The following is a 72,089-nucleotide window of genomic DNA, read 5'->3' as shown; positions in this document are numbered from 1 at the left end:
CAATATGCGTGTTTACCTTACATGCGTGAAAGAGATCTGCGATGCGCTTGTTTCGTGTGGTTGTGTCATTTCTCACGTTGGTCATGTTGCCAGTATTCTGAAAGGCTTACCCTGGGAATACCAACCGTTTATGGCGGTTATCATAACCATGAAGGATACACTATCGTTGGACGATCTTTATACGATGTTCCTCGATGCTGAGGCGCAACTTGCTGCCTTTGATGATCAACTGGAATCTCTTTCTATGAGCGCACATCTTGCTCATCGTGAAGTGGTTCGTGAATCTTCTGATCGAGATCGGCATGAGTTAAGGTCGGTTTGATCATCATCTGCGTCCAGAGCTGGGGGTCGTGGTCGAGGCAGACCTCGGATTCAATGCCAGATGTGTGGAAAACTTGGCCACTTGGTCGATCACTGTTGGCATCTACATGATGAAGATTTCACATGTGTTACGTCTGATTCTTGATCCAACAAAGGTCAGTCTACTACCGTGCATTAAACTGTTGAATCCTCCTATTCGGGTTGTACGTTTTGTAAAGGGTGCTCTCAACCAACTGATCAACCACAAGCTAATGTGGTTTCTAACTCTGGCGAGCAACATTGGGTTGTAGACTCCGGTGCAACGCATCATCTTACGCCTGATGCTACCAAAGTCTCGAGCTGGACAGAGTTTAGAGGTCTAGGTAAACTCACTGTCGGTAATGGCATCTCACTTGATATTCATTCTATTAGTAGTTCGATTATGCCTTCTACTTCTTCTTGAGCCTTGTTATTGAATGATTTATTACATGTGCCTAGCATAACAAAGAATTTACTTTCAGTCTCTAAGCTTGCTAAGGACAATGTTGTTTACATTGAATTTCATGTTGCGACGTGTTATGTTCGAGATGAGTCAACTAAAGAGGTTCTTTTACGTGAAAGAATGGATGGTGGCTTATATATGTTCGTTCTTGATGACCAAAGTAAAGACGTTCCTAGTGCTTCAGCCAATTTGGTTGCGGCTGATTCGTCGTTGTCTGAGCTATGGCATCGTCGTTTAGGACATCCTACTAGTTTTGCTTTAAATAAAGTTGCTAAGGAACTTGGTGTAAAGCATGATTCAGAAATTAATAAAAATTGTGTGGCGTGCTTTATGGGCAAGAGCCATAAATTATCGTTTACTCAATCTAATACTCAGTATTATGCTCCCTTTGAACTCCCCACATATGGTGTCAAATGGCTTTCGTTATTATATATCTTTTGTTAATGTGTTTACTCGGCATACATGGCTCTATCTACTTAAAGATAATTCGCAAGCTCTGTTGGCTTTTCAATTGTTTCAACAGCTAGTAACAAATCAGTTTGGAGTCATGATTAAGGCTGTTCAGTCAGATTGGGGTGGTGAGTATCGTTCATTCTCATTCGTTCTTGCCAAGTCCAGAATAGTTCATCGAGTGACCTGTCCACACACATCGAAGCAGAATGGCGTTGCAGAACACAAGCATCGCCATATTGTTGAGCTTGGCCTTGTGTTACTAGCTCAAACATCATTGCCTATGAAATATTAGTCTTATGCTATGGTGACTGTAGCTCACCTAATTAATCGACTTCCTACAAAGGTCCTCGATGGGATAACTCCGTTTGAGAAACTCTACAAAAAAAGGTCTGATTACTCTTCTCTGAAGGATTTCGGGTGTCAATGTTTTCCGCATTTGAGATTATTTCATAATCGTAAGTTATCCTTTCGGTCTCAGTCATGTACAAATTTGGGTTTTAGCCCTCAGTAAAAGGGTTTTCAGTGCCTTGCAGATGATGTTCGTGTTTATATATCCCGTCATGTGGTGTTTAATGAGGAGGATTTTCCATTTGTAAGAAAAGATCCAGACATCTCAATCACCCTAAGCAATATGTTTCATTCGCAGGCAATTCCTATTATTGGTGATCCTTGGAAATGGAAACATGGGACTGTTTCAACTACTGGAGAGGGAATTGTGCATGAAGGAGTTATTGATGAGGTTACGTGTCAACCCCACTATACTGCTCCTTCTCTTGCTGAAACTGGTTTACCTGATGAGCCTCCAGACGCTGCTGAAGCTTCAGATGAACATGATATTGAATCAGTTTCCATGTCTGCTGACTTGCGTGTGAATACGAGGCAGCCTGATCATGTAAGTACATCATCGGTGCAGCCGACACAGAATCAACTTCTATGTTGACGTGCAACAAATGTGGAGTGTTTAATCCCAAGATATATTCAAGCTACTTTGAAGCTGAAATCCCTTCCACTGTGCAAGAAGCCATGCAATCGACTCATTGGAAAGAAACTGTGCAATCAGAGTTTGATGCTCTTCTTAAGAATAACACATGATCGATGGTTAAACTTCCTGCCAGTCGCAGTCCTGTCAGTTGTAAGTGGTTGTTCAAACTTAACGTAATCTAGATGGTTCTGTCAACCGGTACAAAGCATGCCTTGTCGTTAAAGGTTACTCACAGGTTCCATGTTATGATTTCACAGATACGTTCAACCCTGTTGTGAAGTTCTCAACTTTTGATGTTGTGTTAGCTTTAGCTATGTAAAATAGTTGGGAGTTAAGGCATGTAGATGTTAATAACGTGTTTCTTAACGGAGATTTGGATGAGGCTGTGTTCATGCAACAACCACCTGGCTTCGAGCAGGTTGCTGACGATAGAACGCATCTTGTGTGCAAACTTCGGTGGGCTCTTTACGGTCTTCGCCAGGCTCCACGTAACTGGCATGCAAAGCTTTGAGCTAACCTAGTTCTGATAGGTTTTACTTCTTCGCTAGCTGATCCATCGCTGTTTATTTCTAGACGGGATATGGTGATATTTATGTGCTCGTGTATGTTGACGACATAGTCATTACTGGACAATCATCTAGTTCCATTCAAGATGTAGTGCAACTCCTTAGTGACCGGTTCTTTCTTAAAAATCTTGGTTCCCTTAAGTTTTTCTTGGGAATTGAGGCACTTCGCTCTCGTGGTTCGATTGTGCTATGTCAGAAGAAGTTTATATTTGAGCTTCTTATAAAAATAGGAATGAAGGGCGCGACTGCTTGTTCCACGCCAATGATTCTAGCTTCCAAGCTCTCAGCATATGAGGGGAAGTTGCTAACCGATACTACTGAATACCGCAACATCGTTGGTTCTTTACTTTATGAGTGTCACACACGTCCTGACCTAATCTACAGTGTTGTGAGGGTTGAACAGTTTATGCATGCTCCACATGAAGCGCATATGGTTGCTGTTAAGCGAATACTTAGGTACTTGGCTGGTATTGTTGACTATGGTTTGATGTTTGCATTGGGTGATGTTGGGTTGACGATTTTTGCATTTGCTTATGCTAATTGTGGTGCTAATATAGACGATCGTCGATCAATTTCTGGATATGGTGTCTTCATTGGTTCTTGTCTTGTTGCATGGAGCTCCAAGAAGCAAAAAACTGTGTCGCGTTCAACGATGGAAGCATAATACAAATGTGTTGCTGACACTGCAGCAGAAGTTACCAGGGTAAGTGCCTTACTTGCTAATCTTGGAGTAACCCCACGACAGGAACCGGTTATATGGTGCGATAATACGGGCGCTGTGGCATTGAGTTCCAATCCGATTTATCATACTCAGTCGAAGCATATTGACTTGGACGTTCACTTTGTTCGGGAGAAGGTTGCGTCTGGACAGTTGCGGGTTAACTATGTTCCTGCACCGCATCAGCTTGCAGATGGTTTCACTAAGCCTCTGTCGAAGGCTGCATTTGAAGATTTTCAAAGTAAAGTTGGTGTGGTGTCTGGATCATTTGTTTGAAGAAGATGGAAAAGAAGAGTAAGAGGAATATTAGACTATTTTGTATTTTGGTATCCTATTCAGCATGTGCATGTGATACAGTTGAGTTAGTTGCCAGGTTGTTAGCTAGGTTGTTAAGCTAACAGACTACACAGTTGTATAAATAGTGTAGAGGTTCATGTGCAAAATAAGAACATTTCTGCAGTATTCTTTGCTGTTAATTGTTACTGTAATTTCTTAAGAAATATATTGTTTGCATAAATTATTTTAATTTATTCACATCTTTAATTTAATTCATATCATTATCAATTTTATTTATTTATCAAAATTAGAATGAATTTGAGTATAATTCCACGTGCTTTTCTTTAACTTGAAATGCTCCTGAAAAGTGGTGTCATTATCAAAGGGAAAAGTTGGTTAATTTTTTATTGTGTGAAACCAGGTTAACTATTTTTAATATTATAATTACTTCGGTGAAAAGTTTTGCCTTTCTTTTTTAGGGAAATATTCTTCCTAAAAGTTTTTTCCCCGATTGTTCGCTTTGTTTACATTAATATTTAATTATTTTTTATTAATACATTGTTCAAATATTTTTATAGTAAGATTCTTATTTTAATAGTTAATTAAAATTGTTAATTTTTAGTACAGAAACATAATTTTCTAAATACACTTACGTTACATTCAGAATACTCACACATCGCATTATTAATCTTGTGATTCGAAAAATCAAACTCATACTTGTCGTTAAGACAAATAACATATTTCAATACATTAAAATAGAGTTTTAGCGGCCTTTTTTTAGACCAATAGCGGCGTTTTTAAACGCCGCTAAAAGTACTTGCTTCAACAGAAAAACGCCGCAAGAAGCTCTGGCCATACCAACGCCGTTAACTTTAGTGGCGTTTGAGAACAAAAAATGTCGCAATATGTCAAGATATATAGCGGCGTTTTTGGAACAAACGCCGCAAAAGGTCAATATCTATAGCGGTATTTTTGAAACAAATGCCGTAAAAGGTCTATATCTATAGCTGTGTTTTTGGAACAAACGCCGCAAAAGATTGTGATCTATAGCAATGTTTTTGAATGAAACGCCACAAAAGATCAGATCTATAGCGACGTTTTTGGAATAAATGTCGCAAAAGGTCGAGATTTATAGCAGCGATTTCAAAATAAACGTCGCAAAAGGTCAAATCTATAACGACATTTTTAGAACAAACTCTACAAAAGATCATCTATATCGTGGTTTGTGGATACAACTGCTAATTACCTTTCTTTAGCTAAGATTAATTGATTTTGTATATTTCATTTATGCTCTACATCACCTAAATTTAATATCATGTAGTTTTATCCAATTAACAACCATACATTTTAATTAAGACACCAGATATGCATAAAATACTTAACAAAATAAATTAAAATTTATAAACATTAAAATTAAATGTAATGTAGTTTGACATTGTTCTCTACAATTTAGTCTAGGTTCTTTCACTTTCAATTAAAAACGCTATTGTTCACTAGAATTTAGTCTTCATTGCTCCTTCGTGGGAAAGGAAGTAAAAAAAATAGCTTTCCGTGTTTGATGAAACATCGTTAAGTTTTTCCTCCGTCTAAACTGTATATGGAGAAGCTCTTCATCCGTTTCACCAAATAAATCCCCTACCTCCGGTTCACCAAGAAGACTCCTTGCGCGCTTCAATGCTTCACTTGAAACAGATAACAACCTTCCACCTACAATATAAAACTTGATTGGAGGTGGCTTGGGAACTAAATCAAACATTAAAAAAAATTAAAATAAAAGAGAGGAGCGTTTACTTGGAGTAAACACAGATGGCATTTGACAACTGCTGGTCCACAAATGGCTGCATTATAACAACTGGGAATTCAAACAGAAAACAAACATGTTAGAAACAGACAAACTAGGATCACTAGAACAAAGAAATCTAATGCTGATATGGATCGGTTATGGAAGTTCAAGCAACAAATTAAGGAGCTTTATATTCACTATAGATTATTTCAATCTAAGGAATGATCAACTTACAGACTGCTTTTGAGCAAACCCTTTAGCATCACTGCTTCCTCCATGCTCACCAAGCAAATTGTCTTGGATCCTATATTACAAGTGTTAAATCAGGAGAAAAAACAAAGAGTTAACCCCAATATCATGTCCAGAGAACTGATCCTTAGTAGAATATCTAATATTGCCTTAAACTTGACAGAAAGGAGGAATCACAAATTTAATCAGCAAAATATAAATCATAGGCATGTCTAAAATACCTGCTTTCACTGCCAGATACAGAGAAACTTTCAGAATGAATTTCAGATGCCAGCTGTTTGGATTGACCATTAAAGCCAGTATGGTACAAATCTGCGCCAATGGCGGCTTGGGAAGAGGGTGCCTCGTCCTACAAAACAAAGATAAAATAGAAGTCTATTATAAAAGGTTAAGGATCACAAAGAGGAGTAAACACATGCAAAAAACACATCGGATGATACAACTATCTTTCATAGCACTTTCTACCTGGCATGTAACTAACTTTTAGCATTATATCAAGTAAAATCCTTTACTAGATTCCAAAATTGAAATTGAAATAACCATCAGTGCGCAGTAGGAGAAAATTATGTTCAGGACAGGCAATGATAAAACACAAGATGCGAAAAGAAAAAATTTAGAATAATGGCATTGTTGAAGCAAGTAAACCAAAGTACTAAAACAACTTTAATTAGAAATTCAGTTAGCACGAAAAATTGTAACAGATCCCCACCACCCAACTAATCTACCTCCCAAGTCATTTCATCAATCATGATAAAATGAGAAACCATCTAGATCAACATTGGAGTAAAGAACCATAAAAGATGTATCAACTAATAATGACCAACACCAATTTTTTTCACCATGGTTCTAATCTTGCTATTTTTTATTTTTTATTTTTTTTATAGAAGTTGAAGGTCTCATTAAAAACTCCCTTCGTATTCTTCCACATACTTAGAAGTATGTAGAAGAACATAGGAAGGAAGAAAAGAGTGCCTCATATTTTATTAAATAGTAGACCAAGTACATGTAGTAACACCGATCCCTCATACGGGAAATATACACCAATACAAACCATATCACCTAGAAATCTTGCATCTTCAAACAAAAAGCCCCTAAGACAATAACCCTATTTCTAAAATTCACCTCAAGATGTAAGATAACATAGCAAAATAAAAACCAACAATTACCACCCCAAACTAGAAAACACCTTTTAATACAACCGCCTAACAATCACGATCCAGAAGGAGGAACAAGTTTCCACTTTGGAAAACCATTATGCAAGTGTCTCTAACTTATCATCCTTCATGCTTCTCAACGAATCAAAGTCTTCAAAAACCATGAGAACTACATTACCAGCAACTCTCATTAGCGTGAAACCAGCTAATTCTTTGGCTTGTATTTGGTTAGCAAGATTTTCAAGTTTTATAAAGTTCTTGCACCACCCCACAAGACAGATGCTCAACACTTGTAGTTTATCTTCGTCGACTATGCCCTCAACTTCAAAGAGTTTATTCCTCGAAATATCTTCCCTCGCAGACTTACTATGAACAATTGTCGAGGACTTCCTCCAGAAAGATTGTTGGGGTTTATATTTAGCCAAAGAGACTCTAACTTTGCTACCGTATACATAAATACCATTCATCTTTGATATCGCTATCCTGGCTTCTTCAATTGTTGCATAGCGAATAAACCCAAAACGGACTCCTTTCGAGTTTCTTTTTTTAGGAATGAAGGCATCAATAACTTGGCCATGAGAGCCAAAAATAGAACCAAGTCTCTTCCAATGGATCGTCTCTGGAAGGTTATCGATAAAAATCGTGTAACAACCATTTCTGATCCCATTTCCGATTCTTGGATGATCATCCTTCGACAAATTTTAAAACCCATTTCTTCTCTTTTTCGTTACTTCAGAAAACAAAGTACCCTTTCGTGGTGCTCTCCTTAGTTCTATCATGATCAAAATCAACGATAGGAAAAACTGATGATGCCTGTACTATAGAATTCTTTCTGACCTTTTGTTTCCCTCCTTGAGAAGAAGACATTCCATTGTCCTCAGTCCTAACAACAGGTGGTTGACAATCTGAAGTATAACGTCCGGTTGATAAAGGACTTTCACCCGACCTCCCTAAAAATACCCTTAAATTTTGCTGATTATGGGACGAAGGCGAGTGCTTGTAGGTAGTGCCATCAGCCTCAACAGTTCAACCTACCTCACGGGCCAAGGCGGCTAGTACAACGTTCATATTAGAACGCTCGGAGTGATGGAAATTACCGAACTTCCTCAATCCGGCCAGCATACGTCTGGTGTAGGCTCGCCTGTTCCTTTTCCGGAACTTTGTTCTCTCCTTTTCGTTCTCCCTCTCATGTTTTTCCTTCCCGAAATAGGAAAGAGATATTGCGTCGACGGGTTCAGAAGGGGTACTAGTGGGTTTCATAGCGTCTGCACCTCCTTTGGCTGTTGCAGCGACCCCACGAGTTCGCCTGGACTGAGGCGGGCGATGGGATTCCATGGAGAGAATTGGGTGGCTGGAAAGGGATGCATTGGAAAAACTGAAAGTTTGAAGAATAGGTATTTACCGAACCAGTACACTGGAAATTACAGATGAGAAGAACCGAAACTCAACGTTAGGATATGGGGTTTAGACGCGAGAAGAAACAGAGTCCAGTGGTGAGGCTGAGACAACCACGGTCGACGGGAAGCAGCGAAAATCGGCGGAGGATCACGTGAAGATCTGCGTCGATTGAAAGTCCCAATCGCAAATCTAAGGGTAGATTTGGAATCACCGTGTGTCAGCGCTCTTTCCAGGGAGAAACGGCTTCAAACGGTGGTCGGAATATAGCGGAGGACGGCGGACGGCAGACCACAGGTGGAATGTTGGAGGAGAGAGAAAAATTATCAAAAGACGCCTAGGCTACTGGAATTTGAAATTTGAAAACACCTCATAATCTTGTTATTTTATTACCCTCTTTTGGTTTACGGACATACTGACAGTACATAATCCCAAGAAAGAACACCACCTTAAAATGGTTTAGATGTAGAATGGCAATATATATATGTACATGCATTCAAAAAAAGAAAGAACAACATTTCTAATTCCAGAGGCCAATAACTACCACTAAAGAAGTGCTTGATGACATTCGAGCTCCATCACTGCTTTGGAAACTGGTCAAATCCGCCGGCCCCTACTGAGAGAATCAGAAGAATCTCCAAAGGTCTCAACGTTGTGGGAATCCAACTTAATATCCTCCTCTTCTTCATAACCACTATCGTCAAACCCTCTACCCCTAAAGACAGAGGAGTATCTCATCTCCTCATCAATATCCAAATTATTATGAAGATCAAAGCCTCTCTCCTGTCATAAAATAAGCACGAGAAAATTTTAGAGACAAATTAACAAACTTAAAGAGACAAATAATACATATTAACGAAAATTACCTCCGCTAGATGAAGGTCCTGGGTCTCCTCTCCCTCAATCTCTCTTGCTATTCTCATTGCTTCCTTCTCCAACTCTCTCATTTGAGGACCTCTCTCAAGTTTTGTTGTATGAAGGTCCTCATTGAAAGTACTTTGTACACCAAACAACTTTTGATTGGTTTCAAACTGATCCCAGTTCCTAATAATGAACTTTTTTGTTTTAATGCAAAGGATATCTTCTCTTTTAAGCTCACCAACATTCTAACATTGACAACAGAACCAGGCTCTGCGTGGTTGTTGCAACTTGCAATAAAACTACAGGGGATAGCAAAAAACAAACTTGACATACTAGATTAACATGACAAAAGAAATCTCAACCTGCATTTCCATATTAAACTAATCTCACAGAATCAAATATCAATGTAGAAACCGTGTTTTAGTTGATATCCTTGATTCTCTCAATTCTAAAACCATTAAAAAAACATTTCCTAAGTAGGACCACATCTTGAACTCTCTGACATCTATTTTCCAAACAAATTTATTGATGGGAAATAACCAAGCAAGACAACTGAAAACAAATGAATCTAATATATAAAAATGGAGATCAAGTGGAAATAAGTCAAATAACAAAAACAAATTAGATGCAAGTGGGATGAAGAAATTGGAACAGAAAAGCCATCACAAAACGTATTTTTGAAAGGAGAGAACATGATTGCACCTTCTACAACGACTGACAATCCGACAGACTCAACTCAGAGAGATTCAAGACCCACAAAACCAGAAACAAAACTTTCAACGAATCCACACAGCGGCAGATCTTGCAAGGCTGAATTTCGATAGCCACTTTCCATCATGACATACCAGTAGGCTAAACAGACTCAACTAGCACTTCACTGCTAACCGAGAAAAAGAATTGCTAGAGCTTCTTTAACTCAAATAGATTACATATCTGCAGGTGCGATGGACAAGAAAACATACCTGCAGGTGGTTGACAGTTGACGACCGGAAGAGTACGACGGCGGCGAGATGCTACGCTGATGGTGGTGGCTGGGCTATGGTGGCTGTGCGGGGCTAGGGTTTGGAGATTTGGGTGAAATAATTGAGAGCTGAATGAACGAGAGAGGCTTGCGTTTTGGATAAAGCAGAAGGTGAAATAGTGAAGCAACGAAGCAGAAGGTCAAAGCAGCGAAGCAACATATTTGAAGAAAGGAATTTGCGAGATCGACGAAGCAACCAAAAAAGGACTGAGATCGGTAGAAATTAATTTGTGGATTTGGGGTAAACGGCAGAAAGGAAGTAAAGGAATACAGAAAGAAAATAAGATGAAAAAGGGTTAGGGGTTTTAGGAGATAAAAACTCAAACTTTACGGCGTTTTCATTTTCAAACGCCACTAATATCTTAGGTAAGAAAAGAAAACCCACTACGAGTCTTTAGCGGCATTTATGTTAAAAACGCCACAAAATTATGAGTCTTTAGCTGCGTTTATGTTAAAAACGCCACTAAAGTACAGTATTTATTGGCGTTTATTTAAAAACGCCACTAAAGTACATGTAATTAGCGTCGTTTGTGCTTAAAACGCCACTAAAATATGACCGTTAGCGGGGTTTGTATAAAAATGCCATTAAAGTAGAGTATTTAGCTGTGTTTTTTATAAAAATGCCACTAAAGTACATTATTTACCGGCGTTTATTCATAAAACGTTGCTAAAAATGCTATTAAAACCCCATTTTGTTGTAATTTTAGTTATATTAGAATTTTAAAATTTTAAAATTTACAATCCGTGTTAATTTAGCTTATATTTGTATTTCAAGTTTAAACCATGATGATCTTACGAAATCATTATCTGAATTATCAGAACTTTGACAATATTCTCTGAGAAATTACGTGATAGGTGTGTGTCCACATTTTTTTATTAATCTGGGATAAATACAATGTAATATATGTTCAAAGATAATTCTCAACCATTCTAACGCTCACATATCTACATTCTTGATGCTCGAACCCGAGACCTCAAGGAATAATAACAATTCCTTTAACAATGAGACTCCTCGTTTCTTAACATGTGGTCACCTTTTAAATGTAGAGATTTTTTTCCTATTTTCAATACTAATAAAAAAATTATTCTTTTACTTGTGATTTTTTCCAAAACCTAAAAGAGCTTTTCTATGCAAATTTTTAGTGCCGATTTCATTGTACAATCAATATACATACGTAAGGAAGAAGGTGAAATAGTGAAGCAACGAAGCAGAAGGTCAAAGCAGCGAAGCAACATATTTGAAGAAAGGAATTTGCGAGATCGACGAAGCAACCAAAAAAGGACTGAGATCGGTAGAAATTAATTTGTGGGTTTGTAGTAAACGGCAGAAATGAAGTAAAGGAAAACAGAAAGAAAATAAGATGAAAAAGGGTTAGGGGTTTTAGGAGATAAAAACTCAAACTTTGCGGCGTTTTCATTTTCAAACGCCACTAATATCTTAGGTAAGACCCAAAACATAGCGTTTTGAAGGGATCACGAAGAAGAAAACCCACTACGAGTCTTTAGCGGCATTTATGTTAAAAACGCCACAAAAGTACGAGTCTTTAGCTGCGTTTATGTTAAAAACGCCACTAAAGTACAGTATTTATCGGCGTTTATTTAAAAACGCCACTAAAGTACATGTAATTAGCGTCGTTTGTGCTTAAAACGCCACTAAAATACGACCGTTAGCGGGGTTTGTATAAAAATGCCATTAAAGTAGAGTATTTAGCGGCGTTTTTTATAAAAATGCCACTAAAGTACATTATTTACCGGCGTTTATTCATAAAACGTTGCTAAAAATACCGTTAAAACCCCAATTTGTTGTAGTTTTAGTTAGATTAGAATTTTAAAATTTTAAAATTTACAATCCGTGTTAATTTAGCTTATATTTTTATTTCAAGTTTAAACCATGATGATCTTACGAAATCATTATCTGAATTGTCATAACTTTGACAATATTCTCTGAGAAATTACGTGATAGGTGTGTGGCCACATTTTTTTATTAATCTGGGATAAATACAATGTAATATATGTTCAAAGATAATTCTCAACTATTCTGACGCTCACATCTCTACATTCTTGTTGCTCGAACCCGAGACCTCAAGAAATAATAACAATTCCTTTAACAATGAGACTCCTCATTTCTTGACATGTGGTCACCTTTTAAATGTAGAGATTTTTTTTCCTATTTTCAATACTAATAAAAAAATTATTCTTTTACTCGTGATTTTTTCCAAAACCTAAAAGAGCTTTTCTATGCAAATTTTTAGTGCCGATTTCATTGTACAATCAATATACATACGTAAGGAAGGAGGTGAATTCATTGTCATTAATTTGCTTATTCACTCTTTTCCTAAAGCTCATTGAATGAACTTAACTAGTAGTGCGCCTTTGCTTTCCGAAATGTATGTGCGAGGCGAGCACATAATAAAGAAAGAGAGGAGGGGTAAAGTTGCATAGTGCTTGTTCCGTTCCTTTTTCAGCTTATAAACCCTAAATCAAATTGACCAATGCTATGCAACCAATAGTTCAAAAAAGATTATTTTTCTAGGGTTTTGTTTAATCATGGTGATCTCATCCACACATTAATGACTCAATTCTTTCATCCCATATAAATAGAATGTTAATCTTCTAAGTTAAACATATCTCATAATTCAAGAACTTCAAGTAACTTAAAAATTATTTTCCTCTTTTCTCTAGTTTTCCGGTGATAAGAGAAGACAAGGGATATTTTGTGATCTCGACAGTTGTACTATTGTACGTTGATCATTTAATTGTTATATCTTTGAAGACAAACGATCTTAAGCATCAAGGAGTACTCAAAAATTTTGTCTTAAGGAAATTGTGTAGTGACAAGCCTCAACTCATGTCCATCTTCATTGAAAGTAAACTCAATTAAACTCATTAATCGTTTCACAACATTTTCTCAAGAATTATTGTAACACCCATAACCCATATATGTCTTGAAATGCGAGTTAAAGATATTACATCAACACTACATACATTCATAGAACATAAATGCTTAAAAAAAATTCATTGCAAAACATTCCCTTATTAACTTTAAGACTATTTCATTATTAGTGTAAAGTCATAAAATAATATTTAATAATTAAATTTGAATTCAATTTTAGACAATGATTAGGCAGTTTAGTATTGTTTCTCAAATTATTCAAAATTGCCTGCTTAATTTGAAAACTATTTTAAAATATAAAACTTAAATATAATATTCATGCATAAAGTTAAATATAAGTAAAACTACCCAAAATAAATTATCCTAGTTTACTATTATAGGTCATTTTAAAATAAATCTGATAAAGCGACATACATATATAATATACATGCCACTAATAAAGTCAAAGATGAGATGTCTTACGGATATTAATATTAGGCACGATTTTAAAAAAATTCTCAAGAGACTCCTCACTTCACTTTCCTTTCTCTATATGAACCTACACATAAAAACTATCACGAATGGAAGCAGTAACATAACTAAGGTGAGATAAAACATAAATAACATAAAATTGTAATTTAATTAAAAACATTGAAACTTTCCAACCGAACTATTCAACTCATTTTCCTCATTGAAAACCTGAAAATCAATAATCCCATGATTTTATCAAAAATCATATAAACCAACATCAAATATAACAAATATGTTATATTCTTCTTATTAGTACATATTTCAGAACTTTCATTTCATATCCATATTATTTTCTTTCTTATACTTGTCATAACTTTCACGTTTACGATCATATTCCAATGTATATGTAAGAGAATGCAAGGTACGTGAGTTATACATAATATGCGCACTAGCCACTACACATTGTCAATCATCATCATAAGATGCACTCCAAGTGCAAATCATATCATATGCACCAACGATGTCATACGTAATGTACATGAATCTACCATAACTTAACTTAACTTGAACTTTACTCAACTTCCTGGCATGCGAAGTGTACCTACGACTCTCAATGCAACATACAATGGGGTTTTCCAACAATTATTATGTTTATATAATAATCAAATTTTCCATATCAAAATAAATTCAACTTATCATTATAAAAATTCATAACTTGGGCAGTTCATACCCAAAATCACCCATAATTAAAATATAGATATAATGTAAAATAGTTTGAGCAATTCATTCTCAAAAATAAATTCAAATAACATTTTTGTAATAGTTAAATAAATATTTATTTACTTAAATTTTTAGATCATTCCTTTATATAATATTCAAAAATCTTTTCAGGAAATATCGTATAGAAAACATATTGAGCAACTCATACCCAAAAAGCATTCATAGATCCTTAAATAAACATTATGAAAATAATTCATATTTATAATTAAATCAATCTTAAAAATTTTTACTTTAAAATAATCCATACATCGTGATCTAACGAAATTACATCCAAAATAACTGGATTTCAATTTCTGTTAACCCACGTAGTAAGGGAAAATCTTTCCTCAATAAATTCGAGTGAATTAAATTATTTTCATCGAGTCAATTATTTTAAAAAGAGATTCACTCATTTTTATATGAATAAAGGGATGGTAATTTAAATTTTGAATTCAAATTTGTAAAATTCCACCATTTTAGATAACATATAATCGAAGGTACCAATTCTGGGCGCTACGGGGTGTTTATCCTTCCCCACGCATAATCGACTCTCGAACCCTTAAAAACGAATCTTTGGTACACAAAAACCAATTTTTGTCTTTTAAATTATTTTTCTTAAAATTGTTTTAAAAGACATTTTTAGGTATTATGCCTACCGTAGACACAATTTTTCGTCCATAGTATATAATACATATATATATTATGTCCATACTATATTATATATTACAAATATATATATATTAATTTATTTATTATTTTGTTTACAGGACCAAACCCAGTGGCCCAAACTACACGTGACCTAAGTGGCCCAGCAAATGCAACAACACCATTCAAGGGAGATGAACAACAAAAGCAACCAAAGAGCATTAGGAGTCTATTTTGAATAGGACTCTAAAAATAGCTCGCTTTTTTCCATTATAAATACATGTAATCCACATTTGTAATAGGAGATGGAGATGGGAAGCATACACGATTTTACAGTGGAAATACGAGAAATATACGAGAAAAATCCCACAAATATTCAGAGCATTCGAAGTCTTTTTTTTCTCTGCAAAAAAAATTTGAAAGGAAAGTTAAAGGTAAAGAACTCACCTTTGTGAGATTTTTGAGCTTGCATGTTAGTTTTGTACCCCTTTCTCTTCATTTTCGATTCGAAAAACACCATATAAAATGAGTTTTGGTCGATGAACGGGAAAATTTTCCGAGATCGATCTTTGTAGATCTAGCAATTCCGAGGCCGATTTTCAAAAAACTATTCGGATATTTGAAATAATGGGGTCGGGAGCTTTTAAAAAAATCAATTTTTGTAGGTTTATTGCCGATGAACGGCGGCCGGTGAGGGTGCTACAGTGGTCGTTTTTTGGGTTCATTAAAACCCACGGTGGTGTTCATCCCAAAGGATGAACAATAGAGAGCACTTCGTTTTAAGGGGGCTTTTGTTTTTATGAGAAGAGAGAAATGAGAATTAAGCCATGATATTAGCTTATATACCGACACAACTCGACCTGACCCGAGCGGATCCCCTAAGAGATCCGTGTGTTTTTAAAGAAAAATGGGGAAATACCCGATTTGGTCCCTTCAAGTCTTCTGTACATTTATTTTGACCCCTAATTCATTTTAAATTCACCCCTAATTTTGTTTCCCTTTTAATTTAATCCTTTTATTTATTTTTATGTTTTTTTTATGTTTTATTTATTTATTTTATTTCTCATTATTTCTTATACGATATTATATATATATATATATATATATATATATATATTATTTTATTTTAATCATTTTATTATTCTTTTTATTTGTTTATTTTATTTTATTTTGTTTTTTTTAATGTTTTGTTTAAACGTTATTATATATATATATATATATATATATTCATTTTTTGTTATTATTATCTATTATTAACGTGTATATATATATATATATATATTATTTTTATTATTTATTTTTTCTTTATTATTATCATTATACCTACTCTTTTTTATTTATTTATTTATTTTATTTTTTCTATTTATTATTTTATTTTTACTATTATTTAATACTATATTATACACCTACAATTATTATGACTACCTACTTTGGGCCCCTTCCTTTTTTTTTCCTTCAACATATCTCTCTCTCTCACTGTGCTTGTCTTGTTTTTTTGGTGAATTGATAGGTTAGGTTTATTGTTTTATTATTTTTTTTCCTAGTATCTTTCTTTCATTATTGTTTTTTACACTTGCTTTATTTAACACTATATTATACGTATATATTAATTTTATTTTTTATTATTTTTTCGTTTATTATTTTTTTGTTTTATTTTTATTTTTGTTTTTGTTTTTGTTTCTGTTTTATTTTCTATTTAATTCCATTTTTTTATTGTTTTATTTTTATTTTATTTCTTCTTTTGGTTTTGTTTTGTTTTTATTTTATTTTTTTTGTTTTATTTTTATTTTTACTTATTTTATTATTATTTTTCTTTGTCGTTCCGTTTATTATTTTCATATGTGCGCACTTTCTGTCTTAATTCGATTTTATACTTCCCTACAAATCTAATATTTTTTAAAGGGTATTTCTATCGATCAAAGGTAAGTAACTTGGATCCTATTTTACCTTTAAATTTAACTTTCAATTTTCTTAATTAAAGACAACTGGAAATTACGTAGTACCGAAAGGGCAGTTCAAGGGTGCTAACCCTTTATTGACTGTAATCGACTCCCGAATCTGACATATCTTTGGTAAGACGCAGATCAGGTAACAAATAATGTATCCATTTAACCCATTTGTTTTAAAATAAATTATCAGTGGCGACTCCAATTCGTTTAATCCATGTCGAAGCCCAATTCTAGGCCCACCCGAAAGACGATTCTGACAGCTTGGAGACTCCACTGGGGACATGTAACTGATTCAAGCTAAGGTAATTTCCAGTTGTCTTTTTAACGAAAAGGGTAAGTTTGAATTTTAAGGTAATTTTTTAATCCTTATTACTTACTTTTGATTATTTTTTTTCAAAAAAATAGTTGTACTAATGGTTTTTTCAATGATTTCAGCCTTCCAAACTTGTTTTTCGTCTAAGGTTCTATACCTGAGCTCCGAACCCTTTTTAAGTGGGGGTAAAAGTGATGCCTTCGTGAGAATTTATTCTCCGCACAGGCCTAGCAAGTAACCTTCGGGATTCATATACTTTATGTCTTCGTGTGAATTTATTCACCGGATAGGCATAAGGGAATGTATCCTCTCGAGTTTAACTTAGTCCACATAAGCTTGTAATGGGCTTAGGACCAAGGGGGCACCAGCAAGGAGAACTCGAGTACATTTATTTAGAACCTAAACCAGGAGACTACAATGAGTTAGAGCCCACCCCAAAACCTCATTCCAAACCCTAGGCTATCTTGAGTCTATTTTCTGCTTTATTTCATGTTCAAAGCATGTGAACTAGAAATTTATGTGGTTAGGCCTTGTTCAAAATCAATTTGCAGGATAGAGATCATGTCCGGGTAGGAATACCAAGCATGTGGGGTAGATATCATGTGGGGTAGGACTTTTATTTTTATGATTGTTTTTTTATCTTTACCTCACTAACTCTTTTCATTTTTGTTTTCTTTTATTTATTTTCATCTTTTGCATCATCCATTCAAAAGAAGTGTTGATACACAAAAAATGTGTTCGTTAAACATAAATAATTTGCATTAATGGACAAAGGGGTTATAATACAAGAGATGAAAAGCTTAGAAGTCTAGCTATAGTCAGAGAATACTCAAAATGGACCGGGATTTCCACCAAGCATGTCAAAAGTTAACTTTTCCAAAACGGGATGGTGAAAGTTGTAGGGGCAACAAGAAAAAGGTTACTGACCCGGAGATTCCTTTCGAAGATTACGAGAACAAGATGGCGAAACCCTAGCTGAGATGGATGTCGTTGCTGACAAATTCAAGAAACAAGTAAACGAACTTCAGAATGGAGGGCTCCAATGGCGTTTCCATTAAGGAACATGCTCAGCAGAGAGTGAAAGCCGGTGATGCAATCATTTGAGACTTTTTGGGGCAAGCAGTTCGTCACTTGCACAGTTTAGCCAAAGGAGCCGACACTGTTCAACAGTGTATTCAATCGGTGATAAAAAAGACGAAAGATGAATCAACTTATCAGAGGCTGTTTGAGATCTATACCATCAAAATGTTTTTGTCTCTTAAAGACATAACACTTTTGTTCCCAATAAGGATTATTTATAGTAACAGACACATTTTTTGGATCAATGCCTCGAACATTGCATGCATTATGCATTTAAACATATTTTGCATTTTGTTATTTTCATTTCTTTACATTCGCATTAACTAACGGAAGAATGTCTCATAAAGGGAACAAATACTGGATACACCACCTCAAGCGTTGGACACACCCCATCTGTATAACACCAGCTTGAAAAAGAAGAAGATGGAAGCAAGAATCACTCAAATCGAGGAGAACATGTTGAAGCTCCAGAAAGAGTTGAAAGACAAAATAAAACAGAGCAGTCGAAATACTCTAGATACAATCACAAAGAACCAAGAGGCCTTGGTTGATCAGATCGTTGCCAAGTTAGTTAGCCTACAATAGACCAGTGTGCCTAGGGCAAGTTCACCGGAAGGGGTAACTATACCACCTACACCGCAAGTGGTTGTATCACATGGAATCTTATCGGAACTTCAAGGGGACTTATCCGCTGCAAAAGCAAAGACCCCATCTACTGCCGAGATACAGACTGTTATATTTAACCCTAAGAATAATCCGGGTTATTACCATGTATCAAATTTGGATGAAGAGGACAAAGTAAAGAAGATGGAGGAAAAAATCAAACAATTGGATGACCAAATGAATGTAGTCAAAGGAGACCATGATTACCATGGAGTCGATGCCGCAGAACTCAGTCTAGTCCCAGACTTGGTTCTTCCTCCGAAATTCAAGTCCCCGGAATTCGAGAAGTTTAACGGGAACAGTTGCCCATCTGCTCACATCACCTTGTTCTACCGAAAGATGACAGGATATGGAGAAAACGACTAACTCCTGATTCACTGCTTTCAGGAGAGTCTATTAGGCTCAGTCATCCGGTTGTACAACTAGCTAAGCCGATCATATATCAAGACCTAGAAAGACCTAGCCAAGTTATTTCTAGAACAATACAAGCACGTCAATGACATGAGACCAGATCGAGTTATGCTACAAAGCATGGAAAAGAAACATAATGAGAGTTTTAGGCAATATGAACAAAAATAGAGGGATTTGGTTGTACAAGTTCATCCACCTTTGGATAAAAAGGAAACCCGAAAGCTTTTCGTACAGACCCTAAAGGCTCCATACTTCGAACACCTGGTTGCAATCACATCAGGAAGCTTTTCAGACTTGGTTATGGCCGGAGAAATGATTGAGTCAGCCATAAAGCAAGGTAAGATTAAGGATGGAGAGGCAAGTAAGAAACCTCCTATGAGGGAAAAGGATGGAGAGGTTAACAACATCAAACACTTTAGTAAAGGTGTTACAATCTCCAACCTAAAATCAACTGCAGCTGTACTGTTAGGTACTTCTAAACAAGATTCTAGAGAACCTAGGAAGAAAAGAGGGCATTTCGACCCTATTTCGATGACATACAAATAGCTCTATCAACAACTTTTTGACACCCACGTAGTGTCACCATATCCGGTAGAACCCATGAAGCCCCCATACCCCACGTGGTATGATGAGAATGCTCATTGTGAATATCATGGCGGTGTCTCAGGGCACACTATTGAGAACTATTATGCATTCAAGAGAATCGTGTAGAAGATGTGTAACAAGAACTGGATCGACTTCAACAACTTGGGGGTATCTAAGTGAGGAAGACCATTTCATTATTTGAGACATTTTGTTTGCATTTTTTTTTTCATTTTTTTCTCAAATTTTTGTAAGAACATTTGAATAAATTTATGCTACTTTAAAGATTGTGAGCAATTAATCAAATTTGCAGGCTTGAAATTCTTTGAATATCAGCTGAATTAAAAAACTCTGTAATTGATTCAGAGTTACAGATCTTTGACAAAGTGACACGATTAAAAGTAGATGAAACAAAGGACTTTGAACTTACCCAGAAAATATGTTCACACACCATACCATTTTCTTACAAAAACCAATAAACAAGAGGCTTGGTATTTACTCTACATAGGAGCGGACAACATGGGGCATCTTTTGCATATGACATTACTAGACTTTTTGTTTAAGACGTTCAGCGATGATAATGATCTTCACAGATGGAATAGTCAAGTAATCAAATCTAGTTTAGGTCAGTTGTTTGGAAATTGAACTCTAAATATGAGATTCATTGACTTTAAAAAAAACCTAGACTATAACAGGTTCTTCTTGACAAACTTAAGAAATTGGACCCGTATACCCAGATTATAATATTATGTATACAATAAAGCTTGAATTGTCCCTGTAGAGCAATTGGTTAAAAGCCCCAGCTTTATGGATAAGATTCAGCTAGCCTGATAAAGGTGATTATAATATACAATAAAGCTTGAGTTGTCCCTCTAGAGCAATTGGTTAAACTCCCTGACTTTATGGATAATATTCAGCTAGCCTGATAAAGGTGATTATAATATCTATACAATAATATTAAGCTGTCCCACTAGACCAATTTGTTAAACGCCCCGGCTTTATGGATTCAGCTAGCCAGACAATGGCAAATACTAAATAAGGAGTTTCTGTAAAAATTGACTAAGGGAGTTAAGGAACACCTATTATAGTCAATTTCACACGAGCACTTAAGAATTTCATTTTTAGACCGATATTTTCACACTGCCTTTGTTAGAGGAGCCTACAAAGCTTGAATAAATGGAAGATTTCAGAGGACCAAAATAGAAGGTCTAGTAATTGGTCATGCTAATTGTGCCATTTTATCAGTATCCAATTAAAATGCCATGGCAATCAGTGACCGAAAAATTAACATTTTTTATTGAAACCTTAGAAAATAGAAGTCCAACATAAAACCAACTCATCCATTTGAACATTTGTCAAAGAGCTATAACTCTAAAAAAATGAAAGAGCTATTGATTCTTTTGATATTCTTTGAATTCATGTTTATGATTTGATTCGATTGCGAGCCTGAATTAAAAAAAAATTATAGAATTATTATATTTTCTTTTTCATCTCCTAAAATAAGAGAGAGGAGAAAAATATTTTCAAACAAGACAGTCTCAAATGTGAAAGTCTGCAACCCAAGAAGAAAATGAGGCATGGTCGATTCCGAGTACAAGACCAACATACAAAATAAGGCTCCATTTCGAAGATAAAATAGAGCCAATTCATGTTGCATGCATTTTAGGCATACTTAAAAGCATCACATTTGTTATTTTTTTCACATACATAATATTTTGCAGTTTTTAGAGTCAAGTTTTGACTTCATGACGGAAGATACTCGGTTTAAAAGCACCTACAAAGATTGATGGTGGTTGCTTAACTCAACAGTGAGAAGTTACGCCTCAACCGACTTGACATATCTACAGATTTCAGAATCAATTTCAGATGGTTTTGAGAGCCAATTCAGAACGAATCCAGTCCAGCTTAACTCAGTAATGAGTAGCAGGTTTTCAATTAACATTTTCAAGCCAGATTTCAATTCCACAATGGAAGATATCTTGGTGACAGAATTTATCAGTGGGCTTTCCCATGAAGGGGAGTCATCCAAAAATCATATCACTTGGTTCAGACCCGCTCAAAGGAACCACCTGAAGAATTATGACTGGCTTAGACCCGTGAAGGGAAGCCATTTTTTTAAAGAAACTATTGGTACCATAACTCAAGGCAAGAAGGGTTATCTGCCAACCAAAGACCTTCGAGTTCGATTACGCTCAACTTCGAGGGCATATTATTTACATCATAACTTAAGGCTAGAAGGGTTATATACCAACAAAGACCTTCGAAGTTCGACTATGCTCAGCTCAAAGGCACATCATTTGCAGCATAGCTTAAGTCGAGAAGGGCTATCTGCCAACCAAAGCCCTTCGAGTTTGATTACACTCAGCTTCGAGGGCAAATCATTTGCAGCATAACTCAAGGCTAGAATGGTTATCTGCCAATAAAGACCTTCGAGCTCGACTACGCTCAGCTCAAAGGCACATCATTTGCAACATAGCTTAAGTCGAGAAGGGTTATCTGCCAACCAAAGACCTTCGAGTTCGATTACACTCAGCTTCGAGGGTACATCATTTGCAGCATAACTCAATGCTAGAAGGGTTATCTGCCAACAAAGACCTTCGAGTTCGACTACGCTCAGCTCCAAGGCATATCATTTACAACATAACTCAAGGCTAGAAGGGTTATCTGCCAACCAAAGACATTCGAGTTCGACTATGCTCAGCTCCAAGGCACATAATTTGCAGCATAGCTTAAGTCGAGAAGGGCTATCTACCAAAGACCCTCGGGTTTGATTACACTCAGCTTCGAGGGCACATCATTTACAGCATAACCCAAGGCTAGGAGGGTTATATGTCAACAAAGACCTTCGAGTTCGACTACGCTCAGCTCAAAGGCACATCCTTTGCAGCATAGCTTAAATTGAGAAAGGCTATCTACCAACAAAAGACCTTCGAGTTCGATTACACTCAGCTCAGAGGAAAATTACATTTACAGCATAGCTCAAAGCAAGAAGGGCTATCTGTCAATAAATTTTTCGAGTTTGATTCCATTCAGCTCGATGACACCTCATTCACACTACTTGCCTGTTGCAGTAAAGGTTTTCAAGTTGAGAAGAAGACTTGGGTTAGTCGTGCCTTAGTGAAAAAAAACTATTTTCCGGCAGCACAACTTAAGTCGAGAAAAGCTATATGTCAACGAAGTCTTTTCGAGTTCGGTTTCATTCAGCTTGAGGGCCTATCAACCACGGGACGGAGTCAAGGAACTACTTTCCAGTCAAATTTTAACCAAGGTCTTTAAACCGAGAAGAATACCTAAGGACAATAAGAAGCCATATTCTGATTCAAATTCTGAACTACAGTTTCAATTCCATATCATTTCAAGATGGACTCGACTTCGCGATGGGGGAGCCATCCGCAGCTCAATTAAACAGGGAGTTATTCTTATACCAGAGTCAATTTTTCAACCCCACTGAGCGAAAAATTGTGTCATTTTATCTTTGTCCTATTTTTCGTTCCACGGAAAAGGACAAAGAGGAGCAACTGTAGACACAATTTTTCGTCCATAGTATATAATATATATATTATGTTCAAACTATATTATATATTACAAATATATATTAATTTATTTATTATTTTGTTTACAGGACCAAACCCAATGACCCAAACTACACGTGACCCAAGTGGCCCAGCAAATGCAACACCCAACCAGAGGATTGGGGTTTTTAGAAACCTTAAGTATACCGCATCCATCAACACCCCTTCTGCCCGAAGACCCACAGTCGAGTCTCTCGCCCCACGCAACCACCGCCGGTTTTCTCACCCATCACCAACGCCACGCAAGGGAGATGAACAACAAAAGCAACCAAAGAGCATTTTTGAATAGGACTCTAAAAATAGCTCGCTTTTTTCCATTATAAATACATGTAATCCACATTTGTAATAGGAGATGGAGATGGGAAGCATACACGATTTTACAATGGAAATACGAGAAATATACGAGCAAAATCCCACAAATATTCAGAGCATTCGAAGTCTTTTTTTTCTCTGCAAAAAAAATTTTGAAAGGAAAGTTAAAGGTAAAGAACTCACCTTTGTGAGATTTTTGAGCTTGCATGTTAGTTTTGTACCCCTTTATCTTCATTTTTGATTCGAAAAACACCATATAAAATGAGTTTTGGCCGATGAACAGGAAAAGTTTCCGAGATCTATCTTTGTAGATCTAGCAATCCCAAGGTCGATTTTCAAAAAAAACTATTCAGATATTTGAAATAATGGGGTCGGGAGATTTTTAAAAAATCAAATTTTGTTTAGGTTTACCGCCGACCGACGGGGGTGCTACGGTGGTCGATTTTCTGGGTTCATTGAAACCCACGGTAGTGATCATCCCAAAGGATGAACAATGGAAAGCACTTCATTTTAAGGGATGCTTTTGTTTTTGTGAGAAGAGAGAAATGAGAATTAAGCCATGATATTGGCTTATATACTGACTCAACCCGACCCAAGTGGATCCCGTGTGTTTTTAAAAGAAAATGGGGAAATCCCCGATTTGGTCCCTCTGAATCTTCTGTACATTTATTTTGACCCCTAATTTTGTTTCCCTTTTAATTTAATACTTTTATTTATTTTTTTATGTATTTTTATTTTATTTCTCATTATTTCTTATACGATATATATATATATATATATTATTTTTTATTTTATTTTAATCCTTTTATTATTCTTTTTATTTGTTCATTTTATTTTATTTTATTTTATTTTTTGTTTTAATGTTTTGTTTAAACGTTATTATATATATATATTTTCATTTTTTTATTATTATCTAATATTAACGTGTATATATATATATATTTATATATATATATATATTATTTTTATTATTTATTTTTTCTTTATTATTATTATCATTATACCTACTCTTTTTTATTTATTTATTTATATTTTTTATTTTATTTTTATTATTATTTAATATTATATTATATACCTACAATTATTATGACTACCTATTTTGGGCCCCTCCTTTTTTTTCTTCAACATATCTCTCTCTAACCATGTTTGTCTTGCTTTTCGGTGAATTGATAGGTTATGTTTATTGTTTTATTATTATTTTTCCATGTGTCTTTCTTTCATTATTTATACTTATTTTATTTAACACTATATTATATGTTTATATTAATTTTTTTATTATTTTTCGTTTATTATTTTTTTTTGTTTTATTTTTATTTTTGTTTCTGTTTTATTTTCTATTTAATTCCATTTTTTCTTTTATTTTTATTTTATTTCTTTTTTTGGTTTTGTTTTTTTGTTTTGTTTTTATTTTATTTATTTTATTTTGTTTTTATTTTATTTTTATTTTTACTTATTTTATTATTATTTTTCTTTGTCGTTCCGTTTATTATTTTCATATGTGCGCACTTTCTGTCTTAATTCGATTCTATACTTCCCTACAAATCTAACATTTTTTAAAGGGTATTTCAATCGATCAGAGGTAAGTAACTTGGATCTTATTTTACCTTTAAATTTAACTTTCAATTTTCTTAATTAAAGACAACTAAAAATTACGTAGTACCGAAAAGGCAGTTCAAGAGTGCTAGCCCTTCCTTGACTGTAACCGACTCCCGAATCTGACACATCTTTGGTAAGACACAGATCATGTAAGAAATAAGGTATCCGATCAACCCATTTGTTTTAAAATAAATGATCGGTGACAACTCCAATTCGTTTAATCCAAGTCGAAGCCCAATTCAAGACCTACCCGAAAGACGGTTCTGACACCTACTTAACCTAAAATTCGATGGCGATTCTAATTCAAATTTATCAGAAATCATAATTTTCCTAAAATAAATTCATAATTATTTTTAAATTTAATTTTTCGTTTAAAAACGTTATAACAACTATAATTATCAAACTGATATTTTTTTACTATAAACTACAGTAATTTTTATATATTTGACACCAAGGTTACCTTGGGTACCTGGTTGAGAGATAAACAGCAATACAGGGAGAATCACTCCACAAATTAGAGTGCAATCTAAGTACTCCTCTGGCTTTCTGTTTCAGATACGTTGGACAATCTGCTTGATTCACCATGCAAAGCTTTGTCACTGCCCCAACCCTCAACATCTCCAAAAGCACTTCTTTCGTTGCTGCATTTTTCGATATGAATGAAAGTATGCAAACCGCTTGATCGTCAGTCGCCGGCAAAACTCTTAGGATCCTTTTAGCCACCATTGCTATGCTTCCGGCATGCCGAAGAAACTCGGCTCTACCTTTGGCACATGAACATAGATGTGCCAATAGGTTGAAGATCAGTTCCGATATGTTCTTTTCAGGATTCTCGAGTTCTAATTCGATGAGCTCGAAGATCGTATTGGCCTCGACGAGTTTCGATTTATTTCTTCCCAAAAGGCATATCTGGATCAAGTTCTGCAATGCGGATTTGGTCGCTTGTTGAGAAATTTTCAGTTTCAGTACTCTTAGCATTTGCTTAACGAATTCAGGTTTCAATTTTTCCAACAACCTCGTGTTCGCAGCCTCTATCACTCGTTTTACTGCCTGCATTGCGAGTGTCTTGATAACGACGTGATTTTCAATCTCGATCTCTAGAATCCATGTTAAACAGTTGATGAACTGGTGATTTTCGTTCAAAAGATCGTTGATTTCACTGCATGGTGTCCAAATTTTACACAGAATCCTCAGAGCTTGTTCAGCACCCACGGTTTTGTTCTCTTTGTAACATTTTATCAGCAACAAAATCAAAGCTTTGGCAACTCCAGCTTCCTCTATAGACTTCTTGTTCCTTTCAATGTCCTTTGCCAAGACTTCCAATTTGTTCAAAGCATTTACATACAAACCAGGAACCTCGAATTCACGAATTAATTTAAGAAGAGTCTTACAGAGAGGAGATTTCGTCATCGTCGGAACCTTATCGACACCACCGTCGCCATCATTCATCGTACACCAAGCCTGAATCAACCGCCGGAGTGTGTGGTTTGGCGTTAAATCAGAACCGGACGGCAAAACCTGCCTTGTTACAGGGCAAGTGATGTCCTTGGACGTCTTCAGCCATTTCTCTATGCTCTCTCTGTCGTAAGTAATGCCTGTAACAGCCGTAACAGGATCTTTCATGATTTGTAGCGATATGGGGCAGATGAAATATTGAGGAATTTCAATGTCATCCATTGGCATAAAGATTAAAACTGCAAGAGACTTGGAGAAACTGAAGTTTTCAAGACAAAATGGTAAGAGAAAGCGGCATATATTTGTACATAACAAAGAATAGTTCCAAAGTATATTTCAAAAAGTGTTATAATTTAATGCCTTTCATGCTTTTTCTTCTTCTAGTACTACTCGTTACCAGTCGTAGTTTCTATATAAGGGTTATTCAGTGGTCAACAAATGAGACTGCCACTTGCAGGAAAGGACAGACTACTTTAGCCACTCGGTTTAAAAAAAAATGGGTAAGCAATTCTCTTCCTTTTGTCCTTTCGTGAATTTGTTGTTGTGGGGGTGGGGGGGGGGGGGGTTGGGGTTTAAAGAATTTTTATCCATTGCAAAATTTCATGGACGGTGCTATTTTATTATGGGTAAACTAACACCTAATTATAGACCCTTTTTATTTTGATAACTATTTTTGAATTCTTGTCAATCAGGTTTCTTAACTATTTAAATGTATTTAATAGGTCATTTCCTGTTAACATTTAATAAAAATACTGATGTAAAGTTAATAAAATTGATATAATTACACATTTAGTCATTGTTATTTATATATTATCTCAATTTGGTCTTAAATTAAGTAAATTAAAATAAATTTAATCTTCAAATCAGATCATGCCATGTGTCACTAATATCAAATATCATGACATGTGTCCTAAATTAAGTATTAGTGACACGTGTTATGATATTTGGTATTAGTGACACGTGTCATGATATTTGATATTAGTGACATATGGCATGATCTGATTCGAAGATTAAATTTATTTTAATTTATTAAATTTAGGACCAAATTGAGATAATATATAAGTAACAGTGACCAAATGTATAATTATACTAATTTTATTAATTATCACATCAACACTTCCGTTAAATGTTAACGGTAAGTGGTCTGATTGAATGCATTTAAATAGTTAGGTGACCTGATTGATAAAGATTTAAAAATAATAGTCAAAATGAAAAGGATTAGTAGAGTTTTCTCTGATTTATTATTTGGACAAAAGAGAGGAGAATGGGGCCACGACTTGCCGACTTGGAATGTAATTTGGGGGAGAGAATGCCGGACCAAATCAAACCCATAATAATAATGGCAGGCTGCGTGGAATTCAAACTTATTTTGTCTTTTTTTCCAATGCTAACTTCTCTCTTTAATGTTATTGTGTACCCTAAACGTTAAATTGCCTACTACAAGTCTAGCTTTGAGTAAACTCTTTTGTTATTAGGGATGGCTATAAGTTTAATCCGCTGCTTTATTCATCCGAACGTATAAAGTACCTATTACAAGTCTAGTTTTGGGTAAACGTCGCTTTCTGTTGATTAGATAAAAAATAAGTTAATAGACCACGTTACTTTTTTTTCCTTTCAAAAGTTTGAGGACTTCACTAATAATAAAGGTAAACTAAATAAAAGACCACATAACTAATATTGTTAAAAATGTTTTATCATGGCCATGGTATTCAAAGTTAACTAAATTGTAGTGTTGTAATCATTACATAAAGTTTTAATTTATTTACATAATCTTTTTACAAGTTACGCATACATCCTGACTCGCACTCATATTCCACAAGAGTAACGGGGCATTGAAAGAGGGGGTGAGTGTTCGCATGCCACTCAGCCATTCCTTGAGCTCTCTACTTTACTTTTTTAATGAAATGAAATTTATCATAGCTAGTACTTTTTCTGGCGTTGCTTGTTATTTCATTGTTGTGATGCTTTTTGGTTTTAGAGTTGATGTTGTGGTTTTGTTCTGATTTTGTTAATGAAATTACCTTCAATTAAGATCATAATGGTTAATTCTGGTCAAAATAGTAGGGAAGGAGAAAGTACTACTTCATAGTTCTTGAGAAACAACATATCTTTCTCTAATAAGAAAGTAAATGTGTCGTTAGATGATTTCAATTTCTTGATTTGGAAACAACAGGTGTTGCTTATTGTTCGTTACTTGAACTGTACTTGACGAGGAGCTTGTCGAGCCAGGATGTAAATTGGCAAAATCATTCGTAAGATTTGGGTGGCTCCAGAGTCCTGATACCGTACATTATCATCAAGGATGTCCGGAGAAGCAATAGTGTTGAAGTAAGTCTGGAAGAAGCTACTTGCAGTTGCAGCTGATCACTGCTCATGTGATGTTAGTTGAGCTCATAGCTGATCGTTGCACGTGGAGTTACTGCAGTTAGTTGGTTAGGGTTGTTAGCAGTTGTGTCACTGTATGCATGTATGAACGTTATATAAAGCATGTAAAAAGAAGAGTTAAATAATAAGAAAGAAAGCATTTGTTTCTGATTTCTTGTTGCTTAGTGTAGTTGCTTTTGTCCTCTAAACATGGTATCATTCAATGCTTTATCCTAGGGTTTGCTTTCTCTATTCGTGCTGATATGGATCAAAGTGCCTCTTCTACAGCCACTTCAATGGAGTTTTCTTCAAGAAACACCAAAGTTTTCACCAACAAAAGGGTGAACCTGATTCTTTATGAAGCAAACTTCTTTATTTGGAAACAACAAGTGTTACTCTCTATGAGGAGTCATCGTCTTAAGTGGATGTTGACAGGAACGATGCTACCTCCTCTAGAAACGGTGGTTGGTGAAGAAGGAGTTGCAGCTATCAATGAAGAGTATGAGGAGTTCTTGGCCCAAGATAGTGCATTAGCTTCTTGGATGTTGTCAACGGTCAGTCCTCACTTAATCCCTCATTTTGTTGGTGCTGAAACATCAGCTTAGGTATGGAATAAAGTTTTGCAATTCTTTGCAAATCGATATGCCACTGTTGTAACGAGTCTACATTACAAGCTGCAGTCCCTCAATAAAGGAGGAGATAACATGAGAGTTTATCTTACAAAGGTGAAAGAAGTTACTGATGCATTAACTTCTTGTGGAAGTCCAGTTCCAGTGTCTGAACATGTTGCAAGCATCCTTAAAGGTCTTACAAGGGAGTATCAATCCTTCATTGCAGTTATATCTGCTATGCATGACTCATTGTCACCTGACAACATCTGCACCATGCTCATTGGTGCTGAAACACAGCTTGAGGGCTTTGATTACCAGCCTGAATCTTTACCTCTTAGTGTTAATCTTGCACAAGGAAAGGTAGAATCTGATTCTAATAAGAGTCCAGAAAAGCAACAATATAGATCTAATCATTCATCCTACTCGTGCAGGAGGACTTGTGGCAGAGGAAGAAGTTGACCTAGAGTTCAGTGCAAGTTATGTGGCAAGAATAAACATCTTGTCAGTCAGTGCTGGCATATGTTTGATGAGGATTTCACTGGTATTACACTTTATGATCAAGTGCATGTGGTTGCTGTAATAACAATAGCACATATCATGATAACATAAATGCTGGGAAAAAACAGGCACATTCTGTTTATGCTGGTCAAGATCAGTGGGTGATTGACTATGGTGCAATACACCACGTTACTTCCAATGCAGCCTCGATTACTCATCACACGAATTGTAGCAATCCTGGTAAGTTAATGCTCGTGAATGGTGATTATTTGTCTGTTAATATGGTTGGCAAGGATGAGTTACAAGCTTCATCGCGTACTTTGTCTTTAAGTGACATTCTTCATGTTCCTTCTATAACTAAGAACCTACTTTCTGTTTCTAAACTTGCTATTGATAACCATGTGTTTCTTGAGTTCCATGCCAAAACCTGTTGTGTTCGAGATGAAGACACAAAGGCTGTGTTGGTGCAAGGTGAAGAGTGTGATGGGTTATAATCCTTTAAAGCTAGCAATACTCAAAGTAGAGATGGTGTAGTTAAAGTGCATATTGCCATGACATCCTCCAAGACATCTGAAATATGGCATATACGACTGGGTCATCCTGCCCATGATACCCTTGTTAAAGTTTGTAAACAAATTGATGTAAAAACTCTTCATGATGTCAATAAAAGTTGTGTTGCTTGTCATTTGGGTAAAAGCCATAAGATGTTATTTCCTCGATCTGATAGTGTATATACTGAACCATTTCAGTTTGTTTATTCTGATATGTGGGGTTCTCTACACATTTCCTCAAATGGCTTTCAATTTTATGTGTCATTTGTTGATCCTGCCACACGATTTACATGGTTGTATCTGTTAAAGACAAAGGATGAAGCTGTTACATCATTTAGGTTGTTTCAGAAGTTATTTGCTACACAATTTGATGGGATAGTTAAAGCTCTTCAAACTGAATGGGGAGGAGATGTTCGACCATTGACAGATGAATTAAGAAAGGCAGGTGTTCTTCATCGCCTTACCTGTCCTCATACTTCTGAACAAAATCGAATAGTTGAACGAAAACATAGGCATCTTGTTGAAATGGCTTTAGTTTTGCTTGCTCAAGCTTCCATGCCCATTAAATTCTGGTTATATGCTATTCAGACTACTGTGCACCTGGTTAACAGGTTACCATAAAGAGTTCTGCATGATAAGTCTCCATTTGAGGTGTTGTATGGCAAAATTCCATATTACAGTGGATTGAAAGTGTTTGGCTGCAGATGTTTTCCACACCTAAGGTCATTTTTGAATCATAAACTTGAGTTTTGATCTCAGCTGTATACATTTTTAGGTTACAGCACGCAACAAAAAGGGTTTCAGTGCTTAGCAACTGATGGTCGTGTCTATATTTCTAGGCACGTGGTGTTTAATGAGGATGAGTTTCCTTTTACAGGTAATCCTGGCAGACGTTCTGCTGCAGTTTCGAGTAAAAACCAGTCTCGGTCACTTGAAATAGTCACTGATGTTACTAAGTTCAGGACTTAACAACCTGAAACTCATAGGTTGTCTACAAATGTCAGCATTAGTTCATCAGATAGCTTGCAAATATCAGGTGGTGCTCATGGTGTGGGTGAAACTGAAGTTGTTCATGTTGTTAATAATGAACTGCTTACAGTTGCTACCTATGGCAATAGTGGAAGTGTACAGCATGATATGAGCTCAGAACAACATACTGATAGCATGGCCATAAATGATGTTGCTGGAGTTCAACATGTTGATGACATGATCAGCAGTGATGATGCTAAAATCGAAATAACTCGTGGCAACATGCTAACTCGGAGCAAATGCGGGGTGTTTAAACCCAAAGTTTATATAGGGTCTGTTGTTGACCATGTTCAATATACTATGCATGAAGCAATTAAATCTTCAGAATGGAAACAACAATCTATGAGGAGTATAATGCATTACAATGCAATGAGACTTGGGAACAACTAGGTTACCAGAAAGAAGGAATGTGGTTGGATGTAAGTGGCTGTCCAGGCTCAAGAAAAACCCTGATGGCTCAATTCATCATTACAAGGCATGCTTGGTTGCTAAAGGTTTCTCACAAATTCCTGGCTATGAGTGCGAACCCTGTCTACCATGCGTATACCAAGCATGTTGATCTTGACATACAGTTTATGTGAGAGAAGGTTGTAACAAAGCAAATGCGTGTCAACTATGTGTCTGCTGCTAATCAAATTGCTGATGGCCTGACCAAGCCATTAGCTCGACATGCCTTTGAAGAATTTCGAGAAAAGTTGTGTGAAGAGAAGGAGAGGAGAGAAAGTAGGAAGAATGTTGAAGTAAGTCTGGAACAAGCTACTTGCAGTTGCAGCTGATCACTGCTCATGTGATGTTAGTTGAGCTAATAGATGATCGTTGCATGTTGAGTTGCTACAGTTAGTTGGTTAGGGTTGTTAGCAGTTGTTTAACTGCATACATGTATGAATGTTATATAAAGCATGTAAAAGGAAGAGTTAAATAATAAGAAAGAAAGCATTTGTTTCTGATTTTTTATTGCTTAGTGTAGTTGCTTCTGTCCTCTCAACAAGTAAGAAGTTGAGTAGTTGTCAAAGCTTGAACTGAAATAGAAGACGATGTAGGGGCAACAAACGAATGCGAGGATAAAGGGAACAGACTGAGATACTGAATGAACAATATTCTATGAGGGAATGTTGAATATTGGTTGAATGCAACCAAAAAATTAGCAGAAAATTAACCATGAGGCTGAATTGTGAAGTCACTTGAGGCACAATATGTGAAGAATTCAAGACAGGAGCAGTAGAATAGAAAATCGAATTATATGGAGTAAAAGCACAAGTATTGGCCTAAACCGAGGAAATCCCTTGAGCAGCAGACCGGCCCTATTCCCCTAACTAGTCATCGCAGATTAATTCTTGAAAGACATGTCAAAACGAAAGTAACACCCCTCGACTAAGTGCCCTAATCGTCTGCACAATTGAAATTGAGGTCTGGAGGAACTCCTTCCTCTTCCTCTACCTCTATTATTGTAATTTTAACTAAAATTATCATGCTGACTGGAGGACACTATGCTCATTCTGACTATTAATAACAGTAGAAGAATTATGGCTATGAACTTGTTGAGTAACTATATGAGCAAAAGTACAGAAACTCTCAGGAACACTAGATATCCTGGCATCAGCATCTAACATAATAGTGCTAATGGCAGAAAGATCATAAGAATTAGTGCTAGCACTAATCACGGTAACAATAGACTCATAATCAGCTGACAAACCATTCAAAATAGCAGTTACATGCTCATACTCAGAAATAGTCTCACCAAAATTCGCAAGATCATCAAATATTATTAATTTTCGTCAGTTAATCTCTCATACTCAAGTCTCCTTTCTTTTGTGAATGTAAAAGCCTCCTATAAGACATTAGTCTTGACGTTGTCTTTCCACTGTACATTCCATGTAAAGCATTCCAAATCGCAGAAGTATTTAAACCAAATAAATACAGAAGAACACTTTCACTAACAGAGGAAAGTAACCAGTGGCCAAAGCACAATCCTGCTCTTCAAACCACTCACACTTAGGATTAATACTCAAAATATCATCACGAGTAATATTGAGGGGGAAGAGACACTTTATCATCTATAAACTGAAGAAACCTATTAGTTTTAATGATTAAGAACACATGTTGATGCCACAATAGATAGTTATGATCATTCAATACCACCTTAATTTTCTTAGTCGAAAATAATTTACCGACAGATCCATGAAAAACACCTGAATTAACATTACTACTTCCAGATTGAGCATTACCAGGAAAAACACCATCATCAATTTCATTAAAGCATGATATGCAAACAAAAAGAAGTAAGCAATCGAAGCACAGACGAAACTGCAAAAGAAGCAATCACTGTTGAAGTTTATATTGAAACGTAACAGTATACTAAAGAGAGATCAATTAAACTTATATTCATCAAGAAACTACATCAGCCTTTTTATACAATAACTTGTATACCAGACTCAACTGACTCATGTAACATACTCATAACTGACTTCTAACAACCTCAACTAATCTTGACTAATCACAGCTAACTCACATAGCTCACACACATATTGGCTGCAACAACCAACCATGCACGCAGCATGTACACGTGCAGGTATACTCCAACATTCTTCCCGTCCTTCTCTGCCACCTGCACTTGCTGTCGAAACAACAGATGAGCAGATTTTACCAAGAGCTTTGTTAACCCATCAACAATCTAGTGTTCTGCAGGGACATAGTTCACTCGAACTGCTCCACAGGCCACATTTTCTCGCATTAAATGTATATCCAACTCTATATGCTTTGACCTAGCGTGGAACACTGGATTAGCACTCATGGCGACAACACTCGTGTTGTCACTCTAGACAACAGGCACTGTAGCAACCACTTCACCAAGACCAGACAACAATGAACAAATCCATACTACTTCAGCCACTATATCAACAATGCTATGATACTCAGCCTTCGTTTTCGAACGAGCCACAGTCCTCTGCCTCCTGGAACTCCACGAAACCAAGTTACACCCAAGAACCTAAAACTGACCTACAATCATCAGCATTGCTGGCCCAATCGGCATCAGCAAATACAGTCAAGCAGCATGACTCAGACACGGGGGTCGGCCTAAAAACCAAGCCATAATTAACTGTCCCGCTCAAATAGCGTAAGATTCTTTTAACAGCAAGCCAATGACCATCACAAGGCCGATATATATATTGGCCACTTAATTAACACTGAACGCAATATTTGACCTTGTGTGACTCAAATATAACAAGGAACCAACAACGCTTCTATACATTCGCGCATCTATAAGCAATTTGCCAGCATCACATGTTAACTTGGACGATACCACCATTGGCGTCGGTATTGGCTTAGCATTAAGCGTACATGTCTGCTCCAGCAACCCACGCATAAAATTTCGCTGATTTAACACCAATTAACCAGACGATCTACTCACCTCAACACCCAGGAAGTAGTCGAGTTTATCCAAGTCCTTCAAGGAGAACTTCTTACCAAGCAGCCGAACCACCTCATCAACAACATCACTCGATTCTCCTATAATTATAATATCGTCGACATACACCAGAACCAATGTACAAACTCCACTGACATGTCTTACAAACAGGGACATATCAGCTGTTGTACCACAGAAGCCCAACTCCAACAAAAAATGGCGTAGCTTGGCATACCACATGCGTGGTGCTTGACACAACCTATACAGCGCCTTTTTTAGTCTACAAACCAGTCGAGTGCCATCACTCACCACCTGTTCAAAGCTCGGTGGTTGCACTATGTAAACTTCTTCACCAAGCTCACCATTAAGGAATGTGTTATTAACGTCCACATGTCTTAAATTCCATCCACGAGTCACTGCCAGTGACAACACAATATTAACTACGGTCGCTTTCACCATCGGACTGAACGTGTCATTGAAGTCACGACCAGGCACCTACGAATATCCTCGTGCCACCAGCCGAGCTTTATGCTTTAGCACAGACCCATCAGCATTATATTTGACCTTAAACAACCACTTACATCCAATCATTTCTCTTCCTTCTGGCAACGGTTCAAGCACCCATGTACCATTCCTCACTAGCACATCGTACTCAGCAAGCACATCTTCTTTCCATTTTGGTTCTCTAAGAGCCTGACCAATCGTGCATGGCTCGCTAGTAGTGTATTTAACTTGTGTAGCAAATGCTTTTGGTTTAAAAATACCTCGTTTACTGCGGGCTACCATTGGATTCCTATTATTAGCCAAGAAACACGATGTGTCATCACCTTCACTCTGCCTGGTCATACCAGCCTCCACCAGCAACCACCAGGCTGCTCTGCCTGTTCTGGCACCACATTTGCCACAGTCTCACCTACACCAGCACTAATACTTTCAGTAGACTGATCTACATTACTACTAGACACTCTAGCCCCAGCAGCCTTAGGCACCACCCCACTGTAAACTGGTGTACGCTCAGTTCCTCATCGAACAGTATGATTACAACATGTATATACCTACGAGGAACTTCTACATACTCGTTGAGCTCTGGGAACCACCATCAGTGACACCCCAGCACCCGATTCGGTTGAAATTGCCAACCTTTTCTTATCCATATTCTCAGTAAATATAAACACATGCTCATCAAATATTACATAACGAGACATATAAACTCATCCATCGAGTACTAAACACTCATATCCACGATGATTCACACTGTAACCTAGGAAAACACATGGTTGTGATCTGTATGCAAGCTTGTAAGGCTGAAATACTCGTAAATGAGGGAAGCACCTATAGCCAAACACCCTTAGGTGATCATACGTTGGAGGTTTCCCAAACAACTTCTCAAATAGAGTATGCCCTTGAAGTACCTTAGTTGGCAGCCTATTAATTAGATGAACTGTTGTTACCATGACAAACGACCATAACTTCAAGGGTAGAGATGCTTGATCTAGTAGTGTCAGTGTCATCTCAAACACGTGTCTAGGTTTCCTTTCCATAACCCTATTTTATTAGGACGTATGTGGATACGTCACCCAATTTTGAATCCCATATCGTGCAAGAACAGTTGAGAGAGAATGAAACGTGCCTCCCAATTACTCTGCACGGCCTTAACTTCCTGGCCAAACTATGTACGCACCAACTGCTGGAATAATTGAAACGCTCGAACTGCTTGCCCTTTCTATTTCAGCAAGTACACCCAGGTGTGTCTCGAGCACGCGTCTACAAACGACATATAGTATCTAAATCCATTTGACATAATGTTCCTTGGACCCCATAGATCAGTAAAGACCCGTTGAACTAGATGTTCATAATGAGTTTCAGACACACTAAATGGAAGCCTGTGGCTTTTACCCATATGACATAGAATACACATTGGAGGCCATTCTTTATTTACATCACTTGGCAGAGAAATATTACATTGTTTACAAACTTGCAACAACACCTTATAGGATGGATGACCTAACCGATTATACCATAGTACATAACTACTACTACTAGACTTATGAGCCAAATTCGCTTCAACACCTCGATCACTATCAACTAGAAAATTTCCAAATTCGTACAGGTCACCAGCTTCTCTTCCTCGCAGCAGTATAGCACCAGACGTTTCATCTCGAACCACACAATGATCAACATAAAATTCCAAGAACACCTTATTATCCCTAGCAAGCTTGGACACCGATATTAACTTCTTAGTTATAGAGGGTACATGCAGTAAATCACTTAGTATTAACGACCGAGATGCAGTATGAACAGAAGTTCGATCAATCTTAGCAATTGAAAGACCAGTACAGTGCCTGTGTAGTCTGAACCACCTATAACTTCAGTATCATCAGAGGTAATGTGGTGAGTAGCTCCTGAATCTACAAACCACGAAGCAAGAGAAGAGCTCATTGCCGCTACATTTGCAAGTGGTCTGAGTCGATCTTGACTCTCTAAGCCTACAGTATTCACACTCGGTTTGCTTGTACAGGGATAAACACTAAAATTGTAGTGGCACACATTAGCTGTAGGTACTCGCTCCTTGTACGAGCTTCTCACATCTGATTCATCTACTCCAGAAAATGACTTGTCAAATCTGTACCAACAACGATCAACAATATGACCATTTTTGCCACATAACTGGCACTGAACCTTGGCATGCCCTCGACCATGACCAGCCTGATTACTATAGGCTGTGTGTTTGTCCATCTTAGCTTGATATTGACGAGTGTACCGATCAAACCTATCGCCCATAGCGTTTTTCACCTGTGCTACATTAGCAACAACAACCACACTATCAAAGTGAGTGAAATTCTTCTGTTGAGTCTCAGCATCAATAAGCACTGAGACTACACCTCCCAACGTCAGGGCATCACGACAAGCCAATAACACCGTTACAACCGGCTTGTACTCTGCTGACAATCCATTCAAAATCGTGGCAATATGCTCAAGATCAGACACCGGGCTGCCACACGATGCTAACGCATCACATATCTCTTTAACTTGAGATATGTATACACGCATGCCTAAGTCACCCTGATGAACTGCTTTAAGTTGATAGTGCAGATTCATCACTGCTGTGGTTGATTTGCAGGCAAAAATCTTGTTAATAGTATTCCATACCTGTGCAGCCGTTTCTGCCCCCACTAGATGCGATAGCAGAGAAGGGGTAACTATAGACAATAGCCACGAGGCCAAGGCATTTTCTAGAGCAATAAAGACCTCATAATCTTCATTCTCAGCAGTCGTGCCGTCATCCAGCGTAACCATCGCAGGTGGAGGAGCAATCGAACCAGACAATAACTTCTCAAGGCAGTGACTTCTGACTGTTAACAACACTTGTTGTTTCCACAACAGAAAATTCCGATCGTCTAGCACAACGCTCAACCTTTTATTGGTGAATCCTTTCGAAGCAAACCCCAAGCAGTAGAGCTGCTAACAACACCACTAGGGAGTGGAGACACCGGAGGCGTCATACCAGCAACGTGCATTCAGCTAATCGACGAGCAGACCTTCACCACGCCACTAGATCACCAGCATCTGATACCATGTTGAAGTTTATACTGAAACATAACAGTATACTAAAGAGAGAGCAATTAAACTTGTATTCATCAATAAACTACATCAGCCTTTTTATACAACAGCTTGTATACTAGACTCAACTGACTTATTTAACATACTCATAATTGACTTCTAACAGTCTCAACTAATCTTGACTAATCACAACTAACTCACATAGCTCACACACATATTGGCTGCAACAACCAACCATGCACGCAACATGTACACGTGCAACTATACTCCAACACACCACAGAAATTGAAGAAATCCGCACAAATAGAATAAAGGATATATCTTAGAGCATAATGTCCAACAAAAATGAAACAAAATCGAAGCACTTACAGAGCAATCGACCAGGAGCGAACAGACAACGAAGCTACACCTTACCGAGATTCTTCCACGAAGCAAAGAGGAGAAGATGAAGAGACAGGCAGCGAAAGTAAACGAGAAGCCTTCTCTGATACCATGACAGAAAACTTCAGATCGAGTGTAAATAAAAGTTCTTCGAATTCTATCTGAGTGTCGACGTCGTTCTTATCTACTATACGTTGCATCGATTGGGTCTCGCCGGAGAGGGATAGTGCAGACGTTCTTGTTTAAGTAAGTTCACAATTTTATTTTTAATTGTTACGTTTCATTATGCTAAACGTTGGTTGGGAATGAATATTTTTGCTCGATCGAGTTTTAACTGTGCCGGCATGAGACTTGTGGACTACGACCGAGTTTGGTTACTGCGTATTTACTATATGTTAAAAATAAGCAAAGTATGGAGGCTGATAAAGGGCATTTACGAGTGGTAGAGAATATATATATAAGAAAAGCAAATGGATTTGGGTGCTGCTATTTGAATTGCAAAATCAAATTGGCTAGCACATGCGTACAGAGTGTGTGTATATATATATATATATATTAAATAGGGTAATACATTCGTACAGTATATAAATTTGCCATTTGAATTACAAATTCAAATGGTTTTGCAGTTTGTACAGTATGAATCCAATATAGAGGGGGTTAAATAATATGTATCGGCTAGGATTTATTAAATTATGAATCATTTCGATGCAAGGATTGAATTCGAATCACCTCGACGTTAATAGAATCATGTTGGACTCAGTACATCGTCGGGATGTGGAAAGAGTGTTGCTTGTTAAATAAGTGGATTTTAGATTTTCTAGGTGTGTCTTTCCCCGTAGACGTGTAAATATTATCAAGTTAAATTTGTTGAATATTAGTATGTATGTGTGTGTTTCCCATGTTAGCTTTTCATAAATTTTTAAAAATAAGAGTTGTTATGTTTGGCGATTGTGTGAAAATGAAAACTTCAAGTAAATTCATATGCATGATTACATTATTTGTATGTCCGTAGAAGCATGTGGTATTGATTTTTGTTGTGTGAAATTCTAAAATGTTGAGGCATGCTATTTCTTGCTGTGGATATATTAATTATATATGTTGAAACTTGAAATACATAATTATATATAAATCGGAGTTTGGGGTTGGGGATTGGAGTTTTAATTATTGGAGTCGTTGTTAATGGAGTATCGGGAGTTAGGGGGTTGTATTTTTATTGTCGTTGTTACCGGAGTCACTGTTATTGGAGCATCAAGGGTTAGGTGAATGTATTTTATTATCGGAGTCATTATCGGAGTTGTTGTTAATGGAGTCATTGTTATTAGAGATGTTACCATAGATGTTAATATTGATAAATTTAAATTACATAAGTGTTTGATGTGTGCTTTGGTAATGGTTATTAAATGCATAATTGCTCATATATGATGTTCATTATATATTTCTTATATGCGATCATGATTAAATGTGTGTGTTACATTGCAAATTTTATTACTTATTTGGATTAGTTTCAGACCACACTGGCTTCGGCTCACCCCGTTTCTTCTTCTCTTTCAACTGTTCGAGACATTAGGATCGGATTGATATCTGGAGGATCAAGTTTCTATCAATAATTGAAAGACTGTGGCATTTGGTTTTATTTTTAATTACATTGCTACCGTGCTCAAAGTTATCAGACTATTATAATTTTAAAGTATTTGGACATATTTTATTTTATGTTAAATGTTTATTCTATATTACTATGAAATATTTATTTAATTATATAAAATTTCTAAGTCACTCTATGGAGCGTGTTGATATTTGATATTTGGTCAAAACATCTAGGTCGGGTAACAAGTGTTACACTGAAGCCCGCCATGTAAATAAGGAAAAATAAATAGAGACTACCACCATGCCTTAAACAGACCACTCTCCCCCATTCCAAGCTTAGCAATTCTCTTCTAAAAAAAAACTTAGCAAGATAAATGACCATTGAGACGTTGTTGCTTAAAACATGCTTGAATTTTATAAGAACGAATCCAGACACTTTTTGATCAAAATTGAAGAAAAATTATCTAAAAACTCCGGGTAACATATGTATATGTCGAAAATGATAACCTCACGTCTGATATAAACACTAACCGTCAGTTAACTAATAATTTTCATTAGAGAAAATAACTCAGTGACCAAAAATGCCTTATAATATACGATTTTAACCAACTTTTTTTGGATTTGCCAAAATGACCAACTAAATCGCAATGCGATCGATAATTCGCAACGCGATCTCCGGTATCGCAAATCAGTTTCCAGATTCGCAACGCGATTCTGACTATCGCATTGCGATTTCCCAAATTTGCGTTGCGATTTTCCTAATTCGCAATGCGAATACGTAAATCGCAACGCGAATCTGACTATCGCAATGCGATTTACATAGCGCCATTCGTATTAACGCGTATTTTTTTTTTAAATTCCAAACACGAATTTTCTTAATATATCGGAAACTGAACCGTCCACAGTAATCGCAACTCATAACCTCAAACCTAAAATCACAACACTCAGTCCCATCTCCATCTCTCACTCTCTACGGCGAAATCAATCCCCATCTCCGAAGATTTCCGTCCCCATCGCCGGCGAAATCCCTCACAACCATTCACGGTCAGAAATCCCTCACAATCATTCAGAAATGGAAAATCAACCTCCGAGGGTTAGTTTTTTTAATTATTTTTATTTTAAAATTTTTGCATTATTTTAGGTTTTTCATATTGAAATTGATGATAAGTTTACTGGTAATTTCAATAATAGATTAACCATTTCACTTAGATTTCTTATTAAATTCATTCGATTGCTGCCAATACTGCTAAATGTTTAGTCTTTAACCCTGTGAAGTTAGTATTTGTCTTTGTTTGTCTTTTTGGTTGAAGTAATGCAGAAGAAGAATAGTTTCGAGAATGAAAATCGCAACGCGGAAATGACTATCGCATTGCGATTTTCATTTCGCGTTGCGATTTTCATTTCGCGTTGAGATTTTCATTTCGCGTTGCGATTCTCTCGTTGCGATAGTCATTTCCGCGTTGCGATTTTCATTCTCTCGTTGCGATTTTCATTTCAACCAAAAGACAAAACAGTGTTGCAAATTTTAGTTTCAAGAATAAACTACTATTTATGTTTATTGTTTTTGGTATATCTTCACAGTGTAGTTTTTGGTATATCTAACTTGGTATGTTTATTGTTTTTGTAGAAATTTTTTTCGGCTTCATTGACATTAAGGAATAAAGTTAGCCTAGCCACTACAATTGCTTCGAAGCTTTCACTTACACAAAGAAAATTGTTTGAGGAAACCTGCTTCGGGCCATGGCTGAGAGTACAGCATCCGGGTGGAGATGCTAATTTGACCCATTTGTGGCTTCAGACCATGACTAGCGATCTACCCGACAGTATACAACGTGGTTAGGAAGAGATATGGTTTCATTTTCCACCGGCGTATGCTTGTTTTGGGCGGAAGGAGTTCTGCTTAATCACTGGTCTACGATTTGGACACGATGATGTAGGCCGGTACACTCGTCATATCACCCGCCCATCATGGTTATCCAGGGTTTTTCCTGATGAGTCAATAGAGAATCCGAACTTACACGTCGACGACCTGAAGAAATTGTTTAATAAGAAAGATGGTTTTACTCGGATGAATGCGTCAATATTGTCCGAGTATGCCTTCTACTACTTTTGTATGCCGGCTTTTTAGGCAGAGAGGCCAGACAACCTATTCCTCAGGAGCTAATATTATTGGTAGAGGACCTAAATTCATGGAATCTATTTCCGTGGGGTTCGTATATATGGAAAGCTACCTGGACTAAGTTGTCGTCTGCCTTTGATGACCGCAAAAGTTTGCGTGGCGATTGGTCGAAATACACTTTGTCAGGCTTTGTTTGGGCCTTTAAGGTAAGAATTTCTATATAATGTTTTCAAAATTATAATTAATTATTTAACAATTACTAATGTTTGTTATTATATTGTTTGTAGATTTGGCTATTCGAGGCTTTCCCCAGCATGCGGACATATGCATTAAAAACTTCAAATGATATTCCTAGGGTTATTTCCTGGAAGAGAAAACGTCTGTTGGATTGGGAAGACTTAATACCATATGCGACAATAAATAATGTAAGTTAACACAAATACTATCATATATAAACAAGTTATTAATAGTAGACGTTTAACTTGTTTGAGTTTTTATATTTTTAGGAGACCAACACTCCATTAATGAGACTAACACCCACAGAGGCTGAGCTTGCCACTGATTGGTGGCAAGTTAGTCAGCGTTTTCTTGATGGCACGAATGATGAGCAGCCTCCACTTCCTCCACTTCGAGAGCCATCACCTCACCCAGAGCCATCACCTGATCGACCCGACTATACACATCTACAACGAGAGCCATCACCTATCCCGTCACATCATCGAGCCTCTTCTCCACCCATCACCTCATGATAGGCGACCGCAAAGATGCCACGACTTCTATCTCCCTGTTCTCCACCTCCACTGGATGAGTCAAGGGAGTTACGTGATGAGTCAATGCCTTGCGTGAGGAGATCGGTACTCTACGCGATAACGATGGTGCATGTGTGTGGAGGTGTCTACTTTACGTGGTGAGGTTATCGCTCTACGGAGATGGTAGTATCGTTGCAGAATGAGGTTCATACTCTACGCAACGAGGTAAGTTTAAGATTTTCCATATTTAACTTGATGATAAATTTACTCGTAATTTCACTTAGATTAACCATTTCACTTAGATTGCTTAGTAAATTTATTCGGTTGCTGCCAATACTGCTAAACTGTTTATTAACACTGTGAAGTTAGTATTTGTCTTTTGTTTTGTCTTTTGGTTGAAGTAAATTTATTAGGTTGCTGCCAATTGCTAAACTGTGTATTCTTAACACTGTGAAGTTAGTATTTGTCTTTGTTTTGTCTTTTGGTTGAAAGTAAATTTGTTCGGTTACTGCTAATTCTGCTAAATTGTGTTGCAAGTTTGAAACATATTTGACTTTGTTATCTGATGCATTTTGTGAACTATGATAGAATAATGACTTGGGAGAATTCAATGCAAGTTTGAAACATATTTGTCTTTGTTTTCACTGTTTAAATATCATGTCTGTTTATTTACTGATTTTTGTATTTAATTATTTAGCTGCCCGATAAGGTGGATGCTTTACGTCGGGTTTTTTCTTGCATGGCAGAGTTCACGCATCAGACGGCATGCACGTGCTATTAAGTCTCCGTACACCCCAATAGTACGAAGACACCGCAAGAAGAAGCTTAACTCGCCTGTCATCCCTCAAGAGTCCACTCCTATCGTTGAAGAGGCCCCTATCATTCCTCGAGAGTCCCCTCCCACCGTTCAAGAGGCCACTGTCATCATTGAAGAGGTCCCTCCCACCATTCAAGAGCCCGATTCACATGGCGTCATATGTAAGATTCTTGAGAAACCCTCTGACGTACCGGACATGATGGATGAGAGTTGGCTCTCGTATGTGTTACCAGCCAGTACCATACCGGTATCTGAAGTGGAGAGGAGACAACTACCGAACATAATTCTGGATAACACCCTTTGGGCTAAGACCGCAGTTGATTTTTATCTACATGAGCGGAGCCAGGGGTGTTTCACTGACATATGCAAGATCAACGATGATATCTATTTGTTGCTTGATCGGTCTTGGTGGGGTGTATTATTAGGGGTCGAAGACAATGGCTATTTCGATGGAGGGGTAAGTCTTATATTTTTTATATTTCAATTTGATTATTTTTTTAAAATTTATGTAAGTTACTATATGTCTTTTTTGTAAACAGCATATCGATGCGTGCGTGTCACGTCTTCTAATAATTAGGAAACTTAAGGAAAATAAAAGAAATACACGATATACAATTATGCCGACGTCTTTTAACGTCATTCACTTGAAGAATCAACGAGATGAATCATTTGCGTTGGGCAATGGACAAGCTAAACTTTATCTTGCATGGTGGGAGGTCGATAAGGTTAGTATTTATTTTAGATTGAGTTTAAAGGTATTCATAAATAAGTGCGCAAATGAATGAATTATTACTTATGATTGCAGGTGTTTATCCCTATTTTGGAACGTAAACATTGGCTCTCGTCGAGCTTCAGCTCCCATCCCTTAAGGCAATAGTATATGACAGCATGATAAATTACATATCATTGGCTGATTTAAGAGATATTATTAAGGGATGGAGCTCTCATTTGGCTAAATTCTTGGATGCGATAAATTATTGGACTCGTTCTGGAAACAATAAGCCAAAGAAGCTCAATATTACAGTTAGCAGAGACGAGACCGCACCACAACAAACGAAAGGACCCAGAGGGGATTGTGGTCCTCTCGTATGCTTGGCGTTTGATCACAGGAAGTATAAAGTATCTACCTCCCACCGATAGAGATAGAGCTGCAGTAGGTTGTGGTTTCAGCATTATATGGCTAGATCGATATATACGAGACGCTTCCTACTGCATCCGCGTTATAAAATGTCCATAAACAATTGGTAAGTTTATAGGCTTGTGGTTTGAAAATGTTTGGTTAAGTACCTAGAATTCAATAATTTTTTGTTTGTAGGTTTTAGATGTGTAGAAAGTGTTGTTTGAGCAAATGTTTGGTTTCTGTAGGTTAATCTCAGAAGTGAGCTGCGTGAAAATGATGTATGGCTGCAAAAGTTGATTCAATAGTAGATGAGGAAATAAGAATTATTGCTTATTTTTTGATTGTTAATTGATTTGTAAAAGATGATTGTAAAAGTTGATTTGTTTAATTGATGTGAACATAATTCTTATTTGTCTTGTTTAATTGATTGAAATGTAATGGTTGATTTTGTTGATTTCAATCTGCATTATGTTGAAGGCAAAAATGACTATCGCAATGCGAAATGAAAATCGCAACGATAGAATCGCAACGACAAAATCGCAACGCGAAACTAAATTCGCGTTGCGATTTTCATTTCGCTTTGTGATTCCCTCGTTGCGATTTTCATTTCGCATTGCGATTCTCTCGTTGCGATTTTCATTTCACATTGCGATAGTCATTTCCGCGTTGCGATAGACATTAAGATAATTGCGAACGTCATTTCCGTGTTGCGATAGTCAAAAGAATGCCTAATAAGTGATAACAACTGAACAGATCATAGCAATTTTCAAACTCAAGTTACTAATACATGCCTAACTGAAAATGTTAAAAGTTCACACATAAAATCCACATAATACAACGTTTGCATTTAAAAATCACCTAAGTTAACAGTCCCAAAAGGTGAAGCCGGTTGTGATTGGGATTTTAAAGATGATTGCGATTTTGATTGCCTTTTGCTTGACACCATATGAGCTTTGGATTTTGATGAGGATTCATATTTTGGTAGAGGAAAAGATGATTGTGATGGCACTGGTGATCCACATATCAACCTTGTATGACCACTTTCCTTGCACCGACTACATGTCGATCTCTTCTTCTCTTCACCCTTAGACGGTATACGATCGTGACTATTTGGTCGGCCAGGTAGCCTTCTGTCCATGGCTGATGGCAAAACTGTTTGTAAGTCATCTGGTATGTCCCACTCAGAAGGATGTGGAATAGGGTAGACAATCTCGCCATAAGTCTGTCGATATACTTCTGTAGTGTAGCAATCCATAGCGTATGCGCTTGAATCATCTTGGTTTAGATGAAGAGAAACTTTTATAACATGGCTACACGGATAACCAGATGTTTGCCATTTCATACAACTACGCGTCTTTGCATTTAGATCTACAAGCCCATTTAAGTTATTATCCAGTACTTCAAACAAAGTGTTTGAACATGGTTCAACTCTCCATGACGTTGACTTCACAACACGTTTCGTTATCTTTTTTTCTGTCCATGGTGTAACACGATGTTCCAATGTTCCTGTAAATTTAAATAAATAATACTTAGTAAAATATATGATAAGTTACGAATTTAAAGAAATAATACCTGCATGGTTTCTTTTCTTGTAGTACCACTGTTGAATAGAGGCTCGAAAAAACTCCATTAACATAGTAATGGGTAATTTTCGGGAATGACGACTTAGAGCGTTGATTGATTCTGCACTATTAGACGTCATGAAACCATATCTTGCTCCAAGTTGATGTACTCTTGACCATCTTTCAAACCCGACATCTTCTAGTGTTTGAGCACACTGAGGCAAAACACGTCTTAAACAGTTTATATGCTTATTAAAATCCACTTCCCGATAAGCTTTTACAGCCTTCCAGTATGTCCATTTGTTATTTTTTATACCAGCAAACCTTGATTTTAGATTTCTATACAAATGAACACCACAAAGTCCATGAAAAGCATCTGAGAAACACCTTCTAACAGCGTTGTCAATTGAGTTTGCCCTATCGGATATGATTGTCAGATTGCTAATAGGACCTATGAATCCCTAAGATGCCCCATAAACCATGTCCATAAATCAGAGGTTTCAGATTTTCCAACCCCGTAAGCTATTGGCAGTATCCCATTGTTAGCATCCATGGCTACTGCTAATAAGTTTACTCCAAGGTATCGACCTTTTAAATGTGCTCCGTCAACTATAATAACTGGACACATGCAATTAATAAACGAACGAATCTACAAAATCATATACACAAGAAATATAATCATTTAAATGTGAAATTCATGTAACTAACAAAAATGAGTCAACAAAATTATATTGATTTACTAACCGCAGCACCAATGGCGATAAACAGTAACTCAAAGCGTCCATCTCTATCTGTTTTGATATGAGTTACCGACCCAGGATTTTTCAGCTTTAAATTGTGACAATAAGCTGGTAGTTGGGCAAACGATGCTTCTGGCGACCCCCTCAACAATTCCAAGGCATAACATTTGGCTCTCCAAGCTTGAGAATATGAGATACTAATCTTGAACCGAGCATTCATGTCAGTCATAGTTTCATGTCCCCGATATACCCTACAATTCAAAAACATTAACTCAGCCAGAAAAACCACCCAACACCTTTTGTTTGCCTGTCTATGGTGAGGAAAAACTTGGGTTCTTGAACATGTATGTTTATCAATAATAGTCCTAACTTGAAACATTTCACAATCTTTTATCCTCTTGCAATCATACGCCACATACAGTTTTTGTCAATCATACACCTTGTTTCGAAACGATCTTTGCTTGATTTGTTAACTTTAGTTGATAGCCATCTTCCACACATTTCGTATACAAAGCTATCTTCAAGTCTTCCTTTGTATCAAAACAATCATCTTTCTTGATACGAATAATTTTTGTGTGACAATCAACTGCTATCTTTACCAACTCTTCTTCCGGTATCTGAAGTAATTCTGGCATATTCCAGTTATACCCCCGTAGCATTTTCTTCGGGGACTTTTCTTTGGGGATTTCTTCTTCTTCTTTTCTTCTTCAGTGTTATATGAATTACAGAATGGATGTTCAACATGTTCATTTACAGTCGTAACTTCCTCCTCATTATCATCAACAACATCTTCCTCGGCAACGGCTGTTTCATCATCAAAATTTGGGTATTGACCAATATCAAAATCATTACACGCAGGGTCTGTTTCTTTTGAAAAATCATCAAAATCCGAGTATTGACCAAGATCAAAGTCCGGGTATTGACCAAGATCAAATTTCGAATACTGACTAGTACTCACAATTTTTTTTGTTGGCTCATCGTCTAACTGGTCAATAAGAAAATCGGAATTTGGTGCTGAAAGTTGATTGGGATTTGGATTAAGGAAAGGTTATGGGTTTTGAGATTGTGTTTGGTATTGGAAATGTGGTGTGAAACAATATTTGCTTGGTGATGAAATTGTGGTGGAACCATTAAATTTTGAGCACCATACTGGGGTTGAAAAACTTAGTTGATTACTACCCGCTACTGACCCAACTTCACTACTTCTAGGTTCAACAACATACAATGTAACATCATCATGAAACACTAATGTAAGCAATGAATCGTTCAACATCTTCATTGTCGGTTAACAAATAAACTTTACCATTTCTCTGATAGAAGCCTAAATCCACTTAGGGGCTCTAAATTTAATTTATTTGCAACACGTAACATTAGAGTTTCATAAGTTAACTTTTTAATGACAGTTTTAGTTGAAGATTCATGGGTAAAGGCATATATGTAAAACACCATGAACATTCTCCCATGACCCTCCAAAACAAATCTATCCAAACATGATCAACATTAGATGATTTCATTATTGTAAATTAATTTACTAAACAACGAGCTGCGAAACTAAAAATGTTGCCGGATGGGAAGGATGTCGTTGGATAGGAACGGATGTCGCGAAGAGAGTGATAGATGGAGATGGAATGAGTTGCGATTTAGGGATTTAGGTTATGAGTTGTTGCTGTTGCGTATTTATACCCAAACATTTGTGTTGCGAAATTAAAACCTGTTGCGAATTCAGAAATCGAGTTGCGAATTTGAAATTCAGTATTGCGATAGTCAGAATCTCGTTGCGAATTAGGAAAATCGCAATGCGATTATGTAAATCGCAATGCGAATTAGGAAAATCGCAATGCGATTACGTAAATCGCAATGCGAATTAGGAAAATCGCAATGCGATTACGTAAATCGCAATGCGAATTAGGAAAATCGCAATGCGATTACGTAAATCGCAATGCGATTACGTATTCACATCGCGATTTACGTAATCGCATCGCGATTTACGTAATCGCATCGCGATTTACGTAATCGCATCGCGATTTACGTATTCGCATCGCGAATTAGGAAAATCGCAACGCGAATTTGGGAAATCGCAATGCGATAGTCAGAATCGCGTTGCGAATCTGGAAACTATTTGCAATACCGGAGATCGCATTGCGAATTATCGATCGCATTGCGATTTAGTTGGTCATTTTGGCAAATCCAAAAAAGTTGGTTAAAATCGTATATTATAAGGCATTTTTGGTCACTGAGGTTATTTTCTCTTTTCATTATACCAATAGTCATTGTATTTTAAAATGAAACATTAGGAATCAAAATAATAATAAAAAAAAGTCAAACAGATGTTTGATGAATAATGGCTCAAGTTCGATCCACTATACCAATTATCTTTTCTAACAAAAATAATTTGCGTACTTTTCCAAAAGAGAAATTTTATAATTGGCACGGCGACATCTCTAAGACAAAAATCTTGTAGTTTTTTTACAAAAATTCACAAGAATTACCTTCAAATAATTTTTTAGAAATTTCAAACAGATGCTTGATAATTGTATTTTAAATAGATAACATTAAACTCTTAATTATCGAGATATAAATTCATAAATTATGCTAGTAATATATATCATAAAATATAATTAATTTATCTGCATTATCAACTCTCGGAGACAAGGTTTCGCGTTATATATATATATATATATAGAAAAATGCTTGTCGTAATGGTAATAAATAAATATTGTGAAAATGATGGAGAAAAATGAAAATAATCTGGGCGCAGACACGAGGCAGCCAAAACGAAGAAGCCGCCATGTAAATATTTTGGTTTTAGTAGGAAAAGGGATATGTAAGGTATGACAGTTTTAATATATGATTAAGTAAAGATGTTACTAGAAATGTTAATATATTTTTTAATATTTTTTATAAAGTATTATCTAAAAAATTATTTTTTTTCTATCGAAAATGTTAATATTGGATGTTACCTAAAATGTTTAACATTTCCGGTAAAGAGTTACCTAAAACATTATTTTTTTTTCTACCAGAAATGTTAATATTGAGTTATACCGGAAATTAGTTAGTGAAATTAACATTTTCGATAAAAAAATTATATTTTAGGTATTATTTTACCGAAAATATTAAAAAGATATTAACATTTTTACTAGAATATTTCTTTAACTGTATATAAGGATGTTTTTGCATAAACGTGGAGAGGGATGACTAAAATTCAACTCAATTCTTACGTATACATGCACGAATTCAACCCAGAGCTCATTTATTTTTTTAAAAAAAATTGAGAAACAAATTACGTTTGGATAAATTAGTTGACTTTTTGTTTGGTTAAAATAGAATATATTAAAAATTATTGTTGATTCTATCAATAAGATGGTTTCATATCATAACAATTTAACTAGGTTAAGTAATTTAGAATATTTATGAATGTAATGATTTTAAAGGCTAATTAAGGTATTAAACTCTACTTTGGAATCCACTTACGATAAAACTAATAAGGCTTACACTAACTTATATCTAATATTTAAATAAATAATTGCATAAATTTAATTTTAATTTATAACTCACAAATAAATATTTCCTTAACTCACATTATAAATATTTTTTCTTTTAGGGTTAGGGTTTAAGATTTTGAGTTTGGGGTTTGAAATTTGGGATTGAAGTAAGAAGAGATAGTGTTTTAATGTGAGTTAAAAGATTTATTTATGAGTTATAATTTTAATTAAATCCAATCATTTATTTATTTAAATCTAATTGCTATAAATTAGTGTAAAATTTATTAGTTTTATATAATGTAAAATTTATTAGGGACGAAGCTAGGATTCCAACTTAAGGGGGCAAATTATAATTAATCATAAAAAATGAGAGGGCAAAGTATAATTAATCATAAAAATAAGGGGGACAAAATCAAATAAACTAAAATTTAGAGCCCAAATTTAAAATTTTCCCATATACTTTTAATAATAAAAATGGGAGGCAGTGGCCCTCGGACAAAGGGTTGTTCCGTCCCTGGATTGCTTCATATTTTCTTATAAATGTATTTATTTATATATTATATATATGTACTTTTCTGTGTCTACAATTTATTTATTTTTATATAGATTTGAGTATAAATGTGTATGTATATTGTATTTATATTATATTTTGTGTTTTTTTATAATTAATCATAAAAATTTAATTTAAGAACAATTTATTGCTATCATATTTGTTGTGTTTAAGTCATAACATATTTACCCAGCCTGCCATGGTGATTCAATTAATAAAAATAAAATATTTATGTCATGTTTTCATTTTTCTTGTGTAAAATATTCTGAGTTTTTTTAATATTTTTATTTGTTAATAGTTTGTTTTATATTTTTATATTTTTGTGTATTTAAGTCACGCTTATTTTATTTTTATGACGTATTTAATTATTTATAATTTTTGTATTATGATTTAATTTGTTATATAAATTATATATTTTAGCATATTAACTCAATATCCAATCATTATATGTCTATTGGTAATCTTAAAAACTGTGATTCAGTTAGTCAAAAATATAAAAACTGTGATTTAGAATCGAATTAAACACCTTGTATTAACCTTTTTTATAAAAAAAACTATAATATTACCCTTATAAGTATAATTGATTAAGGACGGGAAGTTAGATATAAATATATATATATATATATATATATATATATTATTAGAATTGAATCATTTCATTAATTATGTTATAATACAAATGTTATAATGAATTAGTACGAACCAACTTACCTAAATGGTTAAAGTAATTGTTGTTGTTTATTGAGACAACGGGTTCAAGCACCAGCGACTGCAACAAGAGGTGATTGAGTGTTCAATGTTAAATGGTTGAGAGTGTTTAGAACCAATACTATTTTGTAATCACCTTAACTTAATAAAAATGTTATGATCGATTAAGAAATTAATCTGATTTTGTGAAGTGTAACAATGAGTAATTTTTAGAATAATTTAATTAGCTTTAAACTATGAATCACTTGAAGCCAACGGCTAAAAACGTCATTACCTCGACGCTCACAATCGAGCTCGAGCAGCCGTCGGCGTGGCCCTATGACTTGGGACAACACGGTGGCTGCCTATGCACAAAACTATGCTAATCAACGCATTGGTGACTGCAACCTTGTGCACTCTGGTGGACCTTACGGAGGAAAACCTTGCATGGAGCAGCGGAGACCTATCCGGAACCGATGCGGTAAGATTGTGGGTTAATGAGAGAGCCGACTACGATTACAATTCCAACAGTTGTGCACCGGGCAAGGTTTGCGGGCATTACACGCAAGTGGTTTGGCGAACTCGGTTCGTCTCGGCTGTGCTAAGGTGAGGTGCAACAATGGTGGAACTTTCATTGGATGCAACTATGATCCTCCGGGCAATATCATTGGCCAGAGACCTTACTAAAATGCTCCTTTTGTTTAAAATATTCTAAATCAAGTTGTTATCTACAATAAAAATGTTACGTATACGTGTGTAATGATCAGCTTATGCATGGTATATAATAATAATGAATAATGTATTTCGATTTGCTATTATAAATTTACTATAATGAAAGATATCTACTTGAATATGCTTTTTATTTTTTATATTTTTTCAGTCAAGAGACATTTTATAAAATAATAATAAATTGCTAAAAGCAGGAGAGAAACATGTTAAAAGCAGGACTGCTGATAGTTTTATGGTTGTTGTGTTAGCTTAGTTTAAGGTGGTGATTTAGGCTTTATGGTATGATGTCTGTAATCTTCTGGGGTGTGATTTGTATGGCTGCAGATTATCTTGTTTTATATGGTTCGAAGTGTATTTAGGTGGGTTCCTTTCATTAAGAGTATTCTTTTCTTCCATTTAGGTTTAAGGAGATTTTTAACGAGGTTCTTAATTTAAGTTTTATTAAAAAAACTAGTTTTGCCGAGAAAAAATTCTAAAAACAGTAGAAATTAAGGGTGTATTTATATTGTTAATGATCATATGATAACACTTTATTAAAAAAATTAAAACGAAGAGTGTATTTAAGGATTTAAATACCAAAGTATAATTTGAAACAAAATTTAGATATTAAAATATATATTTAATCCTCTCAATCAATAAGATGACATCATTTCACTATTTTCATAAATAAGTTTTGTAATATAAATTTGATTTTTATAATTATTGTAATTCTTATTATATTATACATAGAACTAATCTTAAAAACTCAACTAATCTAAGTAATTGAAAAATATATATATCATGTTCGATACACTCTTTTAGTTTGTGTTATGAAATTTCCTAAGCTTGAACATTTTCTTCATTTAGATATTCTATTGTTATTTATATGGAACGAATCTCTTTAAATTTTTCACAATTTTTTTTTGTTGTAACCTTATATTCTAATTATTTATTGGTAATACATGAAAATACATCAGGGGTGAAGAGTTTTCTTTTGATTCATCAATGACAATGTGAGTTATTTTTTTTCTAAACAATTTATCTTTTTTTTAAAAAAAACAACTAGATTTGAATAAAGTGAATTTTAATAGTTGAAATAGAATGGTAAATATACTTGTTGATAGGAATAAATTTGTCTTGTCGGTGGTTGACAGCTTATTCTTTTTTATTTGAACGGAAAACTGTAGCCCGAGAAACCGATCGTTGACCATTGTTTTTTCGTGAGATAGGTGAAGGTATAAGAAGAAGATGGAGGTCTCTATGAAGGAGATGGTAGAAATGATCTCCTTAGTCGTGGTTGAGAAGTATTTATAGAGAATCTAAAAGATAGTGCCAGACATAGGACCATTAGGCTACTTGTAGGTCTCCCACCTCATGCAACAGTGGTACTCAAACGCCACCAACTCCGGTGCATACCGGCTCAATCTCCCTGAGTCATATGTAGAAATTGGTCTCTCAAATTATCAGTGTGAGCTTCTCTAATGTACTTCTACCAAAACTCATACAAAAAGTGCTTCCATGTTAGTTTCTCAGGCTCTATGGTCATCTCGATGGTCTTCCACCAGTCTATGGTATTACCCTTCATCAGGCGATGATGCACTCCATCTTACCCTTATGGGTCAGATGTAACTGTTAGAGTGAAATGAGGGTTTTTTTAAGCCATTGATCTGTAGCAATGAGGTCATCATCCCCGAAAACTAAATCGATGGTCTTGTATCTGTAGAGTCTCTCAACTAGGACTCCTAGGGTGCTACTACCGGAGGGGTTGGCGTCACGAACGGGGTAGGCGATACTAATGGTGTCCTAGGAATGGCTCTTACTATGTGTCTCAAGGCTATTTTTAGATCCCTAAAGAAGCTCACCTCATCGACCCTCGTGTCTCCCGAAATCTCAAACTCTGAATCTAAGACAAACTCGTTAGTGATGTCGTCCGCTAAGGAGGTGCAACTCTCATTTCTACCCTCATGACTAGGAGTTGCACTATCATCCATATTTTTTCTAAAATTGATAAAGAAAGTATGAGCCATTATCGCTAGACACAAAAGTGCACTTGATACTTATAGGCATATCACATATGGACGCTTATTGACTTTAACCCGTGAGTCCTAGGAACGACTAACTTGACGCTCTGATAACACTAAATGTAACATCCTAATCCATTATGACTCAGAGATCGATGGACATGACTAACACGTTACACGAGACCAATGGAGTGGCTAACCCAAAATGTTCTTTTAAAATATTTGTAAAACTTAATATAAAGGTCATCCATCATAATCATAAGAAAAAAAAATATAGTGTTTCAAGTATAAAAATACGGGGAGCTCCCAAAAATGCATCCCAATTGTTCCAACACGAGTATTTCAAAATACAATTATGACTTGAATAAATGAAAGTCTATAAATAGTACATGCCCTCTAAGAAAAACTTAAGACGTATTTTGATGCTCGGGTATGCTTGGAATGTAAACCGTGTGATAAGCTGCTTGAACACTCCTCCTATGAACCTACGCACGGAAATAAATTCTGAACTTTTAGCTCACAAGCTCATTACCACATTATAACTAAACTATATTACATACGTTTGTTATGGTCATGCTAGCAAGAAAAGTCATAAACATACAAGTACGCTAACACACAAACTAAGGTAGGCGTCATGATATGGTCGGAGGGTTTCACTGTATCTCGGGATACACACCCCTCTAGTCTACCTAGGGTGTAATCAGGAATTTCTACATCGGAAGCATACACCTGGCCAATACTTGAGTTGAAATGAGATTCTTACCCAATTCAAGACGAGGGTACCGATATCATACCCTTCCGTATCAGCACAAACCCTTGTGTATTGATACCGCCCTATGGTATCGATACCAAAATAAGCTACTAGAGCTTGAGAAGTTCTAACAGTATTTATACTCTTTGTAACGCCTCAAATCCCATGTTAGTATTTTCAGGCTAACCCGAGAAGGGTTAAATAAGCCCACTAGATTTATAAAAATGCTTAGACCAAATTAAGAGTGTATTTGGGCTAGGGTTAGGCCCAAACATTAGGAAAAAAGGGTGTTGTTGATAGTTGAATGGAAGAGGAAGGGCCAAAAGGGTTATTTTACTATTTTATAATTCAAAATTTGTTTGGTTTAATAAGGGAGATGTAATTTTCTTACCTACTCTTCTTTTTTCCTTATTATCCTCCTCCCTTGTCCCTTACCTTCTCCCTCTCCATTTTCATAACATTTCCTTCCCCAAACAAGAGTATAGGTGAAAACTTGATAGCCCGTCAAGCCTAGCAAAATATTTCCAAGGTAAGAATCATAATCCCCTCACCTCAAGCTCTCATTTAAGCTCTCAATCTCAAGGTTTAGCTATAATAGTTATAGGTGGGGATTTAGAAAGATAGGAATTATAGCATGTTTTTGTAAGTTTGAGTTTAGGGAAGTGTTTCTAATTTCATTTTGGTCTTTAAAATGGTTAGTAACTCATTTTCATTATATATGATTTTCATGCGTAGGTAAAAAGTCGGAGTAGTAGTACTAAGCAACCCCAAGTATCGAGGAGTATATTTACAGTATCAATAAGACATCCTTCGATGTGATTTTGACTTAGTAAGTGGCATGTCTTTTATAATGTCCTAGTTGCTCTGTTAAACTATTTTGGTACTGGTATGTAATAGTTAAATTGAAATTGCTTTACTATGGTTAGTACTATATAATATTATTAGTTGGATGCTTTCATATTAATTATGTTTTAAGTATTATGATTTGATTTTACATGACTAAACATTTTTATAATAATGGTTACGATCTGGTAAAGTTGGAAGAAACACATTTTTACCCATCTTTGGGTTACCAAATGTTTTAAATAATTGATGTGACATCTGTAACTCGTGTTAGTATACGTATACGGATTATGGGTGTTACATGTTAGTGTGGCACTGAGCTAGTTAGCTCAACGTTTGGAATTTGTTTTCTTACGCGGATTAGGTGGAGTTGTGTAGGAGAGTGACCGAGGTCCAAACCAGAGAAGATCAGAGTACGCCTCAATGTTTTGAAGGACATGTACATTTATAAACCTTGATGTAAAGTTGAGTCTTAGATTCAGTCAAGAGTTGGTCTGTAATTAATTTTGCATGTAAATATTTTATGGATGTTTTTATATTATTATTATAGTCATTTTTAAGTAAAAGAAATGAGAAAAAAGTTTGGATAGCCACTCTGGTGGTTCGGTGTAGCATCCTAATTGGTCGACTATGGGTTGTACTGATTTAGGATGATATAGATAGACAACTGACAGTTTCCCAAAATCATGTCTAAAAAGATAATAATACTTTAATTTTCTAAACCATACCTAGTTCTATATTTTGATTCAAATGAATAAATCAATTCAACTTTTTAGTTTAAACTTATACTTATGATTTCTAATAATACTTAAAATTCCTACTGATTTTTTCTAATATTTACATGAAACGGTTTTTTCACAATTTCTTTTTAATGATTGCAACCTTATGATTTCTAACAACATTTGATTTAATAAAGAAAATATATTTTTAAAAGTCATCAAATAAAAAAAGCAATTTACAATCCCTTTTATAATTTATTTCAATTCAAACGTGATTCATTTCACCAATGTATATAAATTTCGATTATTAAAAACCTAGTGTCCAACCTAGTTGCAGTGTGGTTCAAAAAATAATAATATAATTATATACACAACACATACGTATGAGTGTTTTATAGTAAAGATTATGACTAATTCATTGAGTAAATATAAGTGTTTGAATATTACAAATGAGGCGGCTTTCATGAACCCTAAGCTACATGCAATTTCCAATTAAAAATAAACCATCTTCCCATTATTTTCTAAAATAACCAAATCGAAAAAAGAAGCAAAAATATAACCAAATTGTGAAGGGAAAAAAAACAGCTCTAAACACTCCTGGTTTTATTTCATGAAAAAATATTAAATATTAAAGAACAATTTTTGAAAGGTTAACCTAATTTGAACATTCAACAGCCAAAATAATAACTGTCTATAAGTACCACCATCAAAACCACAAAATTCACCTCATACTGCATCTTCTCTTAATTGCAATATCCTAATAGAATATAACCTCAAATGGAGTTTTCCCTAGCTCTTTCTTGTCTCATGGCAGTGGCCTTAGCCTTGGTCCTTCCTCCCATGCCCAAAACTCGCCACAAGACTAACGCTCACAACGCAGCTCGAGCAGCTGTCGGCGTTGAACCTATAACTTGGGACGACACCGTGGCTGCCTATGCACAGATTTATGCTAGTCAGCGCATTGCTGATTGCAACCTTGTGCACTCCGGTGGACCTTACGGTGAGAATCTTGCCTGGAGCAGCAGCGACCTATCAGGCACCGATGCCGTAACAATGTGGGTTAACGAGGGTGCCGACTATGATTACGGCTTCAACAGTTGTGCTTCAGGCAAGGTTTGCGGACATTACACTCGAGTGGTTTGGTTTGGCGTAACTCGTTCGTCTCGGTTGTGTTAAGGTGACATGCAACAATGGTGGGACTTTCATTACTTGCAACTACGACCCTGCAGGCAATGTCATTGGTGAAAAACCGTACTAAGCTTATTTCTATTGAAGATCTTCCAAAATAAAAATGCTATATATATATATATATATGTATGGTAGATGATGAGTAAGGAAGGAATGGATATTTTATTATTTTGATTTATTTTGTACTTTTTATCATAATGTAAAAGATACTGAAATATTTAAATAAGCTTCTTTTTTTTAAGATTTATGTTTCATGTATACTTCAATTGTAACCTCTCAATGTGTGCCAAACACTACCACAATCCTCTTCAATGTAATCTCTCAATGTAACCTCTCCAGAATAATCACGACCTATCATGATCATGGATTTAAATTACGTACATTTGTGATCGTATTTTTTTATTGTGCTATGTTTATTGTGATTGTGAACATAATATATGTTATTTCAGTCACATCAGATATCATGATCATGATTTTTTTTTAAATGTGCACAAATTATAGTAAAACATAATTTAACTTACCGTAACAAAGTGTTAGATTTAAAAAAAATACTATAACGGAACAATAACTAGAATTGTCATACCCAAAAAAAAATTCTTTAAAATTAATTAATTTTTTTCGGACTAAACTAATTTTTTTAAAAATATTTGTGCTAAAGTTGAAAATTTTGAAAATTCAGGGACCAACCCCATAATTTACTCATCCTTATCTGTCAGCTAAAATAAAAAAAAGGGAGAGTAAGGGGTTAGCTTGGCTTGAACCTATAACCTAGGGTATGATCGGTCATGCCCTACCAATTGACCTAGCCCTATTTATATTTAAAATAATAAATTATATATATTATTTGTTACCCCCGTGCAGTGAGTTTAAACTTTTTTTCCCCTTGTCAAATTAAACAAGCTGTCGTCCCTGCTTCGGCAGGCGGTTCACGTCACCGTCACCCCCATCAAGTGCGCCTGGCCTCCGCGAAGCAACTTCGACCAACCCCGTTTCAAAATCGGCAACCGATTGGACGAAATCGAGAGTAAACTGCTCGTGCCAGCCGTTCAATTTTTTTCGTCGTTTCAAGCTGTCGTGCTCGTCGGGTTGCCTCACCACCACCACCTCTGTACTCCCCGTCATCGTCTGCTCCAAACCCAGCCCGTGGGTCGCCGTATCTTCATCGTTTTCTCATCCGATCGCCGTTGGGAAAATTCGGTTGTATTTCCAGTTGTTTGGTTTATGGCGTTTTTAGGTGACATTGTTGGTTGCAATTGATGTTAGGTGTGCTCGGGAGAAATCGGCCGCCAATCAAACCCCTGTCGCCGGTACCACGTGCACGGCGCGTGGGGCTTGTCCCCACTCTGATTTCTTCTAGAAACTGATACAGTCGATCTGGATCGGCCTGAATCGGCCCAACCCAACTCGTTAACTTTGACCTGACCTGACCCGTTGACTTTGATCAGAGACTTTGACCAGAGTTGACTTTGATCCGAAAAGTCAAATTTTTTGAAAAGTCATATTTTATGTTTTTAATTTCCTGAGTTCGAATCTGAAGTCCGTTTTGCCAAATTCAAACTCGAAAGCCTCTGAATTGACCCATAAACCCAAAAAATACATATTTATTTAAGTGTTTTAGTTCAGTTAATTTAATCAAATGGTCAAAGACTAATTATGGTTATCATATGTTAAAGGTACTTGGGGATCTCCTGACCATTTCACTACTCGACCTGGTTCCTCCTGATCCGCTCGTCATCGAGAGTCCGTGAATGCTCGTATAGTTCTGTAACCTTGTTAATTATTCAGTTTAGAAATTATTCTGAATATGACCCTGTTCTGATATGGCTTAGGCTCCCATTCAGTCGAAGAGCCTAGTGAAGCCGGTGCTCGATAGATCTTCCGTATTGATTCGTTTTGCGAGGTGTGTTCCTTGTTTGCAATATAAATGTTTTAAATATATGTTGAAATATCATGTGCATATGAATATTTTTCTCTAATTTGAAATATAATGTTTGATCTGATTTGACTACTGTATAAATTACCTGTTTTGAAACCTCATTCCTGATTTACTGAAAAGTAAAACATGATTGTCTTAATTATGATTTCTGGTTATTGTTTTAATGAACTGATGATCTGTCTGAACTAAGATTTATGCTACTCCTGGTTACTGTTTGAAAAATTTTTATTCGGGGCACTCTGGGATCTGGTATGAAGACTCTAGTAGGTTCAGTCGCTGTTGGTAATTCCTCTGATAGGTTTAGCACCGACTGGTAATTCCTTATGGACCTAAGGCGACCCTTGGGTAGGCTCTGCGACCTCGAGATTTTTCTTGGGTAAGCCTATGTGGCCCTAAGAATTGTCTTGGGTAGGCTCTTAGGCGCCAAGGTACTCCCTTAGGTTGTGTAGTTTTGGAGAACTACATATGGCGTTCAGTTGGAGAACGATTCGGAGTTTTTAAATTAAAAACTCTTATAATGTTTTAATGACTGTGATCTATATTGATTTTGAAAAGCATAACCGTATGTTTTTATTTCTACACTGTTGGGACACACTGAGCCTCTAGCTCACTTTTCAAACTGTTTTATCCCCTTTCAGATATTCTCGGATAGGCACTCCGTATGAGGATTGGCACATTTAGTACAAATCTTTTTGTTGTAATGTTTCTATCTTATGAACTGCTTTTTATTATGGTGATATGTTCCTTATTTTTGAAGTACTTATCTTTTTATGATGTTTATTGCTTTTGCTACTAATATTTGATTTACTATGCTCCGGATTTATTACATGTTTTATTCTACCTGGTCGCTTTTAGTTTTTATTTATGATTGGGTTTTTTCGTTATTTATTATATTTTTATAAATGTCATTTGTAATATGATTTAAATTATAGAATAACGTTTTTGAGAAATGTCTTTAAGAATCTTTAGTGTAATCCGCTAGACTTAGTCACTATTTGTCATCACCCGTTAAATCGCGATCACGATCCACCTTTATTATTATGATTCTGCATCACATCTATTTCTAATAATAACAATTTTGGACGTCGTCACTACTACTATTTAACCGCCGTTATTTCAATAATGGATGACTATTAAAATTAGTGATTATGACATTAATCACTATTTGTTTTTAAATTAATTAATTAATCAAGCAATAATTTGTGCCAAAATTATTTATTGGTAATACATGAAAATTACATTAGTAGAAAGGGTGTTCATGTTATTCATCAATGGCCAATGTTGAATTAACATTTCTAAACAAAATAGTTTTTTTTTAAAAAAAACTAGATTTGGATAAAGTTGACTTTCGCTGGTTGAATTTTTTTTTGGGGAATAAATTGCTGGTTGAAATAGAATATTAAAATAATGGTAAGTTGCAAGATATCAACAAAAGAATGAAAATAAAACTAAATAACGACATATTAAGTTTTCCCATCACACTGTGCCACAAGGGAAGCAAACTTTTCATCGTAGTAAGGCAATGAAACACTATATATGCATTAAGAAACAAAAAAATAGCAATAACAACAACCAAAAGAAGGATAAGCTAAATAGAAAGTTTTGAGTTGATCCATTAGGTAACATTAGATAACCAATAACAAGGTGTGGAGATATTATATATATATATATATATATATATATATATATATATATATATATATATATAATGCTCAAACTTACTAATTCAAGCCTAAACTACGTAAGAATATATACGAACTATATATAAACTATCCATCTTCCCTTCACAGTCGAGCAAACATGATATATAAATAAAAACAAAGGTTATTTTCCTGTTCTTCGGGTTTTTTTTTTTCTATGCATGCTCATTTACTCAGTGTCATGGTTTAAAGATCTCGGGCGATAGAAGTGCAAGTGAATGCCATGTGAAGTTTGGTCTCGTTTTCATGCCACAAAATCCGGCAACAATTGCGCTGCAAACCTTTTCCCGTTTTGCATCTCGAAGGTGGTCGAATGAGATTCCGGTGCCCCTAATTCTAACCTTCCTACCTGAATGTTCCCCGAGAGTGACGGATAATTGTCACAATGGGGAAGGCCGAGGGTGAGAGAAACACTGTTTCCAGGAAACATCGGTGTCAGCTGGTTCGGATCGAACCTCCCAATCTCGCCCATCGGACCATATGCTGCGAATCCATCATCGGGATTCTCGGTTCCCGTCGGAAACAAGTAACTGTTTTTGTTCACCCTTTCTTCACCTTGCTTCATCTCCATGTCCATGGAAAGGATACTACTGGGGGAGTTCTGCATGTCACTAACAGTACCCCTTGGCTTTTTCGGGATTCTTTGAGATGCACCGTCGAGGTCGGTGGATCCGATGAGATCGAAGGCTGTTTGCGGCAGAAAGGAGCCTCCCATGGGAGATGTGGAGATGGTGGAGTTGGAAAATTGATCAGTCTGGGATTGAGTTTTGACTTGATCGATCATAAACGAGACACTATCCTGCTGGCCATTGGAGCTAGACCCTGACTCCTTTTGCGCAGTCTCGTTTGCCTTCTTTCTTGTTCGTTCACTTCCTCCATGTACATTTCTTCTACCATTGGCTTCCAAAGCCGAACTCGAGCATTTATGAACCAGTTTGACACCTGCATTCCGAGTTCAACTGTTTGATAAATGATACAATCTCCAATGATGATTTGGTCCCTCTATTATCAAATTTGCGATTCAGTCTCAATCTATCAGTCTTCACGCATTTGAATTATAGACATCATAATTTTAATTCTAAGAATTTTATCCATTTATAAGTTAATTTTATCCAAGAATAATATTATTAATTTTCTTTAAATTTGAATTTCCTATCAATTAGAATTTAATGTTTAAATTATACCTATGAGTGTTAAAATGCCACATATTTAAATTTAATCATAATCTATTAATGGTATTTTTAGATGGACTTTAATTTTCAAATTATAAGAGGGGGATTGAATCCTTAGGGGACTAAATTTCAAAATTCATAGAGTGTAGGGATTTGAAGCATAATTAAACACTTAATCTCTAAACTTTAATTAACCCACTATTTAATATACTTTTATAATGTTATCCCCTTGTACATTAACTATTCAATTGAAATGTTTTCATGGATTTTATCTTATAAATTCCCTTTCATACTCTTGATGTTGATATGAATTTAATTTTACTAGAAAGGTTGTTTTCTTTTAAAAGAAGATTATATTATATCTTAATCAAAATAATTAAGATGTTAAATCATTTACATTAAAGAATGATATTATAAAAACAGCGTTTATAAAATAGAAAATGGATCTCAAATTTGAATACAGTAAAAGGACCAAAATCATAATTTGACTAAAGAAAATGATCACTGAATAGCAATATATATATGGAGATTGAAGTGAGAGCATGCATGCACATAAGACTTACCTGGCTTCTTGTGAGCCCTGTTTGTTTGGCAAGCATATGTTTGTCTGAATCTTTAGGATACCTGGGGACAAAGTTTAATGGATTTGATATTGAGCTGAAGGTAATAGGTATATTGATAATCATGTAATTAGAGGGATTGTAATTTCTAGTTACATACGGGTGAAGGAAATGCTCGAAGAGCCAAGCACGAAGAACGGAAACAGCTCGCTCCGGCAATCCTCTTTGGGGTCTCCAAGCATTGTGCTGGACCACTCCCAGCTGCTGCAACGCTCGCTGTTGCCGGAGCTGATGATCCACGAACCGTAGTCTCGAACCCTCCACCGCATTTGGACCCGACCAGTCCTCTTCTCCCAAACTCTTGCTCGTGGCTTTGATTTGTCCCGATATTGCGTCTTTCAGACACCGGAATTGTTTCGAAATCGTCTTCAGAGCAAGGGACGTGTAGGATTTCGCTGCACCATATCCGGCCACCCGCTCGAACGAAGATACCACTATTTGCATTTGATGGCGGTACTGTCTGTATCTTTGCTCCACCTTCAATAAACAAAGAGCCACTGTTATTAGATAATAGCTAGGGAAGAAGAGTCGGATTCAGTGAAGTTGATATGAAGTTAAACCTCATCAAGAATGGTGATTAGTTTTGATTTCTTCATCTGCAGGTCCTGTCTTTGTGCTGTGGTGAGCTCAGCTCCATGTTTAGTTTCATTTTCACCGGCGGCTGCTGGTTCTTTGTTCACTTTTATCTTCCCTTTGGTCCCCTCAGACACGTCAGTCTTTATCACTTTTCTCACATTAACTACTTCATCGAGAAGCTCCTGTGCTGCTCTCAAGTACTTTGATCCCAATACCACACTCTGAGCACCGGAAATCCCATTCGAAACGACGGAAACCGACGACGGCGAGTTCCCCGACATCCTCACGTCATCAGCCAGTGACATGGTTGGAACTTGAGGTTGTTGTTGTTGCCCTCGTATGTCCGCAACGACGTTATTGCCGCCAGACTCAGGGACAAACCTTGCCTCGGCGACACCACCGGCCGATGAAACCCCGTCCGTGCATCGTGGGACCCACCCGAGTTATCCGCTGCTGCCGACGCAACCTGAGGAGGATGGCTACTTCCCAGAGAATTCTGATGATCAAGACTCGAAGCGCCCCATAAGTTAGAATGGAAACCGGGGAATAAACCATGAAGAGGCCATGGACGGTGGGGATCATCGGAACCGACCAATCTGGTGGAAGCCGATGGCTGTGTTTGGATAGGAAGATCGAGGAAGCGGTGATGGTTGTTAGGCGGCGGCGCTTGCTGTAAACCTGTGGGGTTTAAGAAGAACATGTTAGTGGCGGCGGCGGCTCCTTGGTGTGTATCGGAGTAGGGAACGTAGTGGTTGGGGTTCATGAGATGGAGCGTTTGCATCCCATCAGCAGCTTGGAACTCTGAGCTTCCATGAAAGTACCTCGCCATCTCGATTACAAGAAACACTCCCAAAATAATCTAACCTTTTACCAGTGTACGGAACTGCACAACTTTAACCGGAAAGACTAGGTATTGACTTGAAGTGAACAAATCAACCCATTTGATGATCATTTCATAACCTGGAAACAAAGTGAAAACCAAAGCACCCATAAGTGAAAACTGAGATCAGTTTCAGTTAAAGAATAAAAAAAAAGTTTGAAGAAGGAAAGGAAGGCGTTGCAGAGAGAGGCAAAGTACCATATTCAAATCCAATAATGGCTACAGACAAACAAGAGAAGATGCATATGTGTTTATGGTAGGAGGGGCTTTTTGGTGTATAAGTGTATAGTGATTTTTACACAGATGTTGTCACGCACAAAATTTTCTTTGCTGTTTTCCTTTCCTTTCCCTACAGTTCATAAAATAATTGATGATCACCTAAAAGGAAAATAGAGAGATGCAAAGAAAAGTAAACAGAAAATGATACCCCACTTTTCTTTTCTTCTTTCTTTTTTGGTGGTTTCCCTTAAAACAAATAAAGGGATTTTTTTCCTGGTTTTGCCTTTTTTTACTAAAACTCACTGTTTAGTCAATGGTTTTGCCTTTTTTACAGTCCTTTATTTTCATTATCCTATCTCTCCAATGGTGTTAGGTAGAGGCATTAGGTTTTCAAAGTTAAATTAAAAAAATGGGGGGGCATGCGGCTGGAAAACGAGGAGATGTCCATATTTGTTTATAAAGAAAGGGTTTCTTAATGAACCAAACAGTGGTGACCAACAAGAGCTTGACGTTTGCCTTCTTTAAAGCTTCATTATGTCTTTTGTGTTTCATTTGCTTCGTTTTTCATTTATTTTTTACAGTAGGATGCACACGGTAGAACATAAAAGCACCTAACAAAGAAGTTGTCTTATTTTGGTGGCAAAAGAGTCGTCTTAATCCATACACCTAGGTTGATTCCATCCATATGTAAATCTCTAAAATTTTTAATTATTAATTAATCATATAATGTAATGTGTCCTCATTTGATTAATTGTATCAATATAATAAGATATTTTCTATATTGTTTTTGTTGATGTAATAACTTGTCACATTATCACTCTAACCCATATGAACACTTAGCATCTTCATCCACGTTAATATATTTAGTCAGTAAGATGTATTAAATGTTATTTAACCAATAGTTTCTATCCTGACAATTTGTTTTAACTGAAATTAAAATATCGAGAGTTAATACACTAAAAAAATAAAGAATAAATTATTTTTTAAAATAAAAAATGAAGATGCTTTTATCATTATACCGTTAAAATACAGAGAGGAAAAAGTGATTTTGTCATAAACAATTAACTTGAGTGGGTTAATCTTGAAAACAGAAGACAAGTGTAGTTTGGGTATTAATTAATAATGATTATTAAAGGGATTAAGTAATAATGGTTGAAGAGAGGGACTGATTCAATTGACTAATTAAAGTGAATCGATCTCCACTGCCATCAAAATATGCAACAGCCAATTTTAGATGGCCATGATGGGCACACAATTAAATTCCTATTAATTTATGTTTTCCCATGTCCTTTAAATTAATTAACCTAATCTGCATTCTCCAATATTTTAATATTGAATTTAGCTGATCAAGTTGTTCTAGTGCTCTATATTTGTTTTTTTAATGGTATGAATGTGTTTAAAAATATTTATTCTTTAATAATAAACATATTTTATAGATGTAACTGTCTAAATTTAAAATTTCTAAAAAGAGTAATACTTCTTTTACCAATAAAATCATTCAATGGGTTTTTCTATAATTACTATAAATAAATGAAAAATTAATCCAATTTAAATTATAGGGAGCTAATAATTTAGTAATACTCTAATAATCTGTTTATAGCATGGAGCCTCTAAAAATATTTAACACTGCAATGGGTTGGTTCTGCATGGTGGCCATGGTTAAACATAACTACTGCTCCACTTCACTAAATTTCCCCATCTTGATATCGCTTAAGGTACAAAAAGAGGCTTTGACCCTCAACAAATGAAGCATTTGCATCTAATTAGCCTCTGTAATGTAGTGTATAAGATTGTTTTGAAGGTGTTGGTTCGTCGTTTGAAAGGTCTCGTGTAGGTATGTATTAGTAAGAATTAGGCTGCTCCTTTCCAGTCGACAAAAATATTTTGATGGCCCATAAGTTGTTTCATTATTTGAATTCTTCTAAGAATGAGTCGAATAAGGGAGTTACGCTTAAGTTGAATATGGAAAAGGCTTATGATAGAGTTGAATATGGAAAATGCTTATGAGTTTCGTCTAAGTCGGGGATTACCTTTATTCCCTTTCTTGTACTCAGGGTTTGTCTGCTTTATTTCATCGTTTTACAGGATCAGAAGAAGATTAAGGGTATTAGTACTAGTTAGAATGACATTTTAGAATTTTAGGTATTTTGGGTTTATAATTTAAGAGAAATTAAGGGTTTTTTATAAATATAATAATAATTTTTTTAAAAATAAATTTTAAAATTATCAGATTATGACAAGTGTCACTTAACAAGGGAAAATAACACCGTTGACGGCCCAAACACTTAAATAGATAACGTTTGTAACATTAAACACATAAATAAATCAAAAAAATAATTTAAATATCTATTTGAAAATTTAATATAGATTTGATAGTTATTTTGATCAATGAATAACAATAACAATTGTTGTAAACACTTAAATAGATAACGTTTGTAACATTAAACACATAATAAATCAAAAAAAATTTAAATATCTATTTGAAAATTTAAATATAGATTTGATAGTTATTTTGATATCAATGAATAACAATAACATTGTTGTCATTCAATTAGGCACGCTATGTGAGTCTGACTCTCGTACACGTCATTTTCTCACAGAAGCCCCGAGCGACCGCAAGCGTACCACTAGCTGCTCCAGTCTATGTTTTTCTTTGTCCAATTGCAAAAACATTTCTTCTAAAAGGACTATAGATGTATTTATTCTTTTCTTTTTTGAGAAATTTAGGATAACATAGCCAATGATAAATAGGTGCACATTGGCAGTTTGATTAATTAGTTGGAAATTATGCGTTTAGTACCTAAACTATCATTTTTAGTTAGATAGTATCTAAACTTTCAGTTTTTTAAATCATACCTAAAGTTTAGTTTTGTTTCATTTTAGTACCCGTTCAAAATTTAACGTTATGTTTTGATAAATATTGAAAGTTTAAGTATTAAAACGGACCAAAATTGATAGTTTAGGAACTAAACAAGTTAAGATTTTAACGGTAGGGTACTAAAATGAAATAAAATTAAACGTTATGTATATTTAAAAAATTAAAAGTTTAGGTATTAAAATAAATCCAAACTGATAGTTTAAGTGCTAAATGTGTAGTCTAAACTAATTATTTTTGTTCAAGTGGCCAGCTTTGATATGTTGAAGGATAAGCATGGATCAGAAAAAGTAGTATAGTGCCAAAAATATCAATTAAAAGAAAAATGTTTGTTTCCTATGTGATTATGTTTTGTTAAAGAAATTATAAATTATTTCAAAAGTCTAATAAAGGATTTCCATGGCCTTCTCTTTTCTTTTTAACATAATTTTTTCTTTTACTATTCTTGTGTCGTCTTTTTTTTCTTTGTTTTTTTGTTTAGATAGCGGTGTCACTATCTTAATATTAGTTACCGACCGCAAGTGGTTTATTTTTCTAGTTCTTTTTCATATAATTTCTTTGTTTTTCTTGAGTTTTTCACTTATAAATAAAAATCTTTGTCCTTGTGACACACTTTTCTCTGTCTTTGTGACACGTTTTTCTCTGCACTTGTGGCACACTTTTTCTCTGCCATTGTGGGCATACTTCTGCGTCCGTATTGGTGCTTCTACAAAGATCCTCACGACATTTGTTTTCTGATTGACTGTTGGTAGTCACGTATTGCACCACTCCTTTGTCATCGTAGAGCGTCTCGTTCGACCGAGACAATGAGTTTTATGAAGCTAACTGGATTGTTTTGATGTTTGGAATGTTTCATTCTCTTCGTATCTTTAGGCTTAATATTTTAATTTTATGTATGAGTTTTTAATGACTATTATCTCTAATTTTCTCTTTAAATGCATTGTAATTTTGGTTCTTCCATTTTTATTAATGAAATTCAATTGCTATCGTCAAAAAAAAATTGAATGATTATTGGTGGTGATTGTTGAGGGTGAATATGTAATCTCGTAAATTTTAATTTTATTTATCTTTTAATTATAAATTCTTAACTGGTGTTTATGTGGTAGAAATGTTGATAAAATAATTTATTTTATTATAAAATATAAATAAAACAAGTAATTTTTTTATTTAACAGTAGATCGATCAAAACAAAAAATAGAATATTAAAGTTAGTGATTAAATGAAAATTTTAAATATTAATGACTAAAAAAAGGTAAAATTACCTTCTTCTTTTTTATAAAAAGCAATTAATTAATAGAATCAAAGCCAAAATAAATAAAGGACCCATCAAGGAAGGATTTTGTCCATAGATGGGACCGAAAAAGCCTTTTATAAACCTTTAAAAGCCGTCCATTACACGAGTCTGATAGAATTCACGCTTGAGTAAAAGCGGGCCCACGGTAAAGAATCTGGTGTCCTCCTCCCCCACAATGACCGGACCCCACAGTTCGAAAGGTCAATGAATTAGCCAATGGGAAGCTTGTGGGGCTTTGGACTACAATAATTTCTCAGTTGTGGATTATTCTCGAGTTGTCTTTTTTAACAGGTGTCGATCGGAGAGGTCTTCACTGATTGAGTAATTTACATGATGGACACGACACTTTGTAAAAACTCCCCTCTCTTTTGGAAAATGATAGTTCGGTCCCCTTGGTTTATCTTGTTTTTCAATTACGTCTCCATATTTTTTTGTAAAGGTCAAATTTTGGTTCTGGTCACTCTGCTCTGCTCCACTCCAAATATAGATATTAGTGTTTTCAATTAAGTACAATTAATTTAAATAGTTAACACGGTCGATTATTTCGGTTAAAGAGTTAACGTGATTTTTATTTAAAAACATGATCATCCACCGGAAAACAATACATGCCAATGTGATGAGTTGAAATGAGTGTTTCTTAAAAGGATAAACTAGTCTATAGTCCCTTTAATTTTCAGTCTACATTATTTGGTCACCCATTTTGCACATCCTCTGCAAACTACACATCTGCTGTCACTCCTTTGCACAAAGGCTTCCGGAGTTTTACCTAAGATATCCCAAGATTCACCGTAGGTAACCACCTAAGATATGGCAACGTGTTAAGTTAGGTTGGGTTTTGGTTAATCCAATCAAACTCAAACAAATGTATCTTCCACCTAAACATGATCCGATCAAAACTTATATATCCTCCGTCCAACCCGACCTAAAAATATATCTCCATCCAACTCTGACTCGACTCGAATTTTTAGAGTATAAATATAACATGATTGATCTCGGTATAAAATAATGACTTAATATTATAAAATTAATATTTTTAAAGGAAATTACATTATTATCTTTGGATTTAGTCAGAGTTTTCTCAACCTCCACCCGAATCCAATCCAATTCTACCACACTCCCTTAAAAATTTTAATACGATCCGAACTTAATTTTTTTAAATCTTACCTTTATCAAATTGGATCAAATCAAAAATATTATTTCGAATTAAATTACCATAGCTAACTACAATCTTTTGGTGTGGTAGTTGTCAACCTTATAACTGGCTAAATCTAATATCTGACGCTAGCCACTTTACGGCTATTTGACAGACACTAATTTTCTCTAATATCCCCTTTCTGATATCGTTTGACCAATATTTTCCGAAGTAGCACCCTTTCTGTTGAGCTGGCGAAAGGCGCGTCCCCGGGGACAGCCTTACCCTTTTTCGCTGAGTTGGATGCCACGTGTGGAAGGCGCATCCCCGGGGACGCGCCTTTCGCCAGCTCGACTGCCACGTATTTTATTTAATAATAAATATTTTATTTTTTATTATTATAAATTAATAATATATTATGTAAAGTGTTTCGATTATAATGTAAGAATTATTAAATGTATTTTGTTAATGTGTGTTAAAGATGAGTGAATTATCTACATTAATATGATATAACAATATATGAAAACCAGTTTTGACTTTATTGTAGTTATAGGAAAATGTATGAAATTATAATATTACACATATGGTTATATTATTTTTTGATTTTGATTATCGATCTATTAATTTTATCAGTTAATTATTTAAATGTTATTAATCTAGTCATCTCATATCAATATTTAACGAAAATATTGATGCATAAGTTA

General features: G+C 35.6%; 1 protein-coding gene and 3 pseudogenes across 1 annotated transcript; 2 read left to right on the top strand and 2 right to left on the bottom strand.

Annotated features, from left to right (window-relative positions):
* Nucleotides 1–25,908: 25,908 nt before the first annotated feature.
* Nucleotides 25,909–27,180, bottom strand: LOC120167934 (E3 ubiquitin-protein ligase PUB23-like). Its single transcript, XM_039176828.1, has one exon. The coding sequence runs from the start codon at nt 27,166–27,168 to the stop codon at nt 25,942–25,944; it is 1,227 nt and encodes a 408-aa protein (XP_039032759.1). The 5' UTR covers nt 27,169–27,180; the 3' UTR covers nt 25,909–25,941.
* Nucleotides 27,181–53,034: 25,854 nt separating this feature from the next.
* Nucleotides 53,035–53,463, top strand: LOC120168050 (annotated as a pseudogene).
* Nucleotides 53,464–58,570: 5,107 nt separating this feature from the next.
* On the top strand, nt 58,571–59,051 carry LOC120167951 (annotated as a pseudogene).
* Nucleotides 59,052–62,668: 3,617 nt separating this feature from the next.
* Nucleotides 62,669–66,253, bottom strand: LOC120167986 (annotated as a pseudogene).
* Nucleotides 66,254–72,089: the final 5,836 nt, after the last annotated feature.

The sequence above is a fragment of the Hibiscus syriacus genome, unplaced genomic scaffold, assembly GCF_006381635.1.
Source record: "Hibiscus syriacus cultivar Baekdansim isolate YM2019G1 unplaced genomic scaffold, ASM638163v2 tig00111708_pilon, whole genome shotgun sequence".
Taxonomy (NCBI): Eukaryota; Viridiplantae; Streptophyta; class Magnoliopsida; order Malvales; family Malvaceae; genus Hibiscus; species Hibiscus syriacus.
Note: the sequence above shows the minus strand (reverse complement) of the source record. Positions and strands in the feature narration are given on the sequence as shown.

Excerpts from the sequence above, each read along its gene's own strand:
- LOC120167934 (XM_039176828.1), bottom strand. The coding sequence starts at position 27,168 with ATGCCAATGGATGACATTGAAATTCCTCAATATTTCATCTGCCCCATA.